Source organism: Silurus aristotelis (assembly GCF_946808225.1).
Source record: "Silurus aristotelis genome assembly, chromosome: 23".
Lineage (NCBI taxonomy): Eukaryota > Metazoa > Chordata > Actinopteri > Siluriformes > Siluridae > Silurus > Silurus aristotelis.
The window spans coordinates 4,075,755-4,136,702 of NC_139596.1; the positions used below are offsets into that span (position 1 = coordinate 4,075,755).

General features: G+C 41.0%; 2 protein-coding genes across 7 annotated transcripts in view; both read left to right on the forward strand.

The window, feature by feature from the left end:
- Window positions 1-25,349, forward strand: part of clip1a (CAP-GLY domain containing linker protein 1a) — a 31,356-nt gene extending 6,007 nt beyond the window's left edge. For 2 of the 5 annotated variants that reach the window (XM_083526303.1, XM_083526304.1), the window contains exons 6-26: window positions 1,114-1,311; window positions 1,404-1,507; window positions 2,264-2,324; window positions 3,933-4,037; window positions 5,338-6,237; window positions 6,356-6,472; window positions 7,213-7,270; window positions 7,513-7,596; window positions 8,009-8,165; window positions 8,632-8,797; window positions 9,225-9,440; window positions 11,247-13,733; window positions 15,535-15,672; window positions 16,314-16,420; window positions 16,846-16,966; window positions 20,893-20,945; window positions 21,081-21,198; window positions 21,588-21,726; window positions 21,870-21,925; window positions 22,920-23,047; window positions 24,604-25,349. In XM_083526303.1, the coding sequence (XP_083382429.1) occupies window positions 1,114-1,311; window positions 1,404-1,507; window positions 2,264-2,324; window positions 3,933-4,037; window positions 5,338-6,237; window positions 6,356-6,472; window positions 7,213-7,270; window positions 7,513-7,596; window positions 8,009-8,165; window positions 8,632-8,797; window positions 9,225-9,440; window positions 11,247-13,733; window positions 15,535-15,672; window positions 16,314-16,420; window positions 16,846-16,966; window positions 20,893-20,945; window positions 21,081-21,198; window positions 21,588-21,726; window positions 21,870-21,925; window positions 22,920-23,047; window positions 24,604-24,832 (5,742 nt within the window). In that variant the 3' untranslated portion in view covers window positions 24,833-25,349. The remainder of the gene's footprint in view (window positions 1-1,113; window positions 1,312-1,403; window positions 1,508-2,263; window positions 2,325-3,932; window positions 4,038-5,337; window positions 6,238-6,355; window positions 6,473-7,212; window positions 7,271-7,512; window positions 7,597-8,008; window positions 8,166-8,631; window positions 8,798-9,224; window positions 9,441-11,246; window positions 13,734-15,534; window positions 15,673-16,313; window positions 16,421-16,845; window positions 16,967-20,892; window positions 20,946-21,080; window positions 21,199-21,587; window positions 21,727-21,869; window positions 21,926-22,919; window positions 23,048-24,603) is intronic. The other 3 variants (XM_083526306.1, XM_083526307.1, XM_083526305.1) reach the window with 2 other exon arrangements.
- Window positions 25,350-28,276: 2,927 nt separating this feature from the next.
- On the forward strand, window positions 28,277-60,618 carry kntc1 (kinetochore associated 1). Of its 2 annotated transcripts, none has more exons than XM_083526309.1 (61): window positions 28,277-28,692; window positions 29,412-29,532; window positions 29,765-29,880; window positions 29,975-30,053; window positions 30,671-30,748; window positions 30,851-30,885; window positions 30,965-31,075; window positions 31,868-31,961; window positions 32,049-32,101; window positions 32,231-32,343; window positions 32,430-32,481; window positions 32,645-32,749; window positions 32,877-32,920; window positions 33,057-33,119; window positions 33,226-33,301; window positions 33,805-33,930; window positions 34,683-34,849; window positions 35,989-36,100; window positions 36,534-36,677; window positions 37,085-37,141; window positions 37,232-37,303; window positions 37,485-37,604; window positions 39,287-39,430; window positions 39,519-39,614; window positions 40,221-40,324; window positions 40,429-40,531; window positions 40,660-40,794; window positions 42,532-42,648; window positions 42,733-42,805; window positions 42,902-42,969; window positions 43,047-43,381; window positions 44,575-44,747; window positions 45,305-45,402; window positions 45,477-45,618; window positions 45,729-45,785; window positions 46,782-46,945; window positions 47,062-47,166; window positions 47,382-47,510; window positions 48,056-48,172; window positions 48,285-48,394; window positions 48,744-48,978; window positions 49,065-49,154; window positions 50,594-50,762; window positions 50,929-50,987; window positions 52,197-52,413; window positions 52,761-52,834; window positions 53,089-53,299; window positions 53,465-53,577; window positions 53,659-53,714; window positions 53,822-53,900; window positions 54,125-54,249; window positions 54,695-54,830; window positions 55,004-55,099; window positions 55,879-55,935; window positions 56,642-56,696; window positions 56,827-56,890; window positions 57,042-57,171; window positions 57,928-58,017; window positions 58,336-58,494; window positions 60,231-60,329; window positions 60,486-60,618. In XM_083526309.1, the coding sequence occupies exons 1-61, from the start codon at window positions 28,567-28,569 to the stop codon at window positions 60,519-60,521; spliced, it is 6,684 nt and encodes a 2,227-aa protein (XP_083382435.1). In that variant the 5' UTR covers window positions 28,277-28,566; the 3' UTR covers window positions 60,522-60,618. The 2 variants fall into 2 exon arrangements, with proteins under 2 accessions (XP_083382435.1, XP_083382434.1); XM_083526308.1 differs by having other exon boundaries at window positions 28,297-28,692; window positions 33,054-33,119.
- The last annotated feature ends 330 nt before the right edge of the window (window positions 60,619-60,948 follow it).

Here is a 60,948-nt window from a genome sequence, read left to right on the forward strand (position 1 = left end):
GCACGCGCACACACACACACACACACACACACACACACACACACAGAGCTCATGTCATATAGCATATGCATTAGCAGCAGCTCACCCATATGGAGCGTAATATTCCGTGATTCATTAATTATGTCAAACCTCCACTGTAATAATAACAGGGTCAAATACAATTTGACTGTCATTTTAGGCAGCATAGCGGCGGTTGCCAAGAAATGTGAAAACCCCATAAAAATATGGAAAATATATTTTTTTTTACATCGATTTAAATTTTCCTGTGTTGCGAACTACACACACACATTTTATATTTTAAATGTTTACATTTTAAACATTTAAATATTTTAAATTATATATATATATATATATATAATTTGTTCTTTTTTTTTCTCTTTTTTTTATAAACTACGTGGAAACTTCATCTGGGGAATTTTGCTAATATTCCAAGTTGAAAACTTGTCAAAAATGTATGGGAATTAATGAGGATTTATTTCACCCATAAACATTTAGTTTAGTAATTTTGTTGCACAATAGTCTACACAAAGCACAAGGAAGTTTTAAACCTAAATTGTATGTAATATTTATTTGCAGATTACCGATAGTTTGAAAAAAAAAAAAGCATAACGCTCCATGTAAAATAGTACTGAACAATATTACAGAATAAAAATTAATGTAATTTCAATGCTTTGGTCTTTGTGAAGAAATGTGAAAATGGCCGTTTTAAGAATGACTTTATTTATGTGAAGTGGTAACACTTTACAATAAGATTCCATTTGTAACATTAAGTTACTTGATAGAACGAAGTACCGTGCACAGTCTCGCAAGCAAACAGCACGCCGTGTCAGGGATTCGCCTCTAGAGGCCGCTCTCGTACCATGTAATGACTGCAGGCCTTCTCCAGCAACCGACACAACCCAGAAAAACTATCGGTATGGATTTTTGCAACGAACTGTCGGCAAAACCGATAAATCGACACGCACTCTTTAGGCACTCGGTTCTGTTTTTTCTCGGTAACAATGTAAGATGAGATGTTTCAGAATCGAATATAAAGGAATATAAATTGCAATTTTATTCACAGTATGACCAGCTTTTAAATAAATAAATGTGTGCCATTATGTGCCAACGTAGCTGACGGAAACGTCCTCGCGGTACACACGGAAGATATCGGGGACCACTGCGCTGCAGGAGGCTCTGAAGGAGAAGCAGCAGCACATCGAGCAGCTCCTCGCCGAGCGCGACCTGGAGCGGGCCGAGGTTGCTAAAGCTACCAGCCAAGTAGGAGAAGTGGAGCAGGAGCTCAGCGTTCTCAGACAAGGTCAAGAACAGGTCAGGACAATTTTTATTTTTATAAACGTATTTCTATATAAGGTTTATTTAGATGTATTTTTTTTATATAGTAAAAAATTTTTCTTATACAGTATGTGACCGAGATGGAGGCCAAAATGGATCAGCTGCGCACCCTGGTGGAGGCTGCAGACAGGGACAAGGTGGAGCTTTTAAATCAGCTAGAGGAAGAGAGGAGGTGAGAAGGACAGGTGTTTGATACTGGATGTGGATAATGTTTATATGTTTTGAGAAATTTAAAATAAGTGCAGTTTTTTTTTATTTGAGTCACTGGTTATTGATTGGTACAGAGGGTATTCTGATCATCTTGCAGTATACATTTTAATTGTTGGCATTTGGGATCAAAAATAATAATAATTTAAACACTATTTCTACAAGAGTTATATTTAAGAAAGTTACAGTTCTTGATTTAAGATCCATACAGAGCCAAGGGAGCATTCCAAAGGATGAAAAAAATCGCAGGATTTAGTTATTCAAATAAATCTTTTCGAGTCCGGTTTCTCTCAAGGGTTCTCCTCATGCCACAGTCGCCACCGGCTCACTCATTAGGGACTTTTAAGGACTTGTATATTCTTTTCTAACTGCTTTATCTTTGTAAAGTGAATTGAAATTGTGACGCTTCCTCCACCATGCTTCACTGTTATAGTTTAAAAGATAATAAAAATCTTCTTTTCATCCCTGCATGAGAAAGGACACTTGTTATACATACACTTTTATATTCACTTCTATTTAGTGAACTTTAAACTTTTATTTATATATATTTTTAAAATATTTTCTCTTTACATATATTTCTATTCGACATGTTGATTTTTTTCGATTTTCTGTTTTTATTTTCTAAGAATCGAAATACCTCAGACTGACCAGAGCTCATCTCGTACCCCCAGTGCACGAGTCTGTCTAACTGAAGCATTTTTTCCCCCCCTTCCTCCAACAGAAAAGTGGAGGACCTTCAGTTCCGTGTAGAAGAAGCTTGTATTACCAAAGGAGACTTGGAGGTAAAGCGGCTCTTGGAAACAAGGTTACATTCGCACGCACTCGAGCGACACCTACGTATCCAAATCGCGAGTTTTCCAGCTATCGCATGCAGTCCATCGGAGGTTTCTGTGGTCAAACGATGCCGGAAAAATTCCCCTCATTTTTTTTTTCTTGTCATTGCTCCCTCACCTTTTTTTTTCTTCATTTTCATTTTGTTTTGTTTGAACCTAAAAACCAGAACATGGATCAGGGGGTTGAAGTTGTTACATGAAACAATAGTACACTTAAATGTAATGTTAATTCTTGATAAAATGTTGCCTTTTTTTTAAATATATGCATTTTGACAGAAGTTGTTTATAAAAAAAAAAAAAAAAAAAAAAGCTCGGAGCAGGTAATAATTTCTCGTTTTCAAAAGAACTCTTATTTTTGTCTTCAGGAGTCGTTTCACCGTGTCGGTGGTGAGAGTTTTCTTTCCGTTCATCTCGGTTTATTACACCGTCCTGGTCGGGGTCATGAGGGACTAATCACTGTACACTAACGGATGAATGAATCACTCTCAAGCTTTTATGTTTGTGAAGGCTACTAACTGAAAACAGCTGGAATTCACATCTGTAACGCATGGCTATAACAGTGAACGATTTCTTTTTATTTTAATAGCAGATCATCTGAAGAGCTTTAAAAGAGTCAGTAAACGTGATCTATGTCGCGTCACAGTATACGTAACAGTGCAGCATAGTCCCAGAGGCACAAACAGTAGTAGTAGAAGACCAGTAGTAGAGCGCCACCTCTGGGATGAACTGGAGCGTCAACAGAACCTTAAATTTCCTCATCCGGTCTTACTAACGCTTTTGTAGCGGATCGATCACCGATCGCCAAAAATCCAGAGGAAATCCTTTCCAGAAGAGTGGAGGGTTCACGTAGGAATGGCGGGATCAATCTGGAACGTTCAGCAAGCCTGTGTAGGTGTAGGATTTTTGTATATCCCCCCCCCCCCCCCCCCAGTACGGCATGTTTTATTCCGCCTATTATCCCTCAATTAATGGTATAAAGTCCAAATGATTCCATTTCTTTATAGTCAAGGCTTCATGTAAGGAATTGATATAAACCTGAGATTTGGAGAACCTGAGCAGGCCATTAGGAACGATCTAAATAAAATATCTCCCCAATAGTTTTAAAACGGGATCATGTTTATTACTTAGTCTCAGTTTATCCAGCAGGTTTATGACTTTATTTTTTTCTTCATTGGGTCTTAGTAGCTATGAAGATCCCCAGGATTGTGTGTTGGTTGTTTTATGTGTTTGCTCACTCACACCCTCTTCATCCACTACAAAAGCCCTTACTTACGTTCTCCAGATCTTTTCTATGGACGTTCAGCACAACAACGTTTCTGCATCCAGCGTTTGTCCTCATGCATCCTTTACCCCCCCCCCCTTTTATTTATTTATTTGTTTGTTTGTTTATTCATTTATTTATTTATTTTAAACCTGCATGTGACATCTCCCCTCATCCATCTCCATCCCCCCCCCCCCCCACACCCCCTTTCCTTATTTATCTTGTGCATTGGGCTGGCATGTGATGGTGGCACTGGTTGTGTTTTCTTCCTCTACCCCCCCTTTCTGTACTAACAGACGCAGACCAGACGGGAGCATGCCCTTCTTAAGGAGCTCGAGCAAAGTCTGCTCTTTGAAAAGACCAAAGCTGAGAAACTCCAGAGGGAGTTAGAAGACTCTAGGGTAATGGATCTCTCTCTGTGTGCTATGACCGGGTTTCTCAGGATCTTTCCTGGACAATTTGAAGCTCACGCAGCACCGTGATAAATCCTATAAAGGCTTAGTTTTTACACACTTCTCCACAAAAATGCTTTTAGACGAGTGAATGTTTTTAAAAATATATAATATACTAAATTATAAAAGAAGCGAAATGAAAACCTTCAATGCAACACACAGAAATTTTATATATATATATATATATATATATATATATATATATATATATATATATATATATATAATTTATACAAACTTTTATACAAGACATTTCTTTGTTTAATACACTATATGGGCAAAATTATTTGGACATCTGACTTCAGCCATATGTAGTTTCTTTTTTAGAGGCAAAAAAAAACTCTGGATAAACTTTTCACATGAACTAGAAGATCCAAGCCTTTCCCAGCATCACAATGCCCTCTGTGCACAAAGCAGCTCCATGAAAATATATGCTTGAGAAAAAGGGGTAAAAGTTTGCACAAGACCATAAATTGCTCGCTTCAGAGCTCCGACCTGCACAATTTTGGAAATTGAAAACTTTTGTGATGAATTTTTCACCTCACCTACATCAGTACCTGATTTCATTCCAAAACCTTGAACCTCTTCCCAGAAGAGTGGAGGGAACTACAAGAGCAAATAGGGATTAAATGTGGAATGGGATGTTTAAAATAATCACATAGGAATCTTATGGTCAGGTGTCCACAAACTTTTGTCCATGTAGTGTAGTTTGTATCACAATATGGAGGGTTTTTTCACCAGGTAGCAGTGCTGCATTCGGCAGGGACCCCCCCTATCAAACACCCCCCCCCATATAATTTATATTATGTACATATAAATGTACATAAAGTCATTAAAAAACATTTGGCAGAAGGCAGTTGCTGTGTTTTGGCCTGAGGTCTGACAGGGTTACTAGAGCGTAGATTTAATACACAGTAGGTTCCAGAAAGTAGTTGCAATGGCCACTAAAGCAAGATCAAGATGCATAATGCTGAGTTGAGCTTTTATTCTTTTATTCTATTTGCTTCTATCTATTCCCCTTTCCCCCTTTGAAATCACTTATTACTCTAGAAAACATGGTGTAGGTAACCGTTCCTTACCTCTTGCGGCTGCTTGGAACAAACCGAAATGATCCCCAGAATCTTGTACCTCCTGCTAGTTAGTGGTTTTAAATCCTTGCCAAGTTTTCAGTTTTCCAGAGATCATGCTGTAACCACATTGCTGGAAAATGTTTTGTTTCTGCGAGACTACTGCTCGTCTCTGTCCCCAGGTCGCTACAGTCTCTGAGAAGTCTCGCATCCTTGAACTGGAAAGAGACCTTGCTTTGAGGGACAAAGCGGTGGCTGCACTCCGGCAGCATTTGGAGGCCGGTCCTGGACAGGAAACATCTGCCGTGGACCCGACAGTTCCAGTCCTTCAGGAAGAACTCAGTTTGCTTCGGACCCGACTCTCGTCTCAAGCCTCCAGCCATGAAATAGCACTAGCCGCCTTGCGTGCGAAGCTGGAAGCAGAATCCAAAGCACACTGTGAGGCTTTGGCCAAACTCCAGGCCTCTTCGACGCTCTCTTCAAACGAAAACGAGCAGCTCCGTGCGCGATTAGCCGAGGCGGAAAAGGAGAACGCGGACGTCGTCGAGCTGTGGCGCGCTAAACTTGCTTCAGCCATCACTTCTCATCAGCAAGCCATGGAGGAGCTTAAGGCCTCCTCGGGAAAGGGGACTGGAGACTCCCAGTTGCGAGAAACTGTGGATAAGCTGAAGTTGGAGCACGAACTACAGCTAGAGGAAAGCTTAGCTAAGCACACCACTGAAGCCAAGAGGTGGAAGCTAGATATCGAAGAGCTCCGGAAACAGCTGAACGCCGTGACCGAGGAGAAGGAGCGCCTGGTGGAATCGCTTCGCACCAATCTGGAGAGCGCGGAGGATCAGCACCTGGTCGAGCTTGAAGAAGCTTTGGGCAAACTTCACAACGCGGAGATCAGGGTAAAAGAGCTCGAGGAGGACAACTCGAAACTAGGGAACCAGGCGGAGGAGAAAGCTCGGGAGGTCCTGGACCAAGCCGCTCTGATTCAGACCCTTCGCTCCCACCAGAGCCAAGGTGTGCAGGAGCTCCAAAGTCTGCTGGCTCGAGTTGAAGAAGCGGAGGGCAAGGCCAGTGTGCAAGAGGGAAAGGTACGATCTGTTATGATCAATGTTTTAAATTCCAATGACAGATCAGTTTCAAGAGATCCAAAAAAACAATGAATTACTGTAATTGGTTATCGATTTTACTTTGAATTGTGGTTCCTAGGTTACTGAGCTGACCTCCATGTTGGACAGCAAGCAGAAGGAGATGGATGGGTTGCAGCAGAACCTGGCCTCACTGCAGCAAACTAAGAGCTCTCTGGAGCAAGAACTTTCTGACTTGGTATGGGATTTATTAGCACTGGGGCATGGTTTAGATGTTTCATATGTGTGGACGGGATCTTAGCATCTGCAGATATTCTGTACATGCAGCTTATGGGCCAGATCATATGTCTTGTACCAAATGGTGACAGATTAATCAGTAACTGGGCCAAGAATGTACACTAGAGGCCGACTGATTTTCAGTAGGATTTTACCGATATCGATAGGAAAGTAGTACTGAACTTTATTAAAAAGTATAAAAGTCCTAAATGAAATAAATATGAATATATTCATTATATTAATAAATGTTGAGTATTTAAATCTGAACCAAACAAAAACCGTTCCATTTAAAGCCAATAAAAAAAAAAGACACTTCAAATAAACAGCACGCGGCGTCAGCGAGACGCCTCAAAAGGCCGCTCTTGAACACTATAACGCAACCTGGAAAAACTATCAGTACTCACTCCATATTAAACTTACATACATGTTTTTTGATCATCAAAGACATCTTTTAAAAAAAATTTGGCAAAATAATAAGCATAAAAACATGGCAGATATGCTTTGTTTCTCTTATTTGTTATTTTGATATATTACACCTGCAATTGTAGAGCATTTTTGTGTCTGGACTCAACCAAAACATGGATCCGGTGCTGTTACTGGAATATCTGTGTATAAAGCTGCACTGTAGCATAAACGTTAAGCAGGAACAATGCAATAGCTTTTATTTTATAAATTTGTACCGCTTTTATTTTTGTGTTGCAGAAGCAGAAAGTTTCAGCGTCTTTAGATGACCAGTCAGCATCTTCACAAGCTGTTCAGAGTAAGTGCTTGCTGTTTTTTTTTCTCCTCTCTGTGCATTTTTCAACAGTTGATGTTTCTTTTTATTCTCTTTCTTTTTTATACTAAATAAATGAAAAGCAGCCATTTTATTTTGCGGCATACAGCAAGATTTACTACACAAAAAAATTTTTTGGTTTCTTAGTAAATCATTAATAGAAAATATTATATATATTACAATTCTAATTCAACTTGACATTTTTTATAAATTTTTTTAACCTGCAGAGTTACAGGAGACGCTCAGCAAAAAGGAGGAACAGTGTGCATCGCTTTCCAGCGAATCTGAAAAGCTCAAGATTCAGCTGTCAGGTACGAGCAGTCAAAATCCGGTCGGATTATTATATAGACAAAAGTATGTGGACACCGGTGCTTGAGATTAGTGTGTTTTGAACATCCCATTTCACATTAAGTTCCCATTTGCTGATACAAGTTCCACTCTTCTGGGAAAATGCTCCACTAGATTTTGAAGTGTTTAGCCTTATAGCAGAAGATCTTCCACGCCAACCCATGTAAAGCATATGTTCATGCAGGAACAGGTTTGAGCCTTCTAGTTCAAGTAAAGGGAAACTTTCATGCTCCCGCGTTCCAAAGACCTCTAATACAACCGTTTAGCAAAGAACCACACATGGCTGGAAAAGTCTTTTAATTCTCCACAATGTACTTCTCGTGCACCAGTTCAAAGTCTTTTTGTGAGCCTTCTTTCATCCTCGCTTGTTCTCAGGCTTGGAGGCAAAGTTGAAATCGGGCGAAGAGAAGCTCGAGCGGTTGAGCAAAGACAAAGCAAAGCTTGAAGACGACATCAGTGAGCGGATAAAGTCATCCGGAGACAGTTCTTCTCAGCTGACCAAGATGAATGAAGATCTCACTCAGAAGGAGAGGTGAGACAAGTGGAATGCGCACTTCACACACTGAAGTGCTGATGGTAGATCCCAGTAGATCTGTGGCTCATAAAACACAGAAATTAATAATGATGGATGTTAATAGAATAGGATATTGTAAATGGAAAAAAAAATATACACACACTATATTGGCAAAAGTATTGGGTCACCTGGTCATAAGTACGGTGTACGGTTCAAGTAAATGCAAAAGTTTATTATCGTGCATCTAAAGACGTCCTGTACAATTGAGTGCCTCCAGTTTTGTGGTAACATATCCAAAAGATCCACATATAGCAGGAAAGGCCAGGTGAGCCAATACTTTTGGCAATATAATGTGTGGGTGTATGTATATATAAATATATATAATATATATATTATATATATTTATATAAAAAGGTTTGGCTCGTTCGAATCTCAATGCCGTCTCTTCCGTCTCAAATTCACCCGTTTGTGATCTCATTCACAGGAGACTCGAAGAGCTTCAGAATCAACTCTCAGAGCAGAAGGAGCTGGTCGCTCTGTCTGAGGAGAGCAGGAGTCAGGAGCAGGCTCGAGCTAAGCAGGAGATCAAGGACACCAGCGAGAGACACCAGGAAGAAGTTTCCGAACTACAGGAGAAGATAAAAACTCTAGTGAGAGCTGGTGGTTTCTTGGTTTCTCAGTATCAGACAGGGAATGTTTTTGTGTAGCTGCTGTGGTGAAAAACAGCGGCACTGAGTTGACTGGAAGAAAGTTCTGTAGACAGATTTGACATTTCTGGCTCTTAGAGAAGAACTTCTGTAAGATGGAGAACAGAAAAGATGTTAGCAGACTGCCTCACCCTCACAATCAAACATGGAGGGTGAGGGCTTAATGGTTTGGGGGTGTTTTGGAGCAGGGAAGGTTGGAGGTTTATATATATACCCACATGGCAACCAGGCCAAAATGAATCATCATGCTGTTAAATGATTCAATGTTTTATGCATGTGGGTTTGGTTTTGATGCAACAGTGTCTAAAAAAACTATAAAAAACCCCTGGGGTAACATGACCAGCAGTTTTCTTGCGTTGTCCTTGTGTAGGAGAAGAGTGTTGAGGAGACTCAAGCTAAGGTACATAAAGCCCAAACCTCTGGAGAGAACGCACTCGCCAGTGCCTTACAGAAGCATGCGGAGGAGCTCCAGGAACTACAGGGTCAGGTCAAAAAAGCACAGCAGCAGCTCAGCACCTCAGAGGAGACGTGCCGGGAACTTAAAGAAGAGCTGGACGAGTTGGTGCCCTTTAAAGAAAAGGCTCAGGTATGAAAGAAGTGACTGGGGTCCATAGACAGGGGGGTAGTGCACATGTCTCAGGATCATCTATATAATGCAGTGGACACGTGTCATGCAAAAGACCGACGGCCTGCTGGTAAAAACTGTTTTTCAGCCTCGACGTTTTTTTTTTTACTCCTGTAGCATCTGTATGATGGTTGCAGGGCGAAAAGGCTGTTTTGGGCTGAAAATGTTCATCGTATCCCGTGGTGGATATGCACAGTGCTGTTATTGCTGGAGAAGGGCAATGCCCCAATGGATCCCATCTCAGGGTTTTCCCTGATCACTGTTAAGGCTTTAACGGTTTTCACTCATTTAACACGTCTTTCAAGCCGCAGCGTTTCTCCCGATTCACTCTTTTTTTTTTTTTACACCTGGTGTCGCTGCCAAACGGGGTTCCCAGCACTTCTGCTGTCTGTATTGTCGCTTCACTTCCCTGCTTGTCTCGGTGGCTTTTCTCCACAGTGTTCACCCTGTGTGGCATTTGTTTGGTTTCTCTTTAGCCTTCAGTGTAGGAATGATGGAGGGAATAGAAATGGTATTCTCATGCCACATGTGTACTTAACATGTAGCACAATTATTTGGTTCTATCTAAAATCGCTATGTTGTGTTTAAATATTGTACAGATAAAACTGCATTGTGAGTGTGACGTTTTATAGAAAATGTAGCATTTAGTAAATAATTGCCGATTTCAGGATTCCCTTTTTTTTTTTTTTCGAAGAATAAGGACCATTGTATTGGGACACCTGACTTTTCCAGCCGTATTTGTTTTGTCCCCGACGCGTTACCACTAATTTGGAGGCACACAATTGTACAGGACGCATTTAGATGTGGTAGCATTGAAATTTTTTCATCACTTGAACTTGAATATAATTGATAAATTAACACATTTGATATTGTGCAGCGTGTAAAGAGCGACTCCTCTGGAGAGATGGTAGCTTAGTGATTAAGGAATTTGATTTATTGAAATGCCAGCCACACCAAGTTGCCACTTCTGGGCCCCTGAGCAAGGCCCCTGACCCCATATTTGCTCAGTTGTATGTATTAGAAAATTGCAAGGCGCTCTGGATGAGGGCGTCTGCCAAATGCAATACATGTAAATGTGTAAAAAAACGTAGCACCAGTGATTCGCCTCTAGAGGCCGCTCTAGTATTGACAGCAGACCGCAAGCCAGAAATCTGTATGGACTTGGCTGATAGTTCCGGCAGAGAACTCGGTGCCTCATCTTCTGTTAATGACTAAGGAAAATGTTAGTTTGGATGCCGACCTATCATCAAATACAGATATAATATGAGAAAAATATGTCTCTGGCATCGTTCAGAGTGCCGTTCCAAATGTGTTATTAGACCCACAGACCTGTATTAGACCCGAACTTTGTTGGAAGTTTGTCAGAGATCTTGAGTGGCCTGCTATAGAGCTCAGTGTGAACGCTGACTGCACCCCCAGGCCTCCTCACCTACATCAGTACCAATCTTAGGCTTGGGTGTCCCAATACTTTTGACCAAAACGTGTGTGTATATACAGGGTGTAATAATTGACTTTAGGTGGTAGATTTACTAACAGTAGACTCTGATTTGATTTGGATGGCAGATAACAGACAAAAAAGATGCACTATTTACATCCCTCATTTCTTTGATATATATTTTTCATTGTGTGTGTGATGTTGCTTTGTCCCCTGTTTCTGTTGTTCCTGCACTTTTTTTTCTTTTTTTGCATCAGGGTTATTATTTAACATTTTGTTTAATCAACATAACCTTCTCCTTTTCTTTCTTCTCCCCCCCTCCCTCAATTCAGTCTCTCACAACTGAATTGGCTTGTTCCATGCAAGGGGCTGAGAAACTTGCTTCTGAGTTGGGTGAGCTAAGGTCGTTATCCGAGTGTCTATCTGCGGAAAGGGACGATGCTCGCGCTCAGATGAAGAATGCGGAAAAGCGAATTGTAGATCTTTTCACGAAGATGTCCAGTTCGGAAGAAGTTCAGAAGGATCTGTCAGCGAGAAACGATGAGCTCGAAGCGACCAATGAACGACTCGCGAACGAGATGAAGGAATTGCTTTCTGCGAATCGGCAGCTGCAGGACGAAAGGTCCTCCCTCGACAGCGAGAGAGCACGACTCGACAGAGACCTGCAGAATGTCAAACAAATCCAGGAAGAAATGAAAGCCGAGAATGCGAGCCTGAAAGAGATTCAAGCGCAGCACGTGGGTCAAATTGAAAACCTTGAGAAGCACAAAGCAGAACAACGAGACGTCGTGCTGAAGTGTCAGCAAGAGCTTCAGGATCATGAGAAGAATGGTACAGCGCTCGCTCAGAAGCTCGCCAAAGTGTGTGAGGATAAGGATAAGCTTCAGGAGGAGCTTCAGTCCTTAAGGTTACAGTGCACAAAAACTGAAGAGCTTCAATCGAAGCTGCAGGCTGAGAAAAAGCAGCTCTCTGATAGAACCGCAATGCTGGAGGCGGAAACCGAAGTTCTCCGTAACGAGAACGCGAACCTCAGGTCGGATCTCCAAACCGCCGTTTCGGCTAAAGAGTCTCTCGCCGCTGAAAAATCGGACCTTCAAAATCAACTCGAAGCCAACAAGATGACGGTGGAGCAGTTCAGCAGGGACAATGCTGAGCTCCAGGCGTCCAAGAACAGCTTTGCCAGAATGCTTGAGGAAATCAAAACTAGCCGGGAAGTCACCGACTCGGAAAGGCTTTTACTCGCGGAGGAGAAAGAGAACCTCCTCGAAACCCAGAGGAAAATGGCTTTGGAAAAGCAGGAGCTTTCGAAACAAATCGAAGTACTGGTTGAAAAAGTCCGTTTGAATGCAGAAGAAGCCAAAGCCGCCAACGAGAAGATCCAGCAGGACGCCGCTGCTTTTGCTCAGGAGGAGCAAACGATTAAAGCGAAGCTCTCAGAGACTGAGAAGACTCTCCAAGCACTCGAAGAGGAAAATATTACCTTGAAGTCTGCTCTAGAAGAGCAAACAAATCAAAATCGGCTTTCGGAGAAGGAAATAAGCCTTTTGAAGGAGAAGCACGAAAAGGAAATTGCTGAAAAGTCGTCCGTCTTGGCGGAGAAAACGCGATCTGAAGCTGACTTATTAGGCGAGAAGAAGAATCTGAAATCGGAGCTGGACAATATGAAGGAGATAAATGACCAAATTGGATTAGAGAAGATGAAACTCGGGCAGGAGAACGCTGATTTACAGAGTCTTCTGCAGAAAAAGAGCGCCGATCTTGAATCTCTAGAGAAGTCCAACGTCAGCTTAACCGATCAGAACCAACAATTACAGCTCAACTTGGAGCACGTGAAGGAGGAATTTAAGCAAAAGGCAGACGCGTTTGAGAAAGAGAAGGTTTCCCTGCACAATACGATCGAGGAGCTCAAAAAGACAAACGGTGATCTGCTCCAGGAAGTCGAAAGTCTCTCCAGTCAGAACAGATCGCTCTCAGAGGCCAAGAGCAGCTCGGAAGCTCTTCAACAAACGCTAGAAATGGAGAGGAACGAATTCTCGGTCATCAAGGAAAACCTTACGAAAAAAGTCGAGGAACTAACGAAGGCGGTCCACGATTCTGAACAAGAGAAAGCCAGGATGGTGGAGGTGAAGTCCAAGCTCGACGGTGAACTCGTGGCCGTCGGGACGGAAAAACAGAAAGTTGAAGCGCAGCAGCAGTTGCTTAGCAACAAAGTAGAGGAATTATGGAACATGTGTTTGGAGAAAAAAATTAACTTGCTCGACGTGAACCAGAGTTCACTTGAAAAAGTTCAAGAGATCTTCAATGCACTTCAGAAAACGAGTGAAGAGAAAACCTCGCTTGTCTGCGAAATCGAGCTTTTAAAGAGCCACCAGAAGAGGAGCGATGAAGATCGCTCGGACATTGCTGCCGCCAAAAAGGTCCTCGCTTCCAAAATTGCCGAACTCGAAAACACCACTACGTGCCTCGTTAAGGAGAGGACAGACCTCCTGGAATGCCGTGCATCTCTGGAACAGGAAGTCCTGTCTCTCCGTAGGAGCATGGAAACGGGTGATGAGAAATGCTCGGATTATCTGATTCAGATCGAGGAACTGAAGAAAGCACAGCTTGGTCTGGAAGCCAAGTTAGAAAGCCTTCATTGCGACAGGGTTGAGCTCGAGGAGCGACAGCAAGCTGCAGAAAAGCAGGTGGCGCTTTTATCCGATTCCAAGGACGAGATGGGGTCGAGCCTGGCCGCGGTGCGAGCCGAGAGGGACGCTCTGAGGGAGGAGGTCGAAGTTATGGTGGCTCAAAAGAAAAGCACTCTAGCAAAGCAGCTCGAGGTATTCCGCAACGGCTCCTCAGACCTTCTGTAGTCCAGTTGCTTCTTGCACACTAACCGGCTTTCCTCGCTTTTTACCAATCTAATCTCACCCTTAATTCTCTTTGATCTGCATGGTGCTAACTCACTTTAATAGTAACTGCAAATAGATTGAGTAGTTATATCGGGGATGAATCGGGTCATGTCACGGACGAGCTCAAGACAAATCTGTTCAGTGCCAAGCTGTTAAAACGTCCCTCGAAATCGAACTTCCTATTTATAACCTTGTAGAAAGGTTTCATGCAGACATCATGTTAATATTGCATTCGAATTATGGTGTATATTCACGTCGGATTCTATTGAAAGTGTAACAGAGGTGCCAACATCTGCTTCGGTCGGCCGCATCATGCACATCATCGCCCCCCAAGGGTGGACTGAGACGGACACTGGATAAAAAAACAAACTAACATAATTCTCCATATAAAATAGTTCTAAACTTTATTACAAAAAAAAAAAAAACAGTTCTGAATCATAAAAATGTGCTAAAAGAAATAAATTAATATATTAATTAATTACTATACTTATATAATCAATTGTAAATAATAAATATAATATAATGCTCTCCGTTCAGCGCACAGTTTCGACTGTCGAAACACGAACAGCACGTGGTGTCAGTGATTCACCTCTAGAGGCCACTGTTGTGACGACAGCGGATGACCTTTTCAGACACTCCAGCAACAGCCGCAAGCCGGAAAAACTATCGTTATAGGTTTTTGCCAAAAGGCACCGATGGTTGATTCCTGGAACCGATAATTCGGTCGACGTCTAGTTTGTAGTTAAAAAACTACATGTTCATTTTGCCTTGTGTGATTGTAAGGAGGTACATTTTTGGGATGTTGAGGGACTTTGGCCTCTTGTGCCAGTTCTAAAAAAGCTGTTTTTATTAAGAAGTGACTGACAGTTTTTGGTTTCTTTTTTTTATTAGTGGCAGATCAGTGGTAAAGGCTCTGGGTTACTAAGGTTCAAACCCAGCACCACCCAGCAGCCATTGTTGGGCGCTAGAGGCTCTTACCACTTTCTGCTCCTGGGGGTGGTGTATCATTAATGACGCTGTGCGTTGACCCCGACTTTCTGATAAAGCTAGAATATATACAAAGAAATAATTTTCCTGTTCTGTAGTGTATTCAAAAATAAATTTTTATTTTTTTTATTTTGACCCCTGAACATACACTCATTAATGTTGGCACCTCTGCTACAAACCATTATATATATTATTTAATATATCTAAATAGAATATGGTACAAAGCTTTACACCAAGACATGTAAGTTTTCTAATACTTTCATAAGTGCACCTGAACGAGGGTGGGCACCATGGGACTCTTAGTTGGCAAAAAATGCTGGTTAAGCATAAATGTGGGCATATAAACTAAAATAGCTTGAAAGGTTTTACCAATTAAATGAATACATAATGAATGTTCTACGACGTGTTCGTCTCCGATATATGCATTGCCTCTGCATGAGCTGCTCGTTCTCTCATTAGAATCAACATCTCCGTTTCAGGCTGCAAAAGATTTTTGCATGAGCTGTTAATTCTCTAAATAGCAGACGCCACTGAACTTTTCTTCACCCTGTAGATTTCCGAAAGCTTTAAAACCCAAGACGAATAATTAGTATATTGAGCTTCTCTCCAAACCGTCAGCGCATGATTTCAGATTCGCGGGCGAAACGAGTCCACCTTGGCTTCTGGAACAGTTTGGATTGACTCGATGTTTTTATACTCGAGCTTTTAACCGTCGCTCTGAAACATACTCGATGTGTTCTAGGCTGCAGAGAGCGCCGGGCGCACAGCACAGGACCTGGACACACTCACCCAGGAGAAGCTCGCGTTGCAAAAGGAAAAAATGGCGGCCGAGGCTCTCGTCCAGGAGTTTAAAAACGCCAAAGAGAACCTGCAGAGTCAGGTGAGGGTCCTGACCTGGACCTGGTAATGTCTCCAATCTGTTTTATTTCTGACACGTTATAAGAAATCTAATAACACAAGTAATTGGCTTAGAGATCTCGATGAAGAAAAAAACATCAAGCTGACTATTGGGGTTTTCATGATCATTTTATCAGGATTTGGACAGAGTGATATCAAGATGGCAAAGAGGCAGAGGTTTTAGACACTTTATATCTCAGACTTTTGTATCTGATCAGTTGCCCGAGAGTGTAACGTGTACCTGAAAATCCTGCTTGAGTAAAAGTATTGCGCCCCTACTGCAAAACTGACTCCAATAAAAGTTAAAAGTCCAATATGACTTGAGTACAAGTCTTTGAGTATCTGATTTGAACAGCATTGTGTTGAACGCAGGCACAAAGATGCACTCGACCTCAACACTGAGGCACAAATGTGTGAAAAACCAAAACCGCTTTTATTGAGGTTTTATTTTACATGGAATCAAATGAACATATATTGTGTAAAGATTTATTGTGATACATTGTGTTGGTAAAATGACGATTTTTTTTTTTTTAATGGCAATCGGTGCACAGTGGTATATATTCGCTGTGGTATATAAAATGTGTGTATAAACTGAAATAGAGGTTTTTTTTTTTTTGTTCCCAGCTGGACAGTCTTTCAAAACAGAACTCCGAATACCAACAGGATCTGAGGAACTCCAAAGAACATCAGAACGCGGAACAGGAGAGGATCAACGGTCTGTGCAAAGAAATGTGAGCTGCAAGTTTTCTGGAAAATTCTTAAGCTTTAGAAAGTGTCGGATTCAGGATCTGAAGTTTTGTATAATTGGGAGATTGTAGTACAGGAGCATCTAAGACGTTTTTTCAGCTTACATATCCTGCAGCTTGATTAACGAGACAGTTTTCCATACTTCCGGTTTTGTGCATTTTGAGTCTCCTAGTTTAAAGTGAAGGGAACATTTTTATGCTGAAACAACCAAAGACGTCGTGTAATGGTAACAGTTTGGCGAAGAACCACATATGGCTGGAAAAATCAGGTGTCCCAATACTTTTTTCCATAGTTTGTAGCTAAAGCAAGATTACAAATAAATTCCTAAAGAAAAATGTATTTTTTATATATAAATATAATTTTTATATATATATATATATATATAAACATAATTATCCTTGTGTTTCAGTGAGGAGTTAAAAAAAGCAGCATCTGAAAGAACCCTGGATATGGAAGCTGTGAAACAGGAAAAAGCCAAACTGACTGAGGAACTGTCCAGCAGCCAGAAGGAAAACAACAGCCAACAAAAAGTGTGTTTCTCAAAACAAATACTTTATATTTTATACCGCTATGAGGGTATAATACGCTGTATATGAGGGTATAACGTGCTGTATATGAGGGTATGATGCTCTGTATATTAGGGTATAATACGCTGTATATGAGGTTATAATGCTCTGTACGTGATGGTATAAGGCGCTGTAAATGAGGATATGATGCGCTGTATGTGAGGTTATAACGCGCTGTACATGAGGGTACGATGCGCCGTACGTGAGGGAATAACGCGCCGTACGTGAGGGAATAACGCGCCGTACGTGAGGGTATATGAGGGTATAACGCGCTGTATACGAGGGTATAACGCGCTGTATACGAGGGTATAACGCGCTGTATACGAGGGTGTAAGGCGCTGTATATTAGGGTGTAACCCGCTGTATATGAGGTTATAATGCTCTGTACGTGATGGTATAAGGCGCTGTATACAAGGGTGTAAGGCGCTGTATACAAGGGTGTAAGGCGCTGTTTATTAGGGTGTAACACGCTGTATATGAGGTTATAATGCTCTGTACGTGATGGTATAAGGCGCTGTATACGAGGGTGTAAGGCGCTGTATACAAGGGTGTAAGGCGCTGTATATTAGGGTGTAACACGCTGTATATGAGGTTATAATGCTCTGTACATGATGGTATAAGGCGCTGTATACGAGGGTGTAAGGCGCTGTATACGAGGGTGTAAGGCGCTGTATACAAGGGTGTAAGGCGCTGTATATTAGGGTGTAACACGCTGTATATGAGGTTATAATGCTCTGTACGTGATGGTATAAGGCGCTGTATACGAGGGTGTAAGGCGCTGTATACAAGGGTGTAAGGCGCTGTATATTAGGGTGTAACACGCTGTATATGAGGTTATAATGCTCTGTACGTGATGGTATAAGGCGCTGTATACGAGGGTGTAAGGCGCTGTATACGAGGGTGTAAGGCGCTGTATATTAGGGTGTAACACGCTGTATATAAGGTTATAATGCTCTGTACGTGATGGTATAAGGCGCTGTATACGAGGGTGTAAGGCGCTGTATACAAGGGTGTAAGGCGCTGTATATTAGGGTGTAACACGCTGTATATGAGGTTATAATGCTCTGTACGTGATGGTATAAGGCGCTGTATACGAGGGTGTAAGGCGCTGTATACAAGGGTGTAAGGCGCTGTATATTAGGGTGTAACACGCTGTATATGAGGTTATAATGCTCTGTACGTGATGGTATAAGGCGCTGTATACGAGGGTGTAAGGCGCTGTATATTAGGGTGTAACACGCTGTATATGAGGTTATAATGCTCTGTACGTGATGGTATAAGGCGCTGTATACGAGGGTGTAAGGCGCTGTATACAAGGGTGTAAGGCGCTGTATATTAGGGTGTAACACGCTGTATATGAGGTTATAATGCTCTGTACGTGATGGTATAAGGCGCTGTATACAAGGGTGTAAGGCGCTGTATATTAGGGTGTAACACGCTGTATATGAGGTTATAATGCTCTGTACGTGATGGTATAAGGCGCTGTATACGAGGGTGTAAGGCGCTGTATATTAGGGTGTAACCCGCTGTATATGAGGTTATAATGCTCTGTACGTGATGGTATAAGGCGCTGTATACAAGGGTGTAAGGCGCTGTTTATTAGGGTGTAACACGCTGTATATGAGGTTATAATGCTCTGTACGTGATGGTATAAGGCGCTGTATACGAGGGTGTAAGGCGCTGTATACAAGGGTGTAAGGCGCTGTATATTAGGGTGTAACACGCTGTATATGAGGTTATAATGCTCTGTACGTGATGGTATAAGGCGCTGTATACGAGGGTGTAAGGCGCTGTATACGAGGGTGTAAGGCGCTGTATACAAGGGTGTAAGGCGCTGTATATTAGGGTGTAACACGCTGTATATGAGGTTATAATGCTCTGTACGTGATGGTATAAGGCGCTGTATACGAGGGTGTAAGGCGCTGTATACAAGGGTGTAAGGCGCTGTATATTAGGGTGTAACACGCTGTATATGAGGTTATAATGCTCTGTACGTGATGGTATAAGGCGCTGTATACGAGGGTGTAAGGCGCTGTATATTAGGGTGTAACCCGCTGTATATGAGGTTATAATGCTCTGTACGTGATGGTATAAGGCGCTGTATACAAGGGTGTAAGGCGCTGTTTATTAGGGTGTAACACGCTGTATATGAGGTTATAATGCTCTGTACGTGATGGTATAAGGCGCTGTATACGAGGGTGTAAGGCGCTGTATACAAGGGTGTAAGGCGCTGTATATTAGGGTGTAACACGCTGTATATGAGGTTATAATGCTCTGTACGTGATGGTATAAGGCGCTGTATACGAGGGTGTAAGGCGCTGTATACGAGGGTGTAAGGCGCTGTATACAAGGGTGTAAGGCGCTGTATATTAGGGTGTAACACGCTGTATATGAGGTTATAATGCTCTGTACGTGATGGTATAAAGCGCTGTATACGAGGGTGTAAGGCGCTGTATACAAGGGTGTAAGGCGCTGTATATTAGGGTGTAACACGCTGTATATGAGGTTATAATGCTCTGTACGTGATGGTATAAGGCGCTGTATACGAGGGTGTAAGGCGCTGTATATTAGGGTGTAACACGCTGTATATAAGGTTATAATGCTCTGTACGTGATGGTATAAGGCGCTGTATACGAGGGTGTAAGGCGCTGTATACAAGGGTGTAAGGCGCTGTATATTAGGGTGTAACACGCTGTATATGAGGTTATAATGCTCTGTACGTGATGGTATAAGGCGCTGTATACGAGGGTGTAAGGCGCTGTATACAAGGGTGTAAGGCGCTGTATATTAGGGTGTAACACGCTGTATATGAGGTTATAATGCTCTGTACGTGATGGTATAAGGCGCTGTATACAAGGGTGTAAGGCGCTGTATATTAGGGTGTAACACGCTGTATATGAGGTTATAATGCTCTGTACGTGATGGTATAAGGCGCTGTATACGAGGGTGTAAGGCGCTGTATATTAGGGTGTAACACGCTGTATATGAGGTTATAATGCTCTGTACGTGATGGTATAAGGCGCTGTATACGAGGGTGTAAGGCGCTGTATATTAGGGTGTAACACGCTGTATATAAGGTTATAATGCTCTGTACGTGATGGTATAAGGCGCTGTATACGAGGGTGTAAGGCGCTGTATACAAGGGTGTAAGGCGCTGTATATTAGGGTGTAACACGCTGTATATGAGGTTATAATGCTCTGTACGTGATGGTATAAGGCGCTGTATACGAGGGTGTAAGGCGCTGTATACAAGGGTGTAAGGCGCTGTATATTAGGGTGTAACACGCTGTATATGAGGTTATAATGCTCTGTACGTGATGGTATAAGGCGCTGTATACAAGGGTGTAAGGCGCTGTATATTAGGGTGTAACACGCTGTATATGAGGTTATAATGCTCTGTACGTGATGGTATAAGGCGCTGTATACGAGGGTGTAAGGCGCTGTATACAAGGGTGTAAGGCGCTGTATATTAGGGTGTAACACGCTGTATATGAGGTTATAATGCTCTGTACGTGATGGTATTATGCGCCGTACGTGAGGGAATAACGCGCTGTACACGAGGGTACACTTCTATGGGTAATTAAACCGAATTAAGATCTACTTCGACCAAACAAATATATAAATATACAGATGTTCCACTTAGTTTTCATTCGAAAATCTCCACTTAGCATTAATACGCGCTCTTCCGCACGCTCTCGGCATCCGAACACATCGTCTCTCAAAAGGTTCAGCTGCAACACTTCACTGTGCTTCTTATTAAACCTCGTGCTTCACTAGTTGATTTTTTATTTTATTATTTCTGTGATCCAGTTCACCCAGAGCAGTTCCAAAGAAACCTGTTTTTGTGGTTTTAATCGTAAAAACATTTTTTTTTCTTCTTCATGCCGAAGCTGAAAGAGCGCTTGGCACGTCTCAGCAGCCAGATCAAGGACATGGAGAAGAGGTGAGACGCAGGTTCTTACCCTAGGCTTTGTTTCTTGCCTTGTCGGTTCCCGACATGATCTTTAGGATGTAATGCTGGAAATTACATTTAAACCTACCAGTAACGTTTGATTTATTGAATTGTTTTTGTTCTCAGAGAGCTCACCCTGAAGAGCGAATCGGACGCTGAGAAATCCGCTCTGCAGCAATCCATCCAGAAAAACAGTGCCTTGATTTTAGAAAAGAACAAAGAATTGGAAACTCTGAAGAACAAGGTGACGTGTTGAACTGGACAAATTCATTCACTTCATATTTGAGTCATTGTTAGATTGTTGTTTTACTAAAATATATATATATATAATGTGTGTGTGTGTGTGTGTGTGTGTGTGTGTGTGTGTGTGTGTGTGTGTGTGTGTGTGTGTGTGTGTATATATGAGAACAAAAGTATTGGGACACCTGACTCTTTTATCTGTATGTAGTTCTTTCCCAAATGGTGCACAATTGTATATTTCTCCTTCACTTGAACCAGGAGACTCAAATCTGTTCCTTTACATGGGTAAGAGTGAAAGGTCAGGTGTCTACAAACGTTTGTCCGTATTGTGCGAGTAGGTTGTTCTGTTGCCACAATCCAATTCAATATTATTACGTTTTTCTCGTCCATCAGGTGGCGCTGCTGAGCAGCGAGAGTGCAGCTGCGAACGCTCTCCAGAGCAGCGTAAAGTCTCTGGAAGGCGATAAAGCTGAGCTTCAGGAGCGAGTGCGCACTCTGGAGAGGAGTTTAACAGCAGCAGACATCAGCGCTGGTAAACACGTACCGTTCTTTAAAATTATGAAATAAAGGGATTCTGCAGAACACAGTATTTGATAGATGATTAAAATCAGGCTGAAGAGCAGGAATCGATGTAGAAAGATGAGAAACGAGGCTTAATCACAGGCACTGTCTCAGCAGGGTCTCCCGCTCTGGACGAGATGCGCGAGGTGAAGGAAAACGCCCAGTGTCAGGTATTCAACCCTGTTTACTTTATTTATCGCTTTTATTTATTTATTTATTGAAGGTAGAACAAGTACGCGGCGGAATAGGGTTTAAATTTGCGATCATTTGACACTGTTATAAAGTCCTGATTTTTCAGTGCTTGGCCACTGATTAAATCCGATTGGCTGAGAAGATCCCCATGTTGGTGTTCAATTCTCAAGAGCTGCTTCTTCATATTCACCAAGTTAGATGATTCCAGTTCAGGCCCCGTATTATCGTTTCCAGGGAGGCCGTCATGCGCTCAAACCTTATAGTTTCCTAGTTCACGCGGAGGGAAAATGTCATGACACTTTTGTGGGAACAGTTCGGGGAAGAAGCACATCTGGCTGCAAAAGTCAGGTGTCCCAATACTTTTGGCCGCATAGTGTAATTGTGAAATGAAATAAAACCCACGTCGCATCAACAATCCTTTATTCTTTACCGTGTTTGGAATCTGACACAGAGCTTCTAAAGCAGCAGTATAATAATAAGCAGCATAATTCATTATAAAATGAATGAAATTCTATTAAAATGATTAATTACATTAATATTAAAATGATTCAATCAACTGTAACGGACCTTGTTGCGGTTTATTGACTTGTTTGCTAAAATGAATTAGAGGAGGAACAGATTTTCATTGGTGCTTTTTAAGTCACACGCGTGGAAAAAATATGAATATGCAGGCGTGAAGTCTCGGCTCGGGGAAAGGAGTTTCATAGACCGTGCACTATTCATAGATCTGCGACATGGCGGTTCAACTTTCGACCACTAGGAGGTGTTGTTTTAAACGATGAATACGGTGTTACTGTGCAGCGGATATATTCTGTATATATTCATGTTTTTATAACGTGATTAAAATGTGAATTTTCAATACAATTCAAGTTTTTTTTTTTTTTTACTCGACAGAACGGAAAGAATTTACGGCACAAACATTTGTGAATTTTGTGCATTTTCCATGTTTTTACACGTGCTTGTTTGGGGCAGGTTGCGTTCCTGAACTCGGTCATCGTGGACCTTCAGCGCAAGAACGAGGACCTGAAATCGAAGCTGGAGAAGATGGCCGAGGCGGCGCTCAACGGAAACACAGCCGGCGAAATGGACAATCACGAAAGGTGGTCTGCTTTTTCCTCCATCACATGCACTATACGGACAAAAGTATTGGGACACCTGATTTTTTTCCACCATATATGGTTCCTCTCCAAACCGTTACAACAAAGCTGAAAGCGCACAATCATGAAATTTTCTTCAGCTCCATGAAGCAATGCTTTGGGCTGAAGTGGAAGATCTTGATCTGACTTTACCACCATTGTGGCTGTACGACCACAAATCTCCACAAGCACATTCCAAAATTTAGAACATCAGTGAATGGAGACTGTGGAGTGGGATGATTCCCGGGTGCTCAGGTGTCTGTAAACCCTTTGTCCATATAATGTGCTTTACATGAAATTCAACATGAAATGGAAAATGTAAAAAGGAATTAATCCCCCCCTTTTTTAAATTTATTAATTAATTTATTTTATTATATAACAACTGAACAGTCAGGCTTGTTACTCGGTTGGTAATTCAGGAAACCAGTAATTGAGGATAAAATTTTCTTCATTTTGATCTGAAATATTCAACTAAAAAATGTTCCCCCACTTCAATTTACATTAATGACTGCAGCTGCATACATGTGACTGATAATGAGTTTATTCTAGATAGAAAGCTACCTGGTATTTGCGAGGACTAGAAGGAATGTTGTATGAAAGTAGCACAAGTCTATAAGGAGTGAATCCTGAGGAATGTCCTTTCTCCAGTCTTCTACAGTCATGATGGTGTTGTAGAACCAGGAGCTCCTGAGCAACTCTTAAATTAGCTCAACATCTGAGATCATTCTAGATTCAATGATCTAGAGAGATGTTTTTTTGTTTGTTTGTTTCTAGTTTCTTTTTTTCAGTGTGGATTTTAAATGCCTCTATTCATTCTTCTTGTTTGAAGTCAAACTGATCTAAAGTGTGCATTAATTTAGTTCCGTTTCTATACAGTTTTATGTGTAAGGCGCTTTTATTTACGGACATTGTCTCAAATAATTTTGGCGGTTATAAAGTTGGAATGTACACGTTTAGTGCTTATGATACGTACAGGATGCAAACGAACCGATTCGGATTTGATTCAATGGAAAAGAAAAATGACGCTGTCCAATTCACAATGGTACTGATACGCTTTTATTTCTTTGGTTCAGACAAATCAATTGACTTTAGTGACTTCTGACTTCTGACGCACGGCTCTTTCACACACAGGACTTTGTAGTGCAGAAAGAAAAAAGATCAAATAAAACCAGACGTTCTTTTCCTGTTCTGTCTCCAGGAAGACGCAGCTCTACCTCTGCCATGTTAATCTGTATTTAATGTGACTCTCAAACTATTGATTACTTTTTAAATAATAGAACTATAGCGCTTCTACTAATAATTAAATATAAATAAATCGGTTTTTACTGATGCAAATGTGTTAAAAAAAACGATGCACCCTTTTTTAAAAAATTTTTTTATTGATGCTTTACATCATAAACTTTTGTACCTCATTGAGATGTTAGAAGAAACCTTGAGAGGAACCAGACTCCAACAGAAAACCCCGCCCTCAACTGTGTGGCACCGTTTGCTAGTGTAACGTCTCGTTTTTCCGTCCGCAGTTTGTCCGAGTCCAAAGAGAAAAAGAAACTGCCACCGCGTCTCTTCTGCGACATCTGCGACTGTTTCGATCTCCACGACACGGAGGACTGTCCCACACAGGAGCAGCTGCCCGATTCCCCTCCGCACACGACCTACCACGGCAGCGCCAGCGAAGAGAGGCCTTACTGCGAAATCTGCGAGGTGTTCGGCCACTGGACCGAGACGTGCAACGACGATCAGACCTTCTGAACCCCCGCTGCACCCTCACGCAACACCGCACAAGTGTGGAAATGTCCGTATGTACTGTGTGTGTGTGTGTGCGCGCAATCACTCGTTTGCCTTCCCTCTCTCCACAGTCCTTTTTTTTTTTTTTTTTACATTTTTGGTCTTCAACAGCTTTAAATTGAATTCTTTCAGACTGTTAAACGTAGTTCCATCTTTTTTTTTTCTTTTTCTCCGTGTGTTGGGTGAAGGAGATCTTAGCTTTCATTCTCCGTTCATTTTCGGACCCTGTTCAACCCTTGCAGCAGGCGTATCGCTGCGCTGAGCGTTTGAAAAGTAGGGGGCGCTAACGAGGCTAATGCACTTTACTCCAACATCCTCTTCCCCGATTTCGTTTCAGCTCGATGAAGGCGGTTTTCGTAATAAAAACTAAACAAAAACAGAATGTAATTCGAATGTTCTATTGATGCTGTCACTTTTTCAGTGGGTTTTTTTGGAAATATTATACATCTGTACAAAAAATAAATAAATATTGTTTCAATCATGTTCTTGTGAAAGCGTACAATTGTGCAAACTCTATGAAGATATGCTTTGCATGAGTTGGAGTGGAAGATCTCCTGCTATAGAGCTCTGAACTTCAACACCAGCGCTCTTCACTTCATCTACATCAGTACCTGAATGAGCACGAATCTCCACAAGAACACTCCAAAATCTAGTGGAACATCTTCCCAGAAGAGTGGAGGGAAATATAAGAGCAAATTGGGACTAAATGCTCATACTTATAACCAGGTGTCCACAAACTTTTGGTAATATAGTGTACATGCACAAGGAGGAAAAGAGGAAGACCAAAGAGGAGGTTTATGGATGTGGTGAAGGAAGACATACAGGTATTTGGTCTGACAGAGGCAGATGTAGAGGGGGGCGGATGATCCGCTGTGGCGCCCCCTAATGGGAGAAGCCAAAAGAAGAAGAGTTGGAAAAAGCTTTTGGTAAAATCGAATTATTAAAAAAGAAAACAAAAACAGTACAATTAAGACTATGGTTAGAAGTGAACGAAAGATGATTGGAGTTTGGACTAAACTGCTGTGTAGCCTTAATAAAACCCTGACACTAAAACACCTGATGAGTATTAAAAAAAAGTAGTGTTTTGTGGTCTGAGTCTGGATTTGCCCACTTCCACAAGCCTGTGGGGGCAGTGTTATGATCTGAGGCTGCTTTAGGTAATCAGGTCTACAGTGAGGGTGAAGGTTCAACAATGTTAACAGCCAGGTGACCTAAATAAAGTGAAAAACCAGGATTTTACTTCCTTGACTGTATGGGGGATATTCCAAGACAACAATGCCAGGTTTATTGTGAAACTGGTTTGGGGAGCACGAGATGTGAGTTTTGCACCTGGATTGGACTGGACACCAGAGTTCAATCATTAACCCCATTGAGAATCTTTGAGATGTGATGGAGAAGACTTCAGACAGCAGTCCGTCTCTAAAATCATCAATACAAGATGATGGTGAGACATTGATGTGAATTGTCCAGGTTTGTTTTGTAGATCATTCACAGGACAGCTGAATATTTCAACTAAATATATGCAGGTAAGTGGGTGGTGAGATGGAGGAGAAGGAAAACCTCTGGAGTTGGTGATGAGGAGGTGATGGGTAGGTATGGTCTTGGGGAGAGGAATGTGGAAGGGCAGATGGTGGTAGATTTTTCTACCAAAGGATGGAAATGGCAGTGGTGAACACTTATTTTAAGAAGAAGGAGGATCATAGTGTGACCTATAAGAGTGGAGGAAGGTGCACACAGGTGGACTATGTTCTATGTAGGAGATGCAACCTGAAGGAGATTGGAGACTGTAAGGTGTTGACAGGGGACAGTGTAGATAGACAGCATTAGACGGTGGTCTGTAGGTTGGTTTTGGAGGTGAAGAAGAAAAGGAGAGTGAAGACTGAAAAAGAGAAGATGGTGTAAGCTGAAAGAGGAAGACTGTAGTGTGAGAATTAGTGTGTGACCCCTAAAGAGAGCAGCCGAAAGAACAAGAGAAATAAAACAGATTTTCAGTGGGACATACGGTTACACTTTATTCAGTATAATTGCCTTTTAAACACAACTACAATCAATCCCTTGGTTTAGTCTTCTACAAGTTTTATTGTGCCCATTTCTCCTGACGGAACCGGTGTAACGGGTCAGGATCGCAGATTTCTTGCTCAGACAGGCCATTTTCAATTCAGCCAAAAAAAAAAAAAATCAATACAGCGCTCCCGGTGTTCCTGCACCTTCTCTAATGTGTTCTGGAGGTCTTCTCTTTAAACGTCAAGCACCGCTGGATCTCCGCACTGGTGTCTAAACAGCAACCTTCAAACCGCAAATTCATTTTCAGGAAGAGGGGCGAAGTCTTCAGGAGCCAAATCTGGTGCGTAGGGTAAGTGGACTGAGGGTAGTGAAGACGATCCTCAATGATCATCTCTCTTCCCTTCACCGTGAACATTTACACCTTACGCTGCATCCACAAGGCCAACAGCGTTGTGGCTGATCGCACACACCCCTCACACACGCTCTTTATTTTCACGCCGTTCTCTAATATCATCATTATGACGCTACAACTATAGAAACCATCATTATTATAGAGAAACGCAGTATTACAGAGCGCTGCATCACGGAAACGCATCTTATACAGCAAAAATAAACGCCATTACTAAAGTAAGAAACCCAATGAACACAATTCAACAAGTCTCCTTTCACTGCAGCCACAGCTGTTTTGTTCACAGTTGTCCAACCTTTAAAACGATGTCCAGCATTTCTCAAAGTCTGACAACCGAATCGATTTCTTCTCAGTCATTGTGAAATTAATGAAACAGCTATTCAATTCACACAAATATATTTGAGCTTGAGCAGTTTGCCACAGATGCGGTTTGTGACCTCTGCTGAAGTTATCGGACGCCTGCTAGAGGGCCTCTGTGCTGCCAACTTCAAAATCTGATTGGTTAAAGAGACAGCTTCACCAAACATGAAACTGCAGGCGTCCACAGTGTCTTTTTTGAAGGCCTTAGGGTAGATTCCTAATGCCTAACCAGCCGTTACGCTGCTCCTAAATGCAGTGTAACCAAGAAAAAAGCTATGAAATGAAGAGAATAGACTATTGGGTTTAGGTCAGCAGAGAAGGACTTGACCCTGATGGCCAGCCACTAAATGACCTACTTCACTTCACTTCACTTCACTTCACTTGGAGAACCACAAGAACGCATTAAACGCTGTAGTGCGTTATTTTGGACACTAGATGGCGGTGTTGTAGCAGCGCTCTGTTCTGTAACGTTAATTTAAATTCTCAACATATTAGAATTAAATCTTGACTGCTTATGAAAAACAAAGTTATTAAAACAACGAAGAAAAATCCGTAGTGATGATAATAATAATGTAAAATAATTAATGAAAAAAATAAAAAAATAAATAAAAAACGGAAATACCCTCCGAACTACCGGAAGTAGCGTAGACATGGCGCCAAGTGTGAGATTGTTATGGAGGATGCTGTGACATGAAGGACTTTCCGAGTGAATAAAACAATATTATGTTTGGTATTTGCAGTCGGGATTTGATTTTCTATACGAGTATTAAATCTCAGCGGATTTAACACGTTAAAGCGGCGTTTATTGTGTTGAGATAAATAAAGGTGGACTCCGGGGTGGTGTGAGTTTCGGGCCGGGAGGAAAAACTGTGACATTTTTCTGTAGTCTGTATTATTAATAAAGTAAATATAAAACTGATCAATAATGTGGAATAACGTTGACTTGTTGGTGAACGAGGACACGGGCACGGTGCGGCTGTGCGGCGAGCAGGAGCCCGGGAGCGCCCTGTATCAGGTGGACACTCCGGTCCGGATCTCCGCCTCAGAAAAGGTGACGAGCTTCAACACATTCTCAACTTTAATGGCCAAATAAATCACTTAAACTCCATATTACACAGTCTGTAAACTATAAAAAGTTGTTTAATAGCAGCAATATCTGTTTTTGTTTATTAGTTTGCTAAACCAGAGCACTTCAGACTGAGTGTAGCGTCAACGGTGGAGCGGTTTGAGCGAAAATCATTACCGCACGATACTTTAATACTCGATATACTGCAACAACGGTATACAATACCGAGGCATTTTGTTGATTTAGTTTGTAATTATTAAAATATATCGATATACATTATTCTCGATGCAAAGCCACTGATCAGATACTTCACTTTTATTTCTTTTGTTCAGATCATCCACTTACTTATGTTCACTTCAGTGTCGATGTCAGAGGCATCACATCATTAACTTAATTCCAATGCGAAATGGTGTATGTTACAATCCCTACTGTATAGATGCACATATTTTGTTTTTGTTTGGGTTTAGGTAGACACACACTAGACATTGTAATGTTATAAAGATCAAATGAAGAACAGCTTTACACACACACACACACACACACACACTCGGCATCCAAGGTATTCGTTTCTCCAAACATTCAGCGGAACTCAGAGTTGACTCAGAGTTGACTCAGAGTTGACTCAGAGTTGACTCAGAGTTGACTCAGAGTTGACTCAGAGTTGACTCAGAGTAACTAACTCCCTCTTCCCCTTCCCCCCTCAGTTGCCTGATAACTCCAGGATCTACGCCTTCAATAATGCGAATTGCTGCGTCGTCGTGGCCGATCGCACCGTGATCCTCTTTGACCCCAGTTTCCAGACTGTTCTGCATCACCTGTATTTTGGTAAACGCACCTCCGCCATCTCGTCACCCCCTGAATCTATTCACTCTTTAGTGTAGAGTCTCATAATGATGTTGGATCACCAGTTTTCGTGTTAAATATCATGATCTGTCAAAATTATATGTATTAAATACATAATGCAGTATAAAATAATGGGATATCGCTGGAGTCCTGCTTGTAGGAGGACTACCGTTAGTTTACGAGAAGTGCGTGTGTGTGTGTGTTGTGTGCGCAGATACATTAGTGGACGCTGTGAGCGTTTGTCCTCAGGGACAGTTTTTGTTCGTCGGTGAGAGAAACGGCAATCTCCACATTATACACGTTCCTCTGAAGAAGACCATCCTGAGTAAAGTAAGCAGGTCACGAATATCATCTTGAAGTGAACACGCTTATGTGACCAAGCGTTCGGCTCCATTACTCTTTGTTTATTGCCTTTCCTTCCCAGGTTCTTCAGCAACCTCCATCGAACGATCACGAAACAACGTACAAGGGCCTCCTACTTCACGAAGCACAGAACTCTTCAGGTGCACATAAGAAACACACATTGTGTTTAAAATGAGGAAATGTACAATTTTATGGTTAAAAAAAAGAAAAAGGTTATTTTGAGTTGTATGGCTGCAAGAAGTCTCAAGGAAGTTCTGACAGAGCTACTTTGTAGCATCCCCTTTACATTAAACTAGAGTAAATATACATCTGGGAACTGAGAAGACCATGTCCTGGACTTTTGTGAGAGCAATTTTGTCCTATTTGTGTCTGATGCAGGATTCTAGCTGCTCAACAGTCCTGGGTCTTCTTTGTTGTATTCTTCGTTTCATGATGTGCAAAATGTGTTAAATCTTTAATCTATATATTTCATTTTTTAATTAGGCTGCTTTGATCTGAAATGGTATTAGAGGAATTCAGATCCCATTCATTTAAATCGGTGATTAACCCTTTAGCTCCTGTCCGAGCCACTTTATTAGAAAACAAATCGGTTTACCAGAATCGATGTTTCTGCAGCACACTGGCGCAGGAATGTTTAAAGCTGTTGAGCTTTAAACATTCCTGCGCCAGTGTGCTGCAGAAACATCGATTCTGGTTAACTGAGGGTACCGAACTGAGGGTTTGTTGTCAACTTGCTTGGTCCTTCTCTCATTCTTAGGGTCATACCATCTTTTTGTCCTCGTCCGCTATGGATTCTTGCACGTGTCCAATCTCGCACTGGACAAAACACAGAAAGGTTTGTCTCTTATCTGAATTAGTCACTGTTACATTATACTGTACTTCTGTTCGAGTGTTAAACTTTATTTATTTATTTATTTATTTATTTTTGTGTCAATAGCGATTGAAAAAATGGACCTCAGTGTTTTAAACGAGGTATGTGTCAGAATGATTTTACTTTAAATGCTGGAAAATGTTTGATTGTACACATATATCATTTTTTTTTCTCCTGCAGATCCAAGGTAACATTCACATGAACTTCTGCTCCACTAAGGAGATCAGTAACGAGGGCTGTATCTCTGCTGCGCTGGCCGGCTTTGGAAACGAGGTCCACCTCCTGATCGGGGTAATCGGAGTCCTCGCAAACCCACGGCTGATTTTACATTCAGAGCAAACGATTCACGTGGGCATGAGTCCCTCGTGTGACGTACGCGGCTGTGTCAGTTGTACAGTCCTGAGATGTTTCATTCCTCTTCTTCTATAGCTTTGTTTTAACAGTGTGACAAATAGGCACTTAATTTTTTTTATAAAAAAAAAAAAAAAAAAAATATTATTATTATTAAATAAAATCTTGAAGAACTACCAACTTGAAATTCCCTCACACAAGGACTTGATCAAGGCACAATCACGCATATTTGTTTTTCATTGAACAAAAGAAAGGAAAGTTGATTGGCTAAACAAATGAAATAATCATGCATCTGAGTCGTCCTCACCCCAGTCTACCGTCTCTTCTCCTTCTGGTGTTTACAGGCCTGAAGATAAGACAAGGAGAGAGCGTTCAAATTACAACCAAACCAAAGTGATCTATAATTGCTATATATGATTTATAAATATGATTTTTTAAAAAAAACAACAACAAATAAAAAAAACGTCCACATCGAGACTTTTTTTTTTTTTTTTTAAACAAAAAAATATACGTGTTTAAAAACGTGTTAATGTGGACATGACCAGAGAAACCTAGGAAAAATCCCTCCCTGTTGCACTGACACTGGAGACTCCTTCCATAGAAGTGATGTACATTTTCTCCTACAGAATGTGCACATTTTCTGTGAAAGATTTGTTTTGAATCAAAGCTTTAATCAAAACACGTGACACTTTTTTATTTTTCATTCTTTTTTTTGTTTGTTTACACTGAAAGGCCCACGGTGAAAATACTATTTCCCAATGGCGCATGGAGTTCGATCAGAGGACGCTGTCGCTCTCCAATGTTCTGGATTCAACATTAATGCCAGGTAACAGTCTTCACATCATTACAAGCATGTAGCTTGTTCTGGAACTTCACCATAGGACTCATTTGATGTGTTTTTTTGTCTCTTCAGGCGTGAGGAAAGTTCAGGCGGTGGACAATTTGATGTATGTGCTGAACGAAGAGGTGAGAAACATCATGTTCTATATTTTGAGTTACACTCAGACAATAAGCGCTCTCAAGGAACCCCCCCAAAAAAACCCCACCTGTATCTGAGAACCCGTCGTGTTTTTTCTGTTTGCGTGCCGCATTCAGGACATGCTGAGTTTGTGGGACACTCGGTCGCTGGTCATGCTGTCCTGCTGGCCCGATCTCCACATCCTCGATTTCCTCCTGATCGCAGAAGGAGACTCGGCGTCCATCGGGACGTAAGTCTCCTCTCATTTCCATCAGATCGATGTGCCGATCTGAATCTTTACTGAATCACATTTTGTATTTGGTCACATGACTCCAGGCAAGAGGGAACCTGCACGAAGATCATGACTTTAACTGCAGCCGAGACCAAGGTGCGTCATCCAACGCTTTCTCTCCTCCTCCTCACTGTTCTTATCAATCGCTTCCCACACGACTCATTTTGGCTCTTAATTCTGTGAAACTATTAGATTTTTATTTATTTTTGCACTTTTTTTGCTAAGAATTTGAAAGACCTGTAATTCCTTCATACTTTAGCCTCATCTGAGGAAGCTCCTGGTTCAATCCCTTCCTTCTATGGAGGTTCTCTACTCGCTCGAGGTCTCGGCCGTGTCGACGCTGGTGCAGAACGCCATCAGTGTGGTACGTGTACCAAACAAATTTAAATAAATAAATAAATAAATATATATAATATTATAATACAGGTTTAAATGATAACGTGTAATAGAGATTTATGTTCTAATTGTTTTTCTTTTCTTTATGAAATCAGGATGCCATCTATTTGCTGGAAGCGATTTCCGATCAGTCAGCAAGGTGACCCTCAGAACCCTGTTTCACATTTTTTATTATCTGACCTGTGAAATATTTCTTTATTTATTATAAATATTATTTATGTTTCTACTGAATGTATTTATTGATCCCTTTTTGTTCGTGTGTCCATACGAAGCAGTTCTGAGGGATCAGCCTTGGGTTTAATCCTGAGATGCTTCACCGAGGCTCTTCCTGAGAACAGGTATAATTATATACTTAAAAAAATTTTTTTTTTACCTGTTTAATTTAGACTTTTTTTTTTCCCACAGTACAAATTTAAAGTCAATTTTTATTCCTTTTATCTGCAGATTGAATAGACTTCTCTACAAGCACAAGTTCGAAGAAGCGGAGAAGTTCGCGATTGCCTTCGAGCTTGATGTTGAGGTGAAAAGTTAATAATAAGAGTTTGTTTTAAAGTCCTTTTGACTTTAACTTTGATTATGTTTTTGAATTCTTTTTATGATTGACAATTTTTCGTTTACAGTTGATGTGCTTAGTATGTATCTATATACCAGGGTTCATACACATTTTTGGAAAAGTACAGAAGCCCCCCCCCAAAAAAACCCACGTAGTATCGGAAAATATTTTCGAACATAAAATGTGTAAAAAAAATAAATAAATAAAAAAGAATTTTAAAAACAAAGGCACTAATACGGATACATTTAAAAAACGTGGTAAAACTAAGTTTTCTCAGTGTGGACGGATGCCTTTTGAAGCAGCAGGGTGTTCCATGACAGTACAGCGCCCCCGATAGTGCGTCTCTGATGTTTTCACAGTTTTTTTCCGGGGTTACTGCCTGGTATCCCGACTTTGAAAATGTGGACTCAGTGTGATCTTTTTGAACACAGATATTTAAGTTGTGCTTTGTTCTCCTCTTCTGTTTCTAGCTGGTGTATAAGGTGAAGTTGGACTTCGTGATGGAGAAACTGGCTTTAGTGTCCCTCAACGATCAAGCTGGTGAAGTGGGAACAAAGCTTGTTGAAGAAGCCAAAACCAACCTGATGAAGATTATGGTACTATTATACTAAACAACACATTTTATTTCATGCATACGTCGTATTCCCCCCCAAACAAGATCATTAGACCGGTATTGCATTTACTACACTGTGTGGACAAAAGTATTGGGACACCCGACTTTTCCTCCCATATGTGGTTCTTCGACATGCTGTTACCTCAAAGACAGAGGCATACAATTGTACAGGACGTCTTTGGATGCGTAGCATGAAATCTCCCTTTCACTTGAACTAGAGGTTTTGAATGAACATTTTTTTTACATTTGTGCTAAATGAAGAAAATATTAATGCATTTTGAGAAAAATAAAAAGACTCCAACTGAAACAAAAATGAAAACCGCAATTAAATAAAAACCTTCAAAAATTAAAACAAAAAAAGACACTTTAAAAAAACAGCATGCGGCATCAGTGATTCGCCTCTAGAGGCCACTTTTGTACTGTCTAATGCAACCCGGAAAAACTATTTATGCATATATTTCCAACAAACATTAATCGACAAAATCAATGAATCGGTCAACCTCTAGATAAAGAGACAATATAATAAACATGCATTGAAAATAACGTTTTCTTATATTTATTCATCAATATATAAATATATATATCAATATATAGATATATATATTTATCAAATGCAAGAGACGCCAATGATTAGTCTGTTTTTAGACAACAGTGAGCCTCAGCGCAGGCTGGTAGAAATGTTTAAACGTGTTCTATACAGGGGATATACCTTATAACGCATATATTACCTTCCAGGATGAGCAGTATGTGGCGCAGTACTGCCTTAACGCTTTCTGGCCCACACTCACTACAGCTGAGGAGATGCTGAACTACGCCGCCAGTCGCTTCCCCTCATCCCAAATCCAGTCAGCTTTGGGCAAACTCGCCACCTTCTGCAGCCTCTACGGTTCCGACAAATTTAAGTATGTTTTGATATATGTTAAATATTGTATATGTAGAAAGTACATCCTCTTTAAATTTGAAGGTTTAACGTACTAACGTAGCTATTTGCTACTTTAAGAGGCGGTCAGGTGTCACTAATTAATTGCTCCTAATTAACTGATCATTAGCACGAGTGACCACCTCTATAAAAGCCAGAGTTTTCACACTTTGCTGGTCTGAAGCCTTCAGGTGTTTTTCAACACCACACCAAAGAGAAAAGACTACAGTAATGATCTTCAAGAATCTATTTTTGCTGCTCATCAATCTGGGGCGTGGTTATAGTTTCAATAATGCATTTCCAAACAAGTATTCACAATCTTCACTTTCATCATCAGCAGTTTATCATAGTTGCCAGTCTTCTTAGGAGTGGACATGCCAGCAAATTCACCCCCCCAAAAAACCTCATGAGGTAAATGTGAAAGTTTATGTCAGGAATAATAGAAAGAAGACTGAACATATATCATTTGTTTGGAAGGGTTGCCAGAAAAAGCTGCTTGGCAGCATGGCTTCTGGAACAATGTTCTTCGGACAGACGAGTCCAGAGTGGTGATGTTTGCCCATAATGTGCATTACATTGTTTGGCGAAACAAGGAACATCAAAAACTCATACAACTGTAAAGCATGGTGGTGGAGGGGGGATGATTTGGATGATTTTGTTTTGCAGGATCTGGCATCTTGCAGTGATTTATCCATCAACTCTCCTGTATATTAAAATATTGTAGAGTCAAAAGCTTTGCCAAAATTGAGTCATTTAACAAAAACAATGATTCCAAACACACCAGCAAGTCTACAACAGAATGACTGAAAAAAAAAAACAGAATCAAGGTCCAGTTGAAGTCCAGACCTAAACCTGATTGAACTATTATTGCAGGACCTTAAGAGAACACAATTACTTCCGGTTATTGTTCTGAAAGGTGGTTCTACATGAAATTGAATCATGAGGTGTATTTTCCCACCTGGTTTGTCCATGTTTTCGGGGTTTTTTTTGTTGTAATCGCTCAGTGTCCTCATACATCATATATCGATACATTTAACCATCAAATTCGAAGAGGGTGCACTTTTTATTTCACGACTGATATGAGATATTTTCTGATCCCTAATCCGCATGTTGTGTGCGCAGTGGCGTGTCCTGGATCGAGTTCCTGAACAGCAGAGATTACCTGAAAGAGATACTCGCATTTCTAAGAATGGGGAACCTCAGCAAGGCGCAGTACCTGTGGCTCAGACATGAGGTGCATCCACACACACATTCCACAAGGTTCTACTTATATTAATGTCAGCATGAGTCACTGAAAGTATTGTGGTTAAAAATAATAATAGTAATAAATGAACATTGACAAGTAACAAAAAACTAATCCAGTTATAGCAGTACTATATGGACAAAAGTATTGGGACACCTGACTTTGCCAGCCAGATGTATTTTTTTTGCCAAACTGTAACCCCTACTGAGCTGTAAGACCCATACAGTTGATCTTCCTTGAAGTGTGGAGCTTTTTCTATTAGCTAATGGGTACAAAATGGGAAATAATGTGCAGAACATGCACATACCAATCTTTTGCGCAGCACCTTTTGTCCATCCAGTTACAGTTTTGTGTATTTTTGGTGTTTGTCAACTAATGCGAAGACGAAGCGAATCCTTGGTGGTGATTTTATTTCTCTTTTCAGGCCGAGTTTGCAGGAGAGTTCGGTGAGAAATCCATGCAGGCGTTGTTGAGCTCCATCTCATCAGACATCCCGTCTCTGGAGCTGTGTATCTGGTTGAGGGGGGTGGTGGTGCCCTTCATGTGGAGAGTATTACCTAAAGGCCAGGTATGATGCATGATGTGACATACAGTGAATTTGATGACCCGTTAAAAGTCCCGACGCATCGTTTTTAACACATTTGCATCAGTAAAAAATTATCTATTAACATACATTTATTATTGGATGCGCAGTAATTATATTTTTTAGAACGTGACCGATAATTTTTGACCAGTATTTGACGTGCAGATCGATTTCTCCTAGCTTCTCGAGCGCGTTCTCGTATCTAGTGACGCATCACGACACTACTGAGACCGAGGCGTGTCCCGAGAATCACGTAGAATACAGATTAACATGGCAGAGGTAGAGCTGCGTCTTCCTGGAGACAGAACAGGAAAAGAACGTGTCCTCTGTAATAGGGAAACGTTATAAAAACGTTCGAGTGCCGCGCGTTAACCCGAGGTGCGTGTTCACAGAGAATCCTGGCCAAATGGTTGGAGCTGCGAGCGAGAGATCTGGAGCTAACAGAGAAGGTAGGACTTTAATCCACACACATCACACAGCGTGAACATGTTGATTAGCATTTTTATTCAGACTGTTGTTTTTTTTTTCTTTTCTTTCAGCATGGCTGGCCTCAGAACGGTCTGATGCTCGCTGAACTTGGACTGCCATCCTTCTGGATGTCCACAAATCTGGTGCATCCATTTATTTATTTATTTTTTTAGTGTGTAAGGTTTGAATCGAATAGACATTATTGAATGATCCAGGTGCTCTGACATGAACCTCATTGAGTATTTACAGTATTATAGCCTGTAATCGTGAAGAAAAATGGCAGCTGGAAAAATAAGGGCTTTGTTGGGCTTTTCTCGTTTACAGGTTGAGGACTATAACACAGAAGAGGTGGAGCATCTCAAGTCATTAGTGGCAAATCTACACCAACTCTGTGACCTGTACACCAAATACAACTGCCGCCTTTCACTGTCTGACTTCGAGTTGGTACGTAAGCAAAGTATTGCTATTATATAGTACATGATTATTTTAGGTTCACCCCCCACTTAGGGGTACATACTAAACCACAGGTGCACAACTCTGGTCTCAGCGGTACCCCCTGTCCCACAGTTCCTACAGACCCTACAGTGTTTTCCCTGCTTGAGTCAGTTAGTCATTAGAATCAGTATGAAGACTGTACAGGACTGTTAGTACTACAGGACCAGGTTTGGGAATTGAACACTAAAGAGTGTGTGTGTGTGTGTGTGCTGGTGTTTGTGTACAGGATTCTTGTTTCGTTTTTTCCCCAGTGGGATCATGTCTATGAACTTTACATCAAAAAGGCCGATGTTTTTGGTACAACCCGAATCTAGTTTATTCATGACATGAGCAAATACAACCCATAATAAATAAATTAATGTTTGGGGTAAAAATGTTAAATAAAAAAAAGAACGTTCCTCATCCGCGAATCTTAAAAATCCATATTTTCCTCACTTCACATATAGAAAACATCAAATGTTGAAACTGAGGAAATGAAGCATTTTAAGGAAAAAAGTCAAGTTTATTTGTATAGCGCTTTTCACAACAGACATTGTCTCAAAGCAGCTTTACACAAATCAACAGTTAAGGTGAATGGTGTGAATTTGTCCCTGATGAGCAGCCGTGGTGACTGTGGCAAGGAAAAACTCCCTTAGATGTTATGAGGAAGAAACCTTGAGAGGAACCAGACTCAAAAGGGGAACCCATCCTCATTTGGGTGACATCAAGAGTTTGATCATAAATCTTTCAACAATACAGAACACTGGAGAGTGAGAACTAACATGATTACTGGAGTATAAGATTATAAGTGATGTTCTTTCTGCAGTCTTATACAGTCTATATGGTTAGTAGCTCCTAGTTTTATAAGCTCAGCATTTGTGATCATCACAGATCCAGCATCAGCTTCTCCATGCCAGAGCCTTTAAACACTTTAGGAGGTCCAGTGTCAAACTCCACACATGTAGCAGGATCCAAATGGCACTGGTACGTCTCTAGATGGTTCGGGATGTTTGCGAGTTCGGCATCTACTTCTTCAAAGGTCCGTAATCATGACGAGGTGGGAGGTGACTGGAGCTGGCCAAACCTCAGGGTGTCTCGGGATGGGGAGAGAAAGAGAAGCAGTGGAGAGGAATTAGCGTAGCTGCTGTTCATGATATTAACAGCACAAGTTGATAATGTGCATGTGATCAGATGTTCTGGAGCACAAGGTTATGATGTGATGTATGTTATGTGTAGGCTTTGCTAAAAAGATATGTTTTTAATCTACACTTAAACTGGGTGAGTGTGTCTGAGCCCCGAACACTGTCAGGAAGACTATTCCAGAGTTTAGGAGCTAAATGTGAAAATGCTCTACCACCTTTAGTGGACTTTGCTATTCTAGGAACTACTAGAAGCCCAGAGTTTTGAGATCTCGGAGCATGGCGGATTGAAAAAAGAAATTATTGATGTGAATAACAGTCTCTCAGAAGTAAAGAACAGCTAGAGCTCTCAAAAATCAGCACATTATTATATGTATATAGCTGTACTGTATCGGGTTGCCAGATTTAAACCCGTAAGTCATTACATAAACGTATTTATTTTTCACCCGAACGAACATATCCTTTGTTGTTTGCGTGTACGAATGTACACCCGTAATTGCATGTATTTTATAGGGAAGCACTCGCAGCATGGCGTTTCTCATGCTGGATAAAGTGCTCGCCCCGGAGCTGATTGCAGGGGTGGTTGAGAGCAGCGTGAGTCCGTACGCTCTGGAGCACAGACTGGACCTCGATCGCGTCCTGCTAGACTACATTAAGGTCCTTTCATTCTCTTTCTTATATCCATATGGAATTAGCTTTCTATATATGGAAATACTGTTTTAATTGTTTGCTGTGCTGTTTTCAGGACTTGCTGGATTGCTGCAGTTCTCAGACCACGTCTCTGTTCACTGAGTGGGAGGCCAAAGCAGTGGCTCTGGTTCACTGTATGATTGACATTGATGTAAGACAGGAGAGCATTTCTCTAAGCCACAGACCGCTGTTACATTCTACTCTTCATACAAATCAAAATTTAAAAATGGTGCCATAGTCACGGATTGGGCTGCAACCAAACACTTTTTTTATTTTATTTTATTATGATTATATATATTTTTTTATCTAAACTATTTATATGGACAAAAGTCACCTGACCATAATACTGGTCTTTCCTTTTTTTTTTTTTTTTTTTAACATCCCATTTCCACATTTAGTTCCTGTTTCACTGTTATATATATATATATATATATAGCTGGAAAGAGATGTTCTACTAGATTTGTTTCCGGAAACTTCCAAATGTTAAAAGGGAATTTATGCCAACCAATTAAAAAATTTGTGGGAAATATAAATCAACTGTATCGTACATAAACATTTAAAAAAAAAACCTGAGATTTTTTTACTTTAATTGTAAAGTTCCTGGCATTTTGCAGCCCTAGTACTGATGAAGGTGAGGTGAAGAGGTCTGGGGTGCAATCAGCATTCACATTCCTCTCAAAGGTGTTCAATAGGGTTGAGGTCAGAGTTTGGGGAAACATGTAATAATGTAAACGTCGTGTCGTTTTTTGCGTTTCAGCTGGTGATGGACGCCGTCCTCGAGATCATGTACAAGGCCGTGGTCCCCTGGAACGATACGATCGAGAAGCTCGTTCAGCAGCATCTGGAAAAAGAGCACCCCAAGTACTTAACCTAAAAACAGTGATATTGCTAACAAGGGAGCTGAGAATACACTGTTTTTAGACTGGTGCAGAACCCGGTGTATATATATCTCGTTACTGTTCCAGGCAGGAGCTCCTGAAAGAGAGTTATCGTTTAATGGAGATGAAGAAACTCCTGCGATGTTACGGAATTCGCAACTTGACGCTGTCAAACTCCAGAGAGACGATGGTTAGTGTTTTTTTCCCCCCTCCATTTTCAGCATACAGTGTGTGTAATACATGGGTGTGGATGTTTATGGTCGTGGACACCATATGGATTTTACAGTGTAGTTTTACCAACCGTGTGTGTTTGAGCAGATGCTTGTGAGACACATCGTGAAACAGGACCTGGCCACATCCCTAGAAGATTCTCTTAAACTGGCTGAAACCTATAAGCTCAACTCGTCTGAGATCTACTACATCTACTGCATTCAGCTTTTAGAAAAGAACGAGGTATGTGTCCAATCAAAGCAGAGGCTTTCGATCGCTTCATTCGATTTCGCTGGTTACATTTTGTATGCTTTGAGAAGTTTGTCTACCAGCTGAATGTAATGTGGGGCTCTAATTCCCAAGAAAATAGTCAACAACGTCTTTGAAGGCTTTCCAGATCTTCAAACCACCTGTCACTCATAACACATCTGATCTGACCAAAACGCCCTTTTTGATCCTTGAGGTCAGTTATTCTTGGGAACATCTCTCTTAAGTAATGAAAACCTTCGCCTTCTTTCTTCATTGCTTTCACTAAATTCCCGATTTTATTTGAAGAGGAGGCAAAAAATCCTTTCTGGGGCCAACAAGCGGTTCATGCACCACATTTTTCTCTCCTGGAACTAACTTTTTAGTAGTCAACCCTAGTGCATGCACATACTCCATGCTGTACTGCAACCTTTCCATGTTCTCGTACGTTTCTTTCATGTGTTGCGGTGCCAAGCTGGCTCCGGTCCGCCCAGGCATCCCTGAGCCCCATACTTCCACAGAACAGCTTCCGACCTGGCCTGATTTCATAAACCCCCAGCAGTGTTCAAGAATCAAAAACTTTGTTGTGCAGTGTTTTTGGTTTTGTTGATTGCTATCTGCAAAAATCCATACCAATAGTTTTTCCGGGTTGCGTCTGCTCTAGAGTAGCTGAGAAGGTCTGCTGTTATTGTCCGATCTGAGAGCGGCCTCTATAGGCAAATCACTGATGCGCTACCTCATTCATGTTAGTTCATAGTGAATTACAAACTTTAAGAGATCAAAGGAAAATTCATTTAAATGTGTATTAATAAATGTTGAAATTAACAAACAATAGTTCTAAAACATGTATTAACTTCAGTGAATGTTAATAATAATAATAATAATAATAACGGGTTGGCTTTCAAACTAATTTTCCTCAGTTATTAATAGTGGTCAAGGCACCGATAGTTATAGATCCCTGGAACTATCAGCAAAAAATCCATACAGATAGTTTTTCTAACTTCTGGTCTGCTGTCGATACAAGAGCAGCCTCTAGAGATGAATCACAGATACCAGGTGCTGTTTGTTTTTACATAGGAGACTGCGTGCTGCATGGAGAGCGCCATGTTATACAGTGGTACCCCGCTTATCGACCGGCTCAGACATCGACCTTTTTGCTTAGCGAACAGTTTTTCGACCGAAATTTACGCCCGCTGAACGACCAAATGCCCGCTTATCAAAATTTTTTTTTTACCCTGACCCACGTGGAGCGAGGGAAAGGATCTTCCCAGTCTCGCCTCAGCCTTCGTGGAGAGAGCATCTATCGTAAATTAAACTTCGGTTTCTGAACAATAAAGTGTTATTCAGCAGTCAGTATAACAATTTAGTGCGTGTATATTGTATATTGCGTGTACATTCGCTCTTCGACCTTTTCGCATTTTGACCGGTTTCAAGGAACGGATTAAGGTCGATAAGCGGAGTACCACTGTATTTGTTATTGTGATTTATTAATTTATGTATTTATATTTATTTCCTTTAGCAGATTTTCATGATTCGGTTCTTAATTTTTATTTTGGGTTCAGTGCTATCTTACATAGAGTGCTGTTTTTTTTTTTTTAATCGCTTGATTAATCGGACATCGGCAAGTCTGATCCAGCCTAGCTATTGGTATCGGTAAAATCCGCTATCGGTCGACCTTTTAATCAAAGTTCTTCTCACATAATGAAGGTTTTATAATTCAGATTGTACTTGCAGAGAGATAAATGTATAGCCGGACTGAAAAAGCTGCCCCCTGCCGAGGCTGAACTCGTGATTGAGCGACTGACCAGCTGGGCGAAACTCCAACTGCAAAACAAGGAGCAGATCACTGAGGTGGTATCTGATTGTACAAGACGTTTGATTATTGTGCCAAATATTATGAGCGTCATTTGCAATTTAGCTGTGTTCCCTTCTCAGCTAAAGAAGCTCCAGATGCACGTCGCTCAGACGATGGTAGAGGCGCTGAAGTATTTGCAGAACATTCAGAGAGGTGATGGTTCTTGGCAGGACTTGGGGTTTTTATACTATTTCACAAATAAGGAAACCTGTATATAACGTTCTACGATCCACTTTAACCTTCTCACAGATGATGCTTTAAAGAGAATGGGATGCGAGAACAATCTGAAAATGTTCACAGCTATTGCTCACTTGCAGGTATTCAGCCAGTATTTTTTTTTTTTTTCTTTTTTTTTTTTTATTATGAATGAATTCAAATTTTTTTTTTTATTCAGGAGGACTTCGACATCTTCCTGACCCCTGAGGAGTACGAGGACCCGGCAGTGAGGCGGCAGTTCAACCAGCAGCTGATCACCGCCTACGAGAACACGCGAGCGTGGCGCCATTCGAAGAAGAAGCACCCGGACAAGACGAGCGCCAAAGAACAGGACGGCAAGGCCAAAGCGGCAGTGGCTAATGATCCTGACGGGAAAACGAGGACGCTGTCCACTGAGGCCGGACTCCATCGTCTGGCCAGACATCTGGAGAGGACTGAGCAGGAGCTGTGGGCAGACCTGGCAGATCGAGCTTTAGAAGCTGGGAATGTGGAGAAAGCCCTTAAAATCCTCAGGTACTCACACTGAGACACTTCAAGGTGCTTTCATTCATCATACAATGTTCAGATTGTTTAAATGGGACCCTGGTGTTTTCACCTGGGTGAAGGTGTTTTGCGATAATCCTGGATGTTGAGCAAAGCAGATGCACCAGTTTGTAAATCAGCTCGACTGCATGATGTGAACAAATACAAACAAATGGGTTGCGCTATTTTATTTATTAATTTGTAGCTATTAACTAGAGCCCTGCACAGGAACTGTTTTCTTAATCCCACTCCTGGAATTTCTGACCATTTACATGAAACATCAGGGCTACAAATAACTCGGAGAATAATAACAGATATAAACCATTGAACTGATACTAATGTAAAGCACCACACATGACAAACACAGTGGGATTTTTATTTTTATTTATTAGCCTAATAAACTCTCACTGATAAACAACTAGTGGCAGGACAAAACTTTACAACTAGTGGCAGGACTCGCACTATATTTGTTTGACCACCCGCGAGATTTTCATTGGCTCCCGTGGGGGCGCGCGGGATCCCGATCCCATTGCATTCCTTTATTATGCACTACTAAACAGCCAAAATAGTCAATTAGATTATAAATTAGTTTTTTATTATATTATAAATTGAGTCATGGAAATGTACATTAAATTGATTCAAGTTAATTAAATGAATGGAAAAATTTGTTTATTAGTAAGTCCCCGTTTTTGGTAATACAGATGTGTGTTTTACATTAAATGTAAATTTTTATATGTTCTTAATTTCAGCATACTTTATCAAATCCCTTCATTCCTTTCATTCTTCATTCACTCACTCCCTTGATATGCGGAATTGTCAGGATTTTCTCCTTAAAAGAAATTCTTAAAGCTGGACATAAAAGCCTTGTACTGAAACGGTTCGGTAGGAATATGTGCACCGTTACACACTTATTGACTTGGGATTTCTACACACACTTGGTATTTTATAGTATAACTGTATTTCACACCAATGAATGAAAATCAGGGTGCCTTTTTTATTATTATTATTCAATAAATGTTTGCTGCCTTTGTAAGATCTTAAAACGGTTCACTTCAAAGGTTATATGCTAATTGGCTCATGATCTAATCCTCATCTTCATGTCCACTCTGCTATGAATGAAGTCATCTGGAAGACTTAAAGGTTTGTTCAAACATCGTATTCTTCTTCTCCCCCTCCCTTTTCAGCGAACTGTACCAGCACCATCCGAACTCGAGCACAGGCCGAGTGCTGTTCAGCACGGCTCGGCGTCTCTGTCAGATGCTGGAGGACAACGACCCCATGGTGCTCCCCGAAAGAGTCAATCTCCCAGCCCTCATCCACAAACTGGCCTGTCAGGCCATCACCATCTGCCATGCTGGTAACCTGCGCTTTCATTCCATCAGTCAGGAGGAAATGCTTTCTCGATGAAAGTCTTTCTATCTTTCTTGATTAAAGTAAAAAAAAAAAAAAAAAAAAAAAAAAAGTTGCTAATTCAATCATTAATAATAACAAACTCTATATGTAATGTATGTGGGTTCCTGCTCAATGTTTATTTCTGAATTAAAATCTTAACATTTAAATTTTATTCCTTAGGCATGGTTTCCTAGTAACAATCTGTAAATGACTGGATATTAGAGATCCTGTGCAGGACTTTTTATCGTTTTATGCAGCTCTGAAGGCGAAGGGCACAAAGTGTGTGTATGGTTCGTTTTTATATAAACATTCAATAACAAACAATGTAATAAAAAAGCAGGTTGTATTATGTATTGTTATTTTTGTCTTTTTATATATATTTGGATGGATGGATAGATGTGTGTGTATAAAAACTAAAATACTGTATTGTACTCAGTATTGATTTTCCATTTTTGTATAAAAGAATTCTGTAGGCGCCGGTACGACGTTCTTGGTGATCATTTCTGTGTGATTTCTCTTCAGACCTGCTGCTTGACTGTGTGGAACTGTGTAAAAGCACCAGGGACGCTGCTGATGTGTACCGTCAGTGTCAGATTGATGACTACGGCTTCGTGGTGAAGGTGCGCTTCTGGCTTCCACCACATGTTTCTGTACGTGTGGTGATTTTACTCAGTATCTTGTGCTGTACATACAGGATGCAGTGCTGAACGGTGAGGAAGATGCCTATACAGAGACCAGCGTTCAGGAGGTGTTTAACGAGGACGGCATCGTGCTGGACTCGGTCTCGGTGCTCCCGGTGCAGTATAAGATCACCACCAGTCTCCTGCCGCTCGCAGGTACCCGCACGGTGCTCCTACGTTAAACCATCGCGCTGATACGACTTGTACAGTCTGCGAAACTCGAATATTGTGGACTATATATTTTTTTGTTGTTGCTTTTTTTGCAGATTCAACGTTTTATCCTCTGGGTTGCTCGTGCTTGTCGTATTGTGCTCTGCAGGAAGGTAGTTTATATTTCATATTTTACTCAACAATGTTGAAGCTCAAAGTATTAATTCTTTAATTTCTTCAGTTGTGTGTGTTTTACGTGTTTATTCACCTTATTCTTCTTTTTCTAATACATTGATTCGGTCAGACTGTTGGTTTATAAGTGATTCTACAGACGTTATTATAATGGCAGTAATCTAAGATGGGGAACAAATCGAAGGAAAAAATGCTTAAAACAAACCCCAAAACAGGTTCAATGTTCCTTGGCACAAAGTCTGGAACGGTTCTTCAGTGATCAACAGCATTGAGTGAGACCTGTTGGTTGGATGCCATCCAACCAACAGGTCTCACTCAATGCTGTTGATCACTGAAGAACCGTTCCAGACGTTTTAGACCACTTTTTTTTTTTGTGAAACCCTTGTGTCCTGTATGTGGGGGTGGAGTCATTTAAAGAGACCACGCCCATCAGGACAAAACCGAGTGGAATTAGGATAATCAGCAAGATCTTTGTCTCGACGTTGAGTCTAAGTGGAAAAAGTCGACACCCACAATGGAAAATAAATAAATCACAAAGAGCAGATCAGTGCTTTTTCTTTCCGCTTGTTCCATTTAACCACTTTATGGTATTTAGCAGACGTTACATTTAAGGGCCTTGTTTAGGAGCCCAGAAGGTGGCATCTTGTGGTGTGGCTGGGATTTGAACTCGTGCTCTTCGGATCCAAAGTCCAATACCTTACCACTAAGCTACCACACATTACCCATTTGTATGTCACTTTATACCGGTTGGTCTATTTGTGAAGCTTCGTAACATTCAACTGCAGACCAACAGTTTCATTAAAGGTCCACCAGTTTTCTACTGGATTTCTGATGTATATTTTTACACCTCCCACTATTGCAGAAGGCTTTCTTTCCAGGAGATTCCACACATCCTTTAACACATTTAGAAGATCCCTAAAGGGTCGCCATCGCTGGATTTTTATACAGAAAAAAACTTTCCTACAATCTTTTTCCAGACACTGACTACGTTCGGCCGTTGCTCGGGCCCATGGCCACCATGCTGCAGAGTCTGCAGGAGTGCAGTCAGCTAGAACTGGCCCTAAAGCTGCTACAGGAGTCATACGGCAGCATTTTAAAGCACTTCGTCTCCAACAACATGGACCTCAGTTTGAGCATGAAGGTGAGACCTTGCAACATTCGCATTGCGATTCATCAGAATAGTAACGAGACCGTAGTCTGAACTTTGAGTCCTTATAAATCAGCGTTTAGTCATAATAACCGTTTTCTTTCCCTCAGCTTCATCCCAACAGTCGGTTAGTCCGAGATAAGCAGACTCTGGAGGCGATCGAAAAGACTGCATTGTCTTCTATCAACATGGTTGTGGTGTCTTTGTTGCATAAGGTGAGCATCCCGCTGCTGTGAAATATAGATCTGAATTGTGAAAGCTTATAATAGCATACATAATTGATGTAATGGTATACATCAAATTCAAACAGTATAAAATATTTTGTTAGTGAAAAAAATATTCCTTCAGTAAACAATTTCTTGTAAATGATAACCTTTTTTTATTATTAAGATTTGACTGGATTTTTTTTTATGTATTATATGTTTTTTAGGTGTTGAACTGGCGGGTGGTCGACTGTGACTTGGCCATTGGTTTTTGCACGGTTTTGGGCAAATCGGACGTTCTGGACATTCTGTGGAAAATAATCACCAATGCTTGGCAAAATTATGACAAGATCATGGTACGATATTTCACCCTTTAACCAATACACTTTATACTGCACCAGGGTTTGGACCTGCGATCTGTTATGGGTTTGTTGACTGGAAATGGGACTGGATATTATCCATATTTTCAACAGGATGCATTAAAAGTAAATAGGTTTTGTGTAGAGGTCCACCGATTCATCAGTTTTGCTACCAGCTATTGTCAAAATTCCTTACTGATAGTTTTTCCGGGTTGCGTTATACAGTACAATAGCAGCCTCTAAAGACGAATCCCTGACACTGTTGTATGTACTGTTTATTTGAATTTTTTGTGAAGTTTTTTATTAATTTAGAGCGCTACTTCTTGTTTCAGTTCGAATGCATGACTTATTTTTTTTATTATTGTTTGTTTTTTATCCAGTATTCATTTAAAATAATATTATATAAGATAATCGGCAAGTACGATCCAACCATTATAAATCCACTATCCATCGACCTCTAGTTATGGATTTGGAATTGTACATACTGGACAAAATGTGAAACCTTTTTTTTCTAGTTTGATATTTTAATTGTCCTCCTTCAGGCTGTGGCGATGGTTGGAGCCCATTTATGCTCACTTTATAATGACCAGCAGGAGAAGAAGAACTTCCTGTCTGTCATCACAGATGCAGAGTGGGGTATTAAGCTTGGAAAATTTGGAGTGAGTCTTTTTTTTTTTTTTTTTTTTTTTTTTTTTTTTTAAAGTAATAAGTAGTTTAATAGCTTAGCCAAAAAAGAAAATATGTCCATGAACTACTGTGTTCTTTCCCCAGATTTCCATTCAGTCAGTGTTTAGACAGTGTTCAGAGAGCAAGCGGAATCTGATTCCTGTACTTGTCAAGAACAGAAACATGACCCCTGAGATCTTAAAAAATTACTGCAGGTGAGTTACTCAACATGTTCACACACAAACAGTACTGCCAGAGATGTCTCATACAATCCAGAAGGAGATACAGAGCTTTCTTTGTTTTAGTTTGAAATTATCCCAAACTTCGGATCTTTCTGCCGTTTACTTTGGCTGAATCTTCTGCTCGCCTCTCGCTGTTTTCTCCCCACTCCTCCATTTTTCCATTACGACTTCATTTCTCGCAATTCCGACTTTATTTCTCTTAAACATCCAACATTTCTGGTGCATCCACCGGTAACCATGTTGTCGACCAGAGGTTTGAATCTGTTGGAGTTCTCTCCAGGGATCGGAGGCTTAGTTTGATAATGTTCTTCATGTTCTGCAGAACCTATGGGCTGGACAGTGACTCTGCGCTTAACCTCTACATCACCACACTGCTGCTGCAGGAGAAAGCAGATCATAAGCAGTGTAAAGTGGGAGCAGAGGATTCAGTACTGGCCGAAGGGGACGAACACGCAGAAGTAGGGCATGAAGATGTTCTGGAACATGTCCTACGCATTGTTCCTCAACTGAGCTCCACTGCAGACCTGGTTATCAGTCTGCACACTGCACTCACCAAGGTCAGACTCACACAGCTAAAGAAATCTAGATTAACCTGATTAATGTGATGATGAGGTGCTCAATAGTTTTTGTGGGTTTGCTACAGCTGAGTCCATACAACTACGAGCGAATTGAGAGGGTCCTCAAGACCATACAGTCTGCAGAGGAGAGCACCACTGTTTTACCACTCAACCAGGTACGACACGTTTGTTTATTTATACCCCAGTGAATGAAAACTAAAAATAACCTAAATGTTATTAAGTGATAACATGTTTGAAACACTGAATATGAAGACTCTTGAGGAGCAGTTAACTTTCATTCCAAATGCAAATCTTCCAGTGTGTTCCAACTTCTTGATTATTCGCTACAGTGAAAGATACATCATGCAGATGCTTTGGGACACATCATCAGACGTGATGTATCCTGGAGCCATTGGGTGTTTCGCGTCTTTCAGACACCCTGGTCCAGGCGACCCAGCCGGGGACCCCGGCCTGTGTACCAGTAGCGATTGCCCACGGTTCTGCCCTCGTAAATCAACTCTGCGGCTTCAGTTGCCGTTCTCTCCTTCCTCTTTGCGTCCCCAGTGATGCCTAGTAGCATAAGTAACTTGCACCTCTAACTGCCAGTCATTAGCAGTAGTGAGGAGACCAGACTTTGCTCTCAGTTGTGGTGGCCCTTGTTGGCATTAATGGCTATGGCTAAGCTCTAAGCAACTGTCTTAAGCACTTTGTCGTAGCACAAAAGCGTCTCCAAGGGCTTTTGGGCAGCTGCTAAGGAGATATTCTAGGGATTCCCTTCCTGAACAAAAGGGACAGGAAGGTGTCTCACTATTGCCCCAGACGTGGAAATTTGCAGGACTTGGTTATACATCATAGACGGTTTGGACTAAGAATCTGATACAATGGAAATCTGCTCTCCAAATAGCAGCCCAGGTGATCTTACATTGTCGAACACTGAACCATCTTCTCCAAACTCCTTGCTCTCCCATTCCCATCATCTTACCACTCTTACTACTTCTTACTACTCGTACTACTTCCACCCCTGCCCGCACTTCCTCCTGAACAAGATGTTGACGTTTTTTACCTTTTGCTTTGTCAATTCTCACAACGCCCTGTTGCTATGGGCCCCACCAGTGCCCTGTGCCTCAACCGTGACTCAGCAACTTCCAGCAATTTCTCTGCTACCTTTGGATCCCTAGACTTTCTGTATGCCATACTTCCCTTGTTCTTGACACCATGTTGCAGAGTTGCAGATTATCCATGGTGCCCTATAAAGCAGCACTGCTCAGGCTTTGCGGTAAACCAGGACACCTTCACAGATAGCTGCTGATATCTTTCTCTCCAGGACCCTGATCATTGTAATAGGCACTTCATACACTAGCAAAGGCCACACGATCCAGGGCAGGATACTATGCAGGTAAATCCAGGCCTTAGACTTCCTTGGAAGACCTGACCTACACATTTGGACACATCTGCAATTCAGTGTTTTTGTTTTCAACATTGTATTAAAATTGGCACACTTTAAACGTTCCCTCAGTCAACCTCTTGATATCGTCCTTTGGAATAGTTTCCCAACAAACTTGATTAGAGGTGTTAAGTACTTGTTGGCTGTGTTTATTTGGCTACATCTGTACAGATGATGGGATTGCTCCAGCACCTGAAGTCCCACAAGCGTACGTCTCCTCCCACTGATGTCGAGAGCACGTACCTTCTGGAGAACTCGATGGAGTCGACTCCTCTGGCCAACACTCGCTTGCCGTTCCACCTTCTTCTCCAGACCAACCTCTATTTCTGGAAGATTATTTGTGAGTATCATTGTGAGGTCTTCGAAATGAACTCCATGTACATTCAATTTAAAATAAAGCTCTTAAATTATCAATCTGCTTATTTGGTTAATTGATTATTGAACTGTAGCCTATTGACGTTTTTTTACTTCGCATTGTAATTGTTTGGTGTGTGTGTGTGTTTCAGCACCTGAACTGAATGAGGAGACATTACCCACGATACTGCTCATATCCAAACTTATGAAGGTAAAACACATTGCCCCCAAAATTCTCTCACACTACACCATTGTATGAATGTACAGGTGTGAAATATACAAACACATTTAATGTGACAACACTTTCTTTTTTTTTTTTTTTTTTTTTTTTTTTATTGCCACAAATTAAATTGATTAAATACAATGAAATAAATTGAAACCTTAAGTTAGTTTACATTAGCTAGACACTAAAAAGTATTTTTTGTAACGCTTCTGGCATTGTGTATATTTCCAACTTTAATAAAAATTTTTTAAAAAGTACAAATTTTAACAATGGAGGATTTCATTCAATACTCATGTGCACTGAACCGAAATCCCTGAACTGAAACTTTTCGGTATGAACACGTATCGTTTCACCCGTAATATACAGTGGTGTGAAAAAGTGTTTGCCCCCTTCCTGATTTCTTAATTTTTTATCACACTTTAATGTTTCAGATCATCAAACTAATTCAAATATTAGTTAAAGATAACACAAGTGAACACAACATGCAGTTTTTAAATGATTTTTTTTTATTATTGAGGGAAAACAAAATCTAAAACCTCTTGGCCCTTTGTGAAAAAGTGTTTGCCCCCCTGGTGAAACTGTGGTTTATCACAACTGAGTTTAATTTCTGTTCACAATCAAGAAATCTCTTAAATAGGATCTGCCTGACAAAGTGAAGTAGAGCAAATGATCCTCAAAAGCTAGATACTAGATCACTGTATATATTAATATGCGAATTGTCAGTCAGTAGGGTCTAACAGTGGTAAGATGCTGAGAAAAGGGGTCCAAATTCAGTCAGAGTTTGTGGGGGTTTTGCCTAAAAGAATATTAGGAGTACAATCAGACACCTGCTCATTAATCCAGTGTTTTCTTTCTGGGCGGTTTTCCTATTTCCAGTGTTTAAATATACACTTTTTTTTTTGCCAACAAAATAAAATCTTTTTCATAAGGAGTCATATGAAGTGAGCAAACATCACCCAGTATCCAAACTTTAGGGTCAATACGATTCTTCAGTATGATTATTGCTATTACATACTTCCAAAAAAGCTTCTATGGTTGGACTACTCCAAAACATGTGAGGAAGAGTCCCAGTAGACTTGACACATGGCAGAGTAAATGAGTTTAATCTCTACGGGGAATATTGTGTAAAATGTTCCGTTGAATTTGTCTGCGTTTGGTGGATTCCATGATTCTCCAATCTTCCCATTTTTCCTGCAGGTTAACCTGGATAAGCTTTACATTCTGACCGTGAACCACGTTTTTAAGAACAAGCTGATGCCTTTGCTGCTTGACCAGACGAAGCGCTCGCAGGCTCACGGCCCCAGCAGAGACACCAACGCCGTGATCCAGAACATATTCAGACACACAGTCTGCATTCAGAACCTGGAACTGGCTGCAGCCACCGTGCACAAAATTGCTCAGGATGTTTCTGCAGGTCGGTCCGAATCATTTCAGCTCAGGCCTTAAACTGGTGATGTAACACGATTGGCCGGAGGGATTTCTTTGTACATTGACTTCGGTGGACAGATTTGTAGCCCAGCTGCCTCTGGAAAGTTGAAATTCCTGTCAGGGTTTTTTTTTTTTTTTTATTATTATTAGCTCAAGAAAAGAAAAACCTCACCTACTGTTGATTTCCCAAATTTGGTACTTAGTTTCTTAATGCGCTTTTTAGTGCTATACCCTAGCTGTAGTAAAAATGTTCTTTATTTTAGCTAGCATTTAGTGTGTGTGTGTGTGTGTGTGTGTGTGTGTGTGTGTCTGTGTGTGTTTTGCTTCTTACAGGTTCAGAGAAAACCATGTTTCTGAAATTCAGCTTGGACCTTGTACACAAATTGCTGAAGTCTGACACTCTACAGGTTGGTTACCATATAAATAGGATGGTTTAAAAGTTAAAACTCTAATTTGTTGCTGATGAATCCTTAGTTGTATCTATAAATTAAATGTTTGTCTTGACCGTTATGAATACTGGTGTGCCTTAGATTTTTAATATAACTGTGTCCCATAGGTGCTGTTTTTTTCTGTTCTGTGTGTGTGTAGGTATGCAATTATCTATTTTGATCCCATCTCTGTTTCTGTGCATCCCCCCCCAATTACATGTGTGTTTGTTTAGGAGGAGCTACGGACGAGGGGGGAGATGTTCACCTCGAAGCTGCAGCTGCAGTTCCAGCGCTCAGCCACAGAGAATGCGCTCATGACTTTCCAGCTGGACTGCCCCGAGCTACTGAAGCTCACAGGACTTCCCGGTCGTCTCATCGTGGCCCTGTTTGAGCACAGCTCAGTGGTGGAGCGCATGAAGAGTCCTGCTGGAAAGACCTACCCTGGTGAGATCAAATCTCAGCGTGCAAACCCGCAGAACCAGTAATTAATACCTCAGCATCAATACTTATGCAATCTCAATGGTGTTATTTGTGCTACACTACGGTGTGGAGTTTCTTCTTTAAAGCTGGGACCGAATTTACTCTTCACATTTACTCCTGTTTGACCAGACATCCACGCAGTTGCTGCAGAGATCGCGTCCATTAACTGCGTTGACCTTCTCAAGATCCGTAACATCCTTCTAGAGAAGTGGCTTTGCAAAACAGGGCAGACGAATGGCAAGGTGAGGGACTTTTTCAGACGTGTTCAGGAGCTTTAATTCTGTGCGTTCCCCTGATTAATAACAGTCTTTACGTCATTACAGGACGTCCAGTACCAGGACTCTGTGACTGATCTAAATGATGATCCTGATCTGATGAGGTGAATGAAATGCTCCTTCAATATTCTTCACGTCCCTCAAATACAGGCTTCTGAATATGAGACAAAGGGTTTTTCTCCACGTATTCCATGTTTTCTTTGTTTCACAGAGTGGTGTATTTGCTGCAGATGCATCCTATGGATATGAGGGCTCGTCTGCTCAGTCCCATCCTGAGTGCAGAGACATGGGTAATCGTTTGTCTGTAGCTTCTGCGTATCACTTCAGGAGCATTAGTATAATCTAAAACGCTTTTTTTTTTTTTTTTTCAGTTTTCAGCAGTTGTGTAGCCTTTTACTGATGCTGGTTAAAGTCAAACATTTAGTTTTCAGCCTGTTAGTGGTATTGGGATGGAAAAATTATTACATCAGAATAAATGCCGTTGTCTTTCTTTCTTTCTTTTTTTGTTCTTCAGCTGTTGGGAGGATCGGGTCTCAGACTGACCTTTGAGCACCGCAGTCGTGCTCTGCTCTGCCTCATTCACATCGCCGACTCCGAGACATTAGAGGCTCTGTCTCACACCCCTAGAGATAAAGTCAAGTAAGTGACTAAAGTTTTTTGCTTTATCTCTCATCATATATCATTTTGCAGTGAAAACATTATGAGTTGCTCTCCATCATGAGGGCTTTTAGTTTCGGACTGTAATTAATATAAACCGTCTGCTGCAATTGCCACAAAGAGGTTCACACTCTGGTGTCCATTAATGAATAATAACCTTGAAAATGATGGGAGTATAATGAAAAGATGTATTTGAGTCTGGTTCTTCTCTTCCTCGCGTCGTGTCGGGGTGTTTTTCCCTCACCGCTGTCACGAATAGAGAAGTGAAGCTGCTCTGTGTCATCGGCTGAACGGAATTTAATTGTTTTCGTTGTGTAAACCAAATAGTTACATTTCGAGAATTGTCTATATTTGCTTTTGCAATTTTGAATGGCTCAAGAGCTTTTATTAGAATTTTATTACAGATTTATAATTTTTTTCCTCACAGGTATTACCTGAAATGCTACATGTACCTCTCTCAGCTGGAGGCACTCAACATTCCCTACAATCTGGAGCGGTTTCTCAGTAGTCCAAAAGAGGGAATGATTAAGGGCTTATGGAAGAACCACAGCAACGAACCTCAGGTAGCAGAGACGCCTCATTTCTATTTTCATTTTTTTCCTCTGTTGTCTCTTAACACTGGATATAATACTCTGTTTGCTAAGGTTTTTTTGTTTTGTTGTAACTCTATGCTTGTGTGTGTGTGTGTGTGTGTGTGTGTGTGTGTGTGTGTGTGTGTGTGTGTGTGTGTGTGTAGGCTGTTCGTCTAGTAGCAGATTTGTGTTTGGAGTACGAGGTGTACGACACACAGCTGTGGAGCGGCGTGCTGCAGAAACTGCTGGCGTTTAACATGGTAATGCACAGTTCATTTCTCCAAACGTTCAGCTGAAAGACTTCCGCTGTGCCTCTTGTAAAACTTGCCAAAGATGTTCTTCTATGTTGGGGATTTCGTTTTTGTGATCCCGTTCATCCCAGTGCAGTTCACCAGGATTCAGGTGCGGCGACTGTGCAGGCCGTTCCATGACAGATATCAACACTGTTTTCTCTTTAAATCACGCTTACAGAACTCGGACGTTTGCGTCGGCTCATCGTCTTGAGGTTGCAATGAGCCTCAGTCCAGACGGAATGGCAGCCATGTTGGTTCAGAATTATATGTTTTCATGTTCTCCAAATATAAACAGAAACTTGTGAAGTAGAACCTAACGTATTTATAAAATAATAAATAAAAAACACTGTTACTGTCTAAGGTGACAATGTGTTGGAAATGGATCCTGTTAAATCACCTGGATTTGTTGCATAGAAACAAAAAGAACATGCACGTGACTCTCAAGAGTGATATTTCCCTCTTTAAATGAAATTTGTAATATATTACACTTCACGGAGATAAAAAGCTCAAAGAAAAGCATTTTTGTTTCCTTTTTTTGGTCTTTTCATGTCCGAGACAATTGAATCTGTTCACATGCATAGCCAGCAGTAACGTCAGCACGATTAGCCTCCTACAAGCCCAGACACCTAAACAGTGTATTAACTGCTTCTGTTCTTCCCCCTGAAGGACTTAAAACCGCATTATGCAAGAGGATTCAAATGATGTTTCAATCCTATAAACTGTGGTATGATTTGCCCCCTGTTTAGATCAGCTACTTGCAGAAGATTCTGGAAACTCTTCGTGCCGTGCCCAGCCTTTTAGAGGTAATCCTTTATTCCTGTAACCACACAAATATCACATTGTCTTTGGGGTGCGTGTTCATTTATTCACTAAGTTTATATTATAATGTAGTATTTATTATAATTAATCATTTTTTATTTGGTGCTGAATAGTAAACTAGAAAACACAAAGGTCTCGTCTTGTGCAGCGACCAGAAAAAGAAAACGAATGAGTGTTTTATTCGTTTACGCTGTTCAGTCGTAACATATTAAACCCACCTGCGTAACACTGTGTAGGTCCAACATGTGCCACCAGAACCATTTTGTATTTAAACACATCGGGACTCATGCCAGACTCACTCTTTATTTTTCCCTAGTAGAATATGAAGAGAAATTGCTAACGCATTTATCTAAACATTGGCCAGCGATAATTTTCTCCTTATTTATTTCTTTTACTTCTTCGAAAAAAACCTCAGAAACTAGAAAATGATGACGACTGCCTAGTCCTCCTCTTCACATTTTATATTTTCTGTACATTTATAAAAATGTTGTCTTTTTTTATGCACATCAGCGCCCCCTAGCTAGCTAACTCGCTTGCCACTAGCAGTTTAATCGATTTTCATGCAAATTAAGCATTGGACTATTATTATATCGTAGTATTATTATCTTATATAATCTTTTTAGCTGTAAACTGCAGTCAATTGTTCAAAAAAAATTAAAATGTTGAATTAAATTTTTTTTTTTTTGACAGCTCCCAAATTTCTCCAGAACCTGGCGCAGCGTGATTCTGTCCCCTTTTATCACGGGTAAATGATTGAATTTCTGTATGACTTGCTTGTATCTAAATGTGTGTGTGTGTGTGTGTGTGTGTGTGTGTGTGTGTGTGTGTGTGTGTGTGACAGAGAGCTAAATGTTTCATCTCGTTGTATTTCGCAGCATCTCTTCCTTTGAGTCCAGTTCAACAAGCCACGTTCTATAAGACGTTTGTTCTTCTACTAAAGTAGGTCTTTTTTCCGTAAGATTCGACTAAGCGATGTTTGCGTTTCATTCTGATTTTATAGGTTTTATTGGATTTCAACGGCAATTCTTTAGCAGATTCTCTCCACATGCCGTCAAGCTTTAATGGTGTTTTGCCTGTGTTTTGTGATCAGATGTCCGTTCCTGTTGAATCTGGATCTCGTCGGCATCGCCAAGCGCTTTGCCCAGTTCAACTTGGTGGCCTTCTCGCTCGGCACGCTCTTACTCATCCCCTGCTCCAGAAAGAGGGAACAGCAAATCCAGGTGAGCTCGTCATGGGCCACCAAAAGGGTTTTCGGGTTTACAATCAATATTCCAAAGGCTGTATGGGAGCTGGTAATACATTTGCCTTATATATCTAACACTGAATAGGGTTGTGCATCAAGAATTAGGCGATACGATGCCTATATTGTGGAATACTGTACACAAGGTGATGTATTGGGGCATTTTTTATTTTAGGAATAGGATCTAATTTCTAGGAAATAAGTTATTAGGGACACACCACCATATGGAAACTGTATTTAAAAAAAAAAAAGTATTCAACCAGAACATAGTGGGATCCACACTTGCATTAATTACATCTACAACGACACTGCTAACCCTGTGCCAACCTTACCAGTATCACACTTCACTGGCATCATTGCAATACAAAATTAGTATCATCATACTTAACATTTTTTAAACATATTTTCACATATTGGTTAAAAAAAAAAAATTCCCTAATATAACGTGATGATTGTATTTTATTATGAGTATTAGCGTTAGTATTAGGCTAGTAGTACAAGCATGATGTGAGCGCCATCTAGTGTTTTACAGCTAAAAGCTTTAATCCTAGAGTAAGACAAAGACTGGTTATATGTGTGCACACTGAATGCTCAATTCTCATTGGTCAGTAGGAGTCGCTTAGTTTTGCGCAACAGACTCGTTTTCAAAACGCTTCTTTTTCCTCAATCAACTTTAACACAACTGAGGAGGTTTTATGATTTTTTTTTTTTTTTTTTTTATTACATTCCCAATCAGACTCTACTGTTGTCCTGTAATCCGACGACCATCCTGGATCAGCTGGTGGAGAATATGGGCACGGGAGAACTCGCAGGCTTTCCTTCTCAGGTTCAGCTGCCTTTCCTTGCATGTGTGTGTGTGTGTGTGTGTGTGTGTGTGTGTGTGTGTGTGTGTGTGTGTGTGTGTGTGTGTGTGGTGTGGGTGTCTTTGGATGGGTAGGTGTGGGGTGTAGGTGGTGAGTAGGCAGGTGGACGTGTGTGGTGGGTAAGTGGACTGGGTCTGGGTGTGAGGGAGGTGTATATAGGCGTTAGGTGGGCACATGTATTGTAGAGGGTTATAGTGTGGGGGGGGTTATGTGGGTGTGTGGGAGGGTAGGTTGGTGGGTTTGTATGGGTGATTTATGAGCATTTTGTCGTTGTTTTGCAGATCAGGGACACTGTGCTGACGTTCCTCTTCAAAAGTGGACGCTACCAGAGCCTGATAACGAGCGAGCACTTTCGACCGCTCCTGAAGCACTTGGTGTTAAAGGCTCAGCGTGATCAGATGGAAGAGATGATCAACTACCTGAACAATCACAACAGGCGAGTTGCTCCTAAATATCACTGCTTTCACAGGTGTTTTAGTGAAATTTTGAACCAGCCTGTGTAAATGATGGCAAATTAAAAATGATGAATCACACTGCTTTGTGTGTGTGTGTGTGTATATATATGTATATATGTGTTGGTCCTCTTTAGCTGCTAAAGCAGTCCTGATCCATCCATCAATCATTAACAGCATTAACTTCTTCAGCAGTTTGAGCTGCAGGAGCTCGTCTGTTGAATTGGACCACACGGACCAGACTTTGCTCCCCACATGCATTAATGATCCTCCACCCATGACCCTGTCCATCACTGTAACTTCCTTTGAGCACTTTTGATAGATACTGACCACTGCAGACGGGGAACATCCCACAAGAGCTGCAGGTTTGGAAATGACGCAGTCATGTAGACGTCACAATTTGTCAAAAAATCCTTACGCTCACCCATTTTTCCTGCTTCTAACACGTCAAGTTTGAAAACAAAATGTTCACTTGCTGCCTAATAAATAAATCCACCCACTAACAGGATGAAGAGATAATTAGTGATCTTTACTTCACCACTCAGAATGTTTAATGTTATGCCTGATCGGGGTGTGTGTGTGTGTGTGTGTGTATATATATATATATATGGCTTTCAAAAGCTTTAATCCTCCTGGCCATGGAATTCACCAGAGCTGCACAGGTTGTTGCTGGGATCCTCTTCTACTCCTCCATAATGACATCCCAGAGCTGCTGGATGTTAGATGCGTGGTGCTTCTCCACCTTCCACTCTAGGTTGCCCCACAGGTGCTCAATAGGTTTTAGGTCTGGAGACATACTTGGTCACTGCATCACCTTCAGCTTCCTCAGAAAGGCAGTTGTGATCTTGGCGTTGTTATTATGTTGCAAAACCACCGTTCGGCCCAGTTTTCTGTAGGGAGGGCATCATGTTCTGCTTCAGAATGTCAGAGTTCATGTTGGAATCCGTGGTACCACAGGACTTATGCAGCCCCGGACCATAATGCTACCACCACCATGCTTGAGTGTAGGCAATATATAATTTTCTTGGTCCTGTTTACCAGTGTGTCACCACGCATGCTGGACACCATCTGAGCCAAACTAGTTTATCTTAGCTTTAGAAGAAGCTTCTTTCTGGGACGGCGGCCATGTAAACCGACTTGTTACTTGGTGTACGGTCTGAGCACTGACAAGCGGATCTTTCACTTCTGCAACCTCTAAAGCGACGCTGCAGCACTCGTGCGCCTGTTTTTTGAAGCAGCGTTTGCACCTGACGCACAGCACAAGGACTCAGCTTCTTTGATGGACCCTTGTGATTTGTTTCGATTGGAAACCCATCTTGGAAAACCTCTTTATGACCCTGACCACTGTACTGTACCTCAGTTTCAGGGTTTTAATTGGACTCAAAGCACCAACTGCTTTAATACAAGATACACAAATTTGTATGGTCGTGTCAAGCAGATAAAAACATGAACATGTGGCTTTGCACGGTGACACGACGTACAGCTGTTATCACTGAGGGTGTACTTACTTTTGTTGCAAGTTATTTAGACAATAATGGCTGTATGTTGAGTTATTTTTTAGAGGTCAGTCAATCTGTACTGCTATACAAACTGCACATTTATACTCTAAAATATATCTAAGTTTTATTTCTATAGTATTGTCCCTTAAGAACATTCTAAAATGGTTGTTGGTTAATTTCCTTTTGTGTGTTTTTCTGGCTCATCACTTCTCGTGTAATAGGAAGGAAGAAGCCATTAGTCTCGCTCAGGAATACGTGAGGTGCAGCGAGCTGAAAGGTGGCGAAAGGGGAGCAGAAAATCCTGCTGGTTCTGACCCCATTAAGGTAATTAAAATCTTCCTTAACCCTGGTTTAATGAGGAAATCTAACACTAGGAACATGTTCGGATGTGTGTTAGTCTGGTTTTAATAAATTCATGAGCTATGAGCCTCATTTGAATATGTGAAGAAAAGTATTTTTTTTTCTTTTCTTCAATTTCAGGAATTTTTGGCGCAAACAATGGACTCTCGAGGTTGACACCAGTCAATGTAACTTTATCCAAAATCAAATCCAAATAACATATTTGCACTTTTTTTATATATATACATTGTTAAATAAACGTATGTTGGTCTGATGCTGTCTGTATTGTATTCGCACCTCAGTATAAATATGACTGAAGAGTCCACATTCATATCTTTTCCGCTTCCCTCTGTCCCATAAACATCACCGAAATATTAATATAAAAAAAAAAAACTTTTTCACATAAACAACAGATTAATGTAAGAAAACAGCAAACAAGACGAGATGATTTCAAAACTTCCTGGAATCTCTGGACACATTTTATCTTGTATAAAATTTTGTGTTATTGTTTTTTCATGTCTGGTTATTTAACAGGAAAGTCTTCATTTCATTCTTCTACTCATCCAAAGAATCATCAGATAACTTTAAGCTCTGCATACATAGC

Coding starts and splice junctions, on each gene's coding strand:
- kntc1 (XM_083526308.1), top strand. CDS start 28,567: ATGTGGAATAACGTTGACTTGTTGGTGAACGAGGACACGGGCACGGTG. Junction 44,748..45,304: donor CATCACCATCTGCCATGCTG/GTAACCTGCGCT, acceptor ATTTCTCTTCAG/ACCTGCTGCTTGACTGTGTG. Junction 57,172..57,927: donor AGAGGGAACAGCAAATCCAG/GTGAGCTCGTCA, acceptor ATTCCCAATCAG/ACTCTACTGTTGTCCTGTAA.